The following is a 72,089-nucleotide window of genomic DNA, read 5'->3' as shown; positions in this document are numbered from 1 at the left end:
CATTTCAGTTTTTGTTTGACTAAGCCAACTACTTGCCGACTCAAAATTTTTTCCACGCAGTTCACATAGAATAGTGCCATAGTTGGCGAGGGGGAAGGAGAGGGTAAATTTTCAGGTATATGAACTTTACACACAGGATTTTAAAGTATGTATTAAATACAAACAATTTTGTCAAATATTTAATAGAATTAGAAAGTCAAACATAGAATAATAGAGTAATGTGTAAATAAATAATAAATAAGTAATAGGTACCTTTTAATACCTACTGCTGATTTACCAGTAGTTAACAGTATTTACAGTCACATAATGTAAATACTAAACATCTTGATTAATAATATAATGTATTTCTTCAAAAAATACAACAAAAATATTAATGATAAATCTTATCTTACTTATAAAATATCAATATTCAATATTATGATTTATAACAATGGCCTTTAGTAGTTAAAAATAAAACTTCTTATAATTTTTAAATGTGCCGACTTAAGGTTGTTGTAAATGTTAGACTAGGGCAAATACCCAAGTTCCCCCCCTCCCCAATGACACCACTGTATACAATATATACGTTACAATTTAAATACGTAATTTAATTAACTTACTACCATGTTTTCCAAAAAACTCGGAGGATTGGTGGGGTTTTCATTTTCTAAAGTAGCTTAAATGTTACCAGTCGTACTAGAAGACACTTTGATATTAAAAATACTAAAAAAAATTTTTTTGTCCATTTTTTTTCACCAAAGTTCAAAATAAAACACTTAAATAAAACAAATAAATAGCGCACAATACAACAGTCAACAGTACTCTGTCAACACTCTGTGATTAAACTGGTTAAAGTGCACATCAATAATTACGGCGCTATCGCCAATTCGCCTGCACACAAACACAATTCGCAAAAAATCTCAAAACACCGAAGTATTAGTTATTATTAATTTTGTCGTAAAACAGAAGCAAAATCATTATCAGTGAAATCATCATTTGCATTAGTAGAGACAGCAAATAGTGACTGGTTTTCGGGTACCTCATTAAATAATAAGTCTTAGTGTAATACTGTAATATTCTGAAATTAGATTAGTTTTTACTCTAATTTAAGACTAAGAACAGTCCCATTAATGTTTTTTTAAATGTATTTAAGTACCTATTGTTAAAAGATTAAGGCTTAGTTAATGATTAGATAGGTTTTCAATTATATATTGTATAAAGTGTACTTAAGAAAATATTTAAAAAATGACAAAATGATATTGCGTATAGTAAAGTATAATATACATAAACATTTTAAATTTTCACGAATATTTCTGAAATATATATATTAAAATAAAATCGTTTGATAAAAGATCGTTATTTTACGAGTGTACCTATTCATGTATATGGCACACCAATTTATGTTCATCAAAATTTAAACTCTAAACATTCATTATTAATATTTAAAAAATTTATAATATTCAACTTGTTTTTATAATTTTAGCAAACCTTATTGGAACTTGTATTAAATTCTTAAACCTAAATAAGTTATAAATATTAAAAATGTTATGAATTTTTAACAACAAATTAATTTACATTTTTTCACGATTTTGAATGAATTTTGTCAAAACTAACATTGAACACTATTAAAAAATATTTTAGATTTAGGTATTAACTTATCTAGAAACCTTATATTAAACTTTCAAACTTTTACATTAAAAGTAAATTTTTAATCATATTTATTAAAATATCGTATGATTTTCATGTAAACAATCTTTACAATACATTTAATGTAAGAAGCCTAAATGGCTTATATATATATATGGAATAATCTTGATTATATTTTTAATTTAGATTTAAAAAATAATTACCCGTCACATAGTTATCAAACACGTTTTAAATAATCAGTAAATCTGAATATGCCAGTAACTAATAAGGAATTTGGTAGAAAAATGATTATTAATGTCGGTATTCGTTTATGTATTATGCTTAGTATTAATTTAAAATCATATAAAAATAAGTATCATTTTACAAAATATTTAAAACATCTGAATCTAAATCATATTATATTAAATTATATGAAATATGCTTTTTATAAAATATAATACGTTAATAATAATATAAATATTATATGTATATTATAAATAATAAATTGTAATATATCAGTATTGTATTAAACTTGCTGCACCCACCAAAAGCTACCTATGCTTTTGGGGTGGCGTCATTAATTATTTTATTTTTATTTATTGTTATCTTTATGTATGTAAAATATTATTTTGACAATACATTATTTGACAAAACTATTACAAAAAACCGAAAAAAAAATCGTAAATTTAAAATGTTAATAAATAGCTCAAAAGAGTTACCATATTTTAAAAATATCATACCAATTATCAATACCTGTATAATTGTATATTTGTATACACAAATACATAGAAAATGCTAATTTAAACATTCAATGAAAATTTAAATTATCCAAGGTTAGGTTACTTAGATTGGAAATTTTTTATTTTTAATCTCCAAAGGTATCAACTAGATATACACTTTTATATACCAGGAAATATATTAAAGTTGAAAATTGGAGCATTTTTGCAGTGTTTGGTAATGGATTACTGCTTAACATTTTTAAAAATTTTTTACTGCTTAAATCAATAATAAATTTCGAAAATTATACAAATATACAATATCAGAATATTTTTTTAATTTTATTCATACAATAATTATTTGTTTATATTTTTCAAAATACGTTATGTAAAATATTATACATGGTAGATTGGTAGATTCATTTTGTTATTTAATTAAAAAAAGAAATTTAAAAATGTCAGTTAATAAAATAATATAGGTACCTAATTACATTTCTTTAAAAATATTATCAACTTTATAAATAAAAAATATTTTAGTTATATTATTATTAGGTAGGTACTTACTAAATTGCTGTATGGAGCACGGAGCACTAATGTAATAACTAATTATAAAGTCAATTATTTTCGAACTGCCAATTACTCGGTATGCGTGAATTTAAACTTATACTAGTTAAACAATTGACTGACATGAGACAAAAATAAATTTCTCTCATCAAGATCTTTATGAAATTAACTACTGAACATTATGGAATATTTTAATTAAATTGTATGTGTTTACTACAGACAATTATGATTAATTAAATTGGCTATAAGCTATTTCCTGTTGATATATAGTAAACTATTGTTTATAGGAGTGCAAAGACTAACGGTATTAATTTCAATGATAATAATATCTATCAAAACACAGTAAGTAATAAATTAATAACCATTGTTGATATATATATTTTTTTTTTTGTTAAGTAAGCGCCTATATGAATCGATTATAAATATTTGTAGAAATATTACGATAGTACTTTTTTTTCCATACCAATAACTCCACCTAAATACATAATTGAGGAAAAAAGAAAATATATCAATAGAAAGGTATTGTAGAGAACATTTACACAAAAATTGTTTTTACATAATACATGACAACACTAAAGTATAGATAGGTGAAATAAAAAAATAAAAATACACCAGCAGTGGTACTATTATATTCATTATCCAGTAAAATAAAATTTAAAAAAATTACTGTGCGAAGTCGGATAATACAAAATATAAAAAACAGTTACCTAACCAATTTATAAAATAAAATATAAATAATAGTAAATTGTTGTTTATTATTTAAATGTACATCAAAAGGCGGTATTTGTATGTTACTGCAGCTTATATCGACTCAAAAACTGAAATACGAAATACATATTATTTCTATACAAAATGTTCATACGAATAAAAGAAAAAGTATAAAAACCCATACTTAAATAATTATTATGTGTTTAATAAAAAATTGCATATTCAATAATAATTATGTACCTAATGAAGTGAATTAATTTTACAAATTAACAGTATTGTAAAAGTCGAATTTCATCTAATAGACTATCCCAATTAGTAATTATGTATTATTTAAGATAATATGATTTTTAATTTTCAATATATAGTATCAACTATCAAGTAGATATACTTACTATAATTAAAGTAAAATACATAAAACATTGAAAATATAAAGCAAAAAAAAGAAAAATTTTTGTATAAATGTTAAAATGTATTGTGATAACATTAGTTTTTTTTTCAAAAACATATCGCCATATATAATTGTCGCACACTATAATACATATGTATATAGAAGTACCTACTCGAAATTACGTTGAGCTTCTACTTACTTTATGATTAAAATAATGATAAATAATTAATGTTTCAAAATTAGATTTTTAAACAACATAATTCTAAGAAAAATATTCTACTTAGGAATTAGTGATGGGTCGAACTCTGATTTTTTAAATCGAACCGAACTTGAACCGAACTTTAAATTATTTTTTCGAACTCGAACCGAACCGAACCTTCATATTTTCTACCGAACCGAACCGAAACGAACCTAGAATCATTTTAAGTCGAACTCGAACTCGAACTCAATATTTTTTATCATTATTATTATAAATGATACATAAGGTGCCTGTTACAGTTTATAACTTTCTATCGCCAATAGTCTAATTATTTCTAAAAAATGATTATCAATTTTTATTTTTTTTAAATAAATTTTGAAGAATTGTACAAATATTTGGTCTCTGAACTATCGTGGTCAGTAAGTCAGGTTCGACAAATATTTTCAAGTTCGATTTTCGAACAGTAAAAGATGTTTGATAGTTCGGTTCGAATTTTTTTCGTGCCGAGTTCGAATTTCGAACCGAACCGAACATCAAGGGTTCGGTTCGGTTCGGTTCGAGATTCGAACAGTTCGACCCATCACTATTAGGAATATGAAATAAAAAGTTGTATCTATCTATGTTGTAGTTATTCAAAAAGAGGAATAAATTAAAAAAATTCGATAAGGTTATAATTTATTTTTTAAATGTTATTTTCTATGAATTCAAATTATGTCCAAAAACGTTAATAATGTCCGAGAAGATGATTAAAATACCTTTAAAATTATCACCTTCTAAATACATTTTCAGTTGTTATTATATTTAACTCGAAAATGTATTCTTTAAAAAAAATGTATTTAAAATAAAAGTATATTATTAGAAAATTCAATAATAATACTCGGTCATAGAACTTGTTAACGATTAATTACTCAAATCATTCAGGCCTATGAAATACACTAGACACCTATTATACAACATTACAGAAAAGCGAGTTCTTATGTTTTTTTTAAATAATTATTTTAACCAATGTGATGACGCGTAGGAGTCTTTTTTGGTAAAAACTTGAAAATGTTCGTCATATTTGTTTTTATTTTAGTTTATTTTTATATCAAGTATGTAACAATTCACAGATTTCTAACTAGTAATTTATATTGCACTTATTGAATTTGTTTATAGGCTAACAAAAACACTGTAACATTAAGTACGAGCATATATATTATTGGTATAGCCAGAAGTCGAGTTTTGAATCACGAAATGCAGACAATTAGATACTAGATAGCATTAATTTCTACATTTTTAAATAATGTTAATAATTTGATTAATTAAAGATATATTACTAGTATATAATATTTAATATGTTATAGATAAATCATAATAATTAAATTTATTGTTCTCACGCGTATTACGCTACTCCTGTGATCTACAATATACCACCCTTAAGAATAGGGTTGCTAAAGTGATAGTGAATAAACTGAACAATAAAATATTATCACTATTTCCATCATTTAATAAAGCTTTCACACGTTACTATATCGTGTTCAACTGTGTTAGTTTTATTAACGCAGATCATGTTTTTAGGACTTGTGAAATTTAATGTTCGTGTAGTGGAAATAGCTAACCAACTAATTCTTAACTGAATAGAAATAGGTTTAAATATCGACAGCTACTTTGTTTAAAAAATAAACAAAGGAGGTGTATTGCAGGTACCAATTAATATATTTACTTTAGTCATTGTTGATTGTTGAAGAAAGAATACGGGGTTTAACATAGGCAATCACAATGACATTTTAAGAACTATATTATTATTTAAGTATATTTCCAATAAATTCTGGCCATGTTTTATCAAAATAAACTGATCATAATATGCCAATTGTACCAAATATCCTAATAAACAATTAAAACTTCTAAAACATATTTGAATTAATCATGAATTTTATTTGACAACGACTTTTCCACTTTTTTGAAATTAAATTCTTAAATTTTTCAAATTAGGATTTTAAATTGTTTATAACATTAAAGTCAAAACAAATTTAATGTAAGAAAGTTTTTTTTAAGAAACTTTCATGTCGAATTCAAACATATTTTTTTTAAATTTTTATTTGATAAACGGGTTAGTTAGCAAAATATTGATACTTTTACACAAATGAACAAAATAATTAATATTCGAGTAACGTGTTATTGATAATATATGTTTTTGCGTTAATTTTTCACTTCAGTCACGTACAATAATGATCATTAACTACAGTACTACAAACAGATTTATATGGCAGTATGGCACGCACACTCACACAGTCAGAAAAATTGCCTATATTGAACTCCTTAAAAAACCGTTGGTATCGTATCCCTAAGACCATAAAAAGAATCATATTTTTGCAAAAGAGATTTAATCTAATTAAAATTTTAAGCATGGATTACGAAAAACAAAAAAATACGATTTAATTCATTACAGTAACGATTTATTGTAAATTAATAATTGTCATTTATTTGATAAGTTATAAAGAAAGGTAAAAAATATCACATATAACTGGTAAAAATATTGAGACGTTTACCGATGCTGGTTATTTATCCTAAGATCTACCAAATCTCGTTTGTATAAGTATCGAACTAAAAAAATCATTAGGGGTTTGCTCATACTATTTTGTGTATCCTAGATTTTATTGTTATTCGTACTTTCACCGTAACATATACATGAATTAAATAAAAAATGTAAAGTATCATGAAAACATTATGCAAGAAGTCACAGTACACATGAAATTAAATAACTTAAAAACCTCGAAAATATTCAATATCCGTGATATCTATTAGAATATAGCTTCTTGTCTGAAACCAAGCTACATCGATTTAATTTAATTAATTTATCTTAATTTATATATATTTATGTTATAATTTTTAAAACATTAAAAATTAAAATCGTATAAGCAATGTTTTATTTAATTTTAATTAAGTATAGCCAGTATAGGTACTATAGTAAATGTTAACAGTAAATATCGAATAACCATTGTGTCAAATATTTCTAAAGCTAAAATACTTACTACTTAGATTCCAACTTATAATAACATTATTTAGATCAATTAAAATCTATTTTTCGCTATGTTATATTTAAGTTATTTTGTGAACTTAAAAATGATAGAAAGTCGTTTTCGAATATATTTCAAATTTAATTTGTAAAGTCAATTTACAAATCCAATTATGTTTTAAGATTCGTATAAATGGTACAATATAGTCGGCACTTTGGCAGGACGGTATGTATAATACCGTATAATATTTATAATATTATGTATAATTTACATACGTATATAATATATTATTAATTATTATATATATGTACATTGTACATTTTGGTTGGATACACAGCCGGAATCGAATCAACCCAATATTATGTGTGTACTCGTAGATAGATCCATGGTAATATGGTATACAAGTATATTCCACGATAACGCAACACTGATATCTACGCTGAACTGATCGGAAACTTGTTATCTTTCGGCCCATGTCAATCGCATTATTTGTATCAACATTGTGGACTTGTCCAATAAACTTCCTAAGTGGGATTTGTATTAGAAATTCTAATGATGCTAATTAAAAATCTTAAAAACGTGTCGCTTGTACTTTTAATTGAATTGGTTCGCGTCAATATGCTATCTATCTTATATAAATATATAATATGTAAGTAACAAACTAACAATAACACCAATAACTCCTATTTGAATACATTATTTATAAATAAGTATTTTAATATTTAACTGTTATTTAAACATGTATTTTAATAATAATTAAAAAATAAAGTCAAAAACTTTTTTCTATGGAAACACTTAATTTAACGTTTAATAATTTATATGGAAACTTTTATCTAATTTTCATTTTAAAAAACAAATTTAAAAACTTTTACTTATCTAAATTTTTTTAATATAATAATGCCCTTAACAAATTTTAATATAGGTACTCGCAGTGATTTTGTGGAGTTTAATTTGTGATTTTTTACATAAAAAAAAAACAATATAAGTAAAATTAAATAGGTATACCTTATGTAATATAATGTACATGAAGTTGACTCTTCAACTTCAAAATATCACCAATTAATTGTAAATTAATTTCAAATAATTGCAAATCCTTTTTTATAACTGTTGTTGTAGGTTTCAGATTTGTTATAATATCATAAAGTCATGTAAGTTTATTAATTACCTACCACAAATGGTAAATATAAAATCATATCCGTATTAATGCACAAAACAAGATTAAAAATAATGATTAACTAATTAACTAATTGAAATTATTTGATGTATATATGTAACACAATTTTTAATTTTTTTAATATACGTACTTTATTTTCATAATGATTCATGATATGTTCAACATGTATTAAAACTTATTAGAGAATATTCAAATTTATTTATTATTTGAATTTTATGAAAGACTTAGAACAACGAGGTAATTGTGTGTGTAGTTTTACACTAACTCCAGCTTAGCTCTCAAAGCTAACTAAAAATCCAATTAAAATTGTTTTACCTATCGAGGAAAACTAAGGTATACTAAGGTATACAGATGTTAAATATATGTTAAATAAAATGATTTTAACTAAGTATGCTAATATTGCTAATATAAATAATACTTTAAATGATAAAATTGATACATTTAACTCTAGTTTAATAAACTAAGTAAACCTCTTTTTATATCTGCTGTTCCTTAAAACCACAAGTACATTAAAAATTTCAAGTACTATGGGGTATTTAAATTTGACAATTGTTGTCTAGTACCAGAAAATTAGAAAATTTTGCAAATATATACTAATTTAGACAAATTGTAGATATTGTTTTCAGTAAAAGTATTAATTTTAAAGATATTAATTTATGAAAAGTTCTAAGACCTGAACATCATGAACTTTATATGTATATGATTAATACTCTTTTAAAGCAAAAGCATGCTATACTATACACTATATTCAAAAGTTTTACAAAAAATAGACCATTATTAAAAATAAAAATAAAATAATAAAAAAACCTATGACATATATTTTACAGTATACATTTTTCAATTAAAAAATTTAATTTGTTGAATGATAATTTAATTTTTATTTTATGAGTTGAGATGAAAAATAAATTATATAATTATAATAATTGTAATAATTGTAATAATACGACTATTGTGTTAAGCATGAAAAATGATATTTCAAAATTTTGATAAATACAATCGTTATTAGTATTAAACAATAATAACATTAATAACCCATTTTTTATTTTTAAATTTTTACCTCTAATTTTTCTGATGCTCATCATTATCATCAAACTTTAAATAAACAAAATTAGAGATTACTTAAGAGTGTTGTCTCCGTTTACAAGTAAAGTAGAACTCCGATTATCCGGACTAATTTATGTTAAGGGTGGTCCGGATAAGCAAATATCCGGTTGATTGATGTATGACTTATCAAAAATTATACAATTGTATGAATATATTGTATATATGTAATTTATTTTGAAATTGTTAACAATAAATAAATAGTTTTATTATAATATTTAATTGAAGAAGAATAAGATATAAATACAATAACATATTTTAAAAGACATTTTTAAGCCGTTAATCTTTTTTCTCGTCCGGTTGATAGACGTTCAGATAATCGGAGTTCTACTGTACGTAACATAAGCAAATTTACGCTCAGCAAGTTTAGCTCCGTTAGTTTAAAAATTAGAATGAATCGACTTAATATGAAACTTGATGGTAAGAACATTATCTGTGTTTGTATGTTGATTTTGATGTGAAAATAAATAATAATAATATAACAGTTTAAATACAAATAACATGATTAACTAATATTGTTTGAAATTAACGTAAATCCTTAGTAATTAACGTTATAAACCTTGTAAAATATTCAATAATATCTAATAACGTTAATTGCTAGTTAATAACGTCAATATAAATTTAACATCCTTTACTGTAACATATATATACCATAAAATATAACGTAAATTAAAAATGCTCATAACTCACTTAAAAACTAAATACAAAATCAACAGACATACACAGATAATGTTCTTACCATCAAGTTTCATAATAGATCGATTTACTCTAATTTTTAAACTAACGGAGCTAAACGTGATCTGCTGAGCATAAATTTGCTATGTATGCACTTGTAAGACAGAGACAACACAGTTGCGTTCTCTAAAGTAATTAGTGATAACTATTGTATAAGCTATAAAAAACTGTAGTTTAATATTAATAAACAATTATACTAAGGTTGCATCCTCGTCCCTCAAAATATCCTCACTAATATTATCTCTTATTTCATTTTTAATTGTTGTTTATGTCGTTTATGCCACTGAAAATATGACATAATATAAATATGTAAATATATCTAATTGTTATAATTATTGTACTATATTAAATACCAATCTAATTATTAATCAGTAATATCAGTAAAATACTGATGAGTATCTATTTAATTATTTTTTATTAAAATACCTAATCATATAATTATTTAAAACTAATTTTGTTTTGTATAGTATTTTAACTTAAAAAAGCTTTGAGAGAAGATTCTGGTAGAAAATTTAATATAGTTACTTTACTCGAAAATAAAATTTGTATTACTTTTCAAAAAACAAAAACATAATTAGAAATAATATAATATTATGTAGAATATAAGTTATAATATAAAATAATATAATATAATATAAAGATATATAATATCATTTAAAATATAAGTTTTATGAAATTGAATATTAAATAATTGAATTTATATAAAAAATAACTATTTTAGATGTTATATTTTAAGTTGTAATAATTCAATAAATATTATTTGTAGGACTATCAACTTTTACGTAGGTATATAATTATATTTGACTATACACAATTACATTTAATTAAAAATATTTAGACGAATAATTTCACACATTCTTATGGTAAATCGTTTTTAACTCAAAAGTTAACAACACTAAAATATGATATAAATGTAGGTATACTATTTAAATAATTTTTAATTTATAAAAAATGTGATGTTTTTGGAAAATTAATTTAACTTTCCCGGTATAGGTAAGTCCTACCGCATTACCAATTTTAAAATAAATGACTAAATAACAATAAAAATACATAATAAGACATTCTCATCAATATACACTGACAGAAAGCTTCGCTCAGAAACGTTTTTCAACGATTTTAATATTTTAATTCTATGATTTTAGATTTATCACTGAATTCAAATGTAAGTAACAACTTCAAGTTTCAGTTAACAACCAGTGCTTATCGAAGACGGTTGTTAGTCGATACTTTCGCTCGCTTATCGCGTTGTTGTTTCGATATCGACGGACTTCCGACTTTGGTGATTAATTTTTAATACACACTATTTAATTGCCTTTTATAATACAATGTTGTGTAAAGCCTACAACGAAGACATCTTCGATGATGAAAATAATAACATGTTCTATATGCAACGAATACTACCATTTTATGTGTGCTACATTAAAAGAATCCACTTTTCGTAAAATGTCAAAAGTTACAAAATTAAAATGGGCTTGTAATATTTGCAAATTCAACGACAAAAATAAATCTCCTACACATATCAATACAACGCAGAAAAATAACCCTGTTCTCAACAATACAAATGAAAATTATCAAAATCTAACTGAGTCAGTTAATTATATGAGTGAAAAGTTTGACAGTTTTGGCAAACAAATCCAAGAAGTTCTATCTACAATTAAAGAAATGAGAAAAGAAAATCAAATTTTAAAAGAGCAAAATAATAAATTAAATAATGAAATTAATTTGCTGGTAAATCGTGTGAATTCATTAGAACAAAAGGCTCTCGATAATTTTGTTGAAATTATTGGAGTACCGGAAATCAATGATGAAAACTGTTTTGATACTGTAAAACTGATCACAGGAAAACTGGGTGTGGAAACAACGGTCAAGAAGGCATTTCGTGTTCCTTCAAAAATCAAGCATAAACCTAGGAAACTTATAGCCGAGCTGAGCACCAATCAATGCAGTAACAAAATCATCATCAATTCTAGAAAACAAAAACCAAGAGGGAATAATTTTCACGATAATTGGGGTATGGAACCAATTTATGTCAATAGTCATCTTACATTCTTTAATAGAAATCTGCTGTATAAAACTAAGGCGTTTGCTCGCGAATTTGGTTTTAAATTTGTCTGGTTTAGAGAATCAAAAATATTTATGAAAAAAAGTGAAGACCAAAAAGCTATTCTTATCGAAAACGAAACCTTTTTAACTAATTTAAAATAAAAATTTCAAGTCTGGTACTCGGAATACTTTATTTATTTTTCAAATTTTTTTTTAAATAATCATGAATAAGTTTAATAATATTATTGAAAATTATAAATATAGAACTAACTATTTTGGTTCTTTTTCGGAATACGACTCTTATGTAAATAACAAAAATACATCTCTTCTAAATATTATATGTTTTAACATAAGAAGTGTTAATGCACATTTTGACGAATTACTTTTATTTTTAGAAAATGATGTAAATAGTAATAAAATTGACGTAATTGTTTTGACTGAGACGTGCATAACTCATCATCGTGTAACTATATGATACCTGGTTATAATATAATGTTTTCTAGCACAAAAAGAAACCAAAACGATGTCATAATACTCTTTGTTAAAAACTATCTAAATGCGGATTTTTTTGACTTCGACTTTTTAGAATATAATATTGTAAAACTATCTTTGATTATCAACAAATTGCCCATTATTATACTATGTACATATAGATCACCCTCTTCTGATTGTATGGGTTTCATTAATTCATTTAAATATATCTTCAATAATTTAAATTTAAATTCCGGTGTAATTACCTTAATTGGTGATATGAACATTAACATAATGGGTTCAGAGACTGTCAATAATCATGATTATTTAGACCTTTTATCGGAAAGTGGTTTCTGTTCTTATATTAATGTTTTTACTAGATTATCAGTTGGACAAAGACATTCGTGTTTGGATCACGCGTTCATTAGAAACAATAATAATTCATTCAGTAATATAAATGCGGGTGTTTTGCTAACTGATATCACTGACCACTGTTCTATTATAGTTTCAATTCCAGCACCTGTTAAAGCTAAACACGTTAATAATATTATCAATATCATAAATTACGATAAACTTAAACTTATTCTATGTAATGAAAAATGGTCTGAAATATATGAATCAAATTATGTTAATACATGTTTTACATATTTTCAAAACAAAATTACAAAAGCTTTATACGAATCCACAACAACTAGAAATATTAACTCAAAAAATAAAAGATTAAAAGATTGGATGTCCAAAGGACTGCTATGCTCAGTACGGCAAAAACAATACATTTCATTAAAGTGCAAAAAAAATCCAAATAATGTCAAACTTGCGTCATATTATAAAAAATACAAAAATACTTTCACCAAAATTCTGAAGCTAGCAAAAATTAGATTTTATGAAAATAAATTTAAAAAATTGTCGTATAACCCAAAGCTAACGTGGAAATTAGTTAATGAACTCACTAGCGATAACTCTAGATATAATGATACAATTAAAAACATAATAGTGAATGATAAAATAATAAATATAGAGGATAACCCAATGGAAGCATCTAATGCGTTTAATAATTATTTTATAGATGTAGGTAAAAATCTGGCTGACAATCTAAACAAAAGATCAAATGTATTTTTTAATTTACGTAATAATATAATTTCAAATTCTTCTTTTGATAAGATTTTTTCAGATAAAGTACGTAGATATATCAGAGGTAAGATCAATAATACAAAATTATAAGGATGATACTGCTGTTGGTTATGATAAAGTTACTGTCAAAATTTTAAAAAGTATTTCTGAATTTATTATCATTCCACTTGTTCACATATTTAATTTGAGTATACAAAATGGTATATTCCCAGATGATCTAAAAATTGCAATTATTAAGCCTTTATTCAAGGGAGGTGACCGTAAAACTCTAAAAAATTATAGACCTATATCTATGCTAACAAACTTTTCGAAAATACTTGAGAAAATCATCAAAACAAGACTAATTTCGTACCTTGAAAAAAACAATTTATTATCAAAAAACCAATACGGTTTTCGACCTGGCCTAAGCACTGAAAATGCATTATATAATGTGACTCAATTTTTATATGATTCTCAGACAATGGTCAAAAAACGATTGCAGTTTTCATAGATATAGCAAAAGCCTTTGATACCATTCAACATGATATTCTATTTCGTATTCTACCAAATTTTGGCATAAATAATAAAAGTCTACTCTGGTTTAAAAGCTACCTCTCAAATAGACAACAAATGGTGAAATTGAACGACACTAAAAGTAAAGCAAATTTTATAAAATTTGGTGTCCCGCAAGGCAGTGTTTTAGGTCCAATTTTGTTCATACTTTATATTAATGCAGTTTGTGAATTAGATATCGATGGCAAAATTGTGACCTACGCTGATGACACTTGTTTGTTATTCTCGGGTAAATCTTGGGAAGAGGTTTACCTTAAAGCCACTAAAGGTCTAAACTTATCACATAAATGCATAAGTGAACTAGGTTTAAAAATTAATTCGGATAAAACAACGTATATGAAGCTATCAATAAATAAGACTAGTAGTGAAGACTCTCCTTTAATAATTCATAATTGCGAAAATCAATTGATTTGCAATATGCAAGTCTGCAAACCAATTACACTAATAACAAAAATTCGTTATTTAGGTATTATTTTTGATAGTAATTTGAGGTGGAACTACCGTATTAACAACTTATTGGGAAAACTACGTTATACCTTACACAAATTTGTTAAACTTAAAGACATATTACCTTTACAAACTCTACGAAATGTCTATTTTGCACTCTATCAATCCATATACCAGTATGGCATTCTAGTTTGGGGAGGTGTAAAAAGAAAGTTTTTTAAAACCTCTTCAATCAAATCAAAATAATGTACTAAGAATAATATTACATAAAAAGTCATTAGTTGGCTCAACAAAAAAGAATTACATACATTTAGGAATTCTTCCTATAAGATACCTATATAAAAAATTTGCAATTTTATTCATAATAAAAAAAAGTATGAACCCCATAGACAACACAAATTTTTCATATATTAGAGAGCATAGAGCCTACAATCTACCTGTAAAATACTCTAAAAAACCCTTTGGACAATCTTTTATTGATTATTTAGGTGCAACGTATTTCAATAAAATGCAATTACTATACAAAAAAAATATTCATGAGGGAGTAATGAATAGAAAAAAATTAGTCTATAAATGGTTATTTTATGAATTAATGACTCCCTAAACAAATAAAACTCATATTTTTTGAATTGAAATGAGGCAAAAGAATTTTAAATTTTAAATTTTTTATGTTTCTCTTTTATTTTATTTTAGTTATTTATAAAAATTATATTAGTATACTTCATTATATTAAATTTTGTTAACAATCTGAATTTGCTGTTTCAAAATATAATCTTAATTTCTATTTATATTATTTCAATTTTATTTAATCTTAAATAATTATGATTTGTATGCTAATTTTGTACCATTTATTTTATCTACTATTGTGTATTCTATAAAATGTAATCATATTATCTTATTTTCCATATTATGATGTTACAGTTGTAGTATTTTTATTTCTTATTTTCATTATAATAGGTGCTTTTATTTTATTTATTTTATGTTATGTTAACTCTCTACTCCGCCACAAGCTTAGGCTTAAAGGAGTAGATATATTTTCTTTATTGTTATTTATATGAATGTATATGTAATAATAAAGGAAAATAATTGAATAAAATAAAAAAAAAAAATAAAAAGTAACTATTCCATTAGTAATTATAGTGACTTACTCAATGACGAGGTACACTTGACACCTATGATACAATAAAGCGAGTTCCCTGTTAGTGTTTTTTTTTTTTTTTTTTTTTTTTTTAATTTAAACCAATAATTTATCTAATATATAGTACTATAGTAGGTATTTCAATGAAACTTCCTGATAAAATGTTTGCAGTAATATCAATTAATCATTTGATTTGAGATTTCTAAAGAGAAGAGGAAAGAGTTACACTAGATTTTCGTAAGTTTTGGTTTCACACGACAAGGATGAGCGAGAATCAGAAGACGGATTGCCACTTTGTACAATGAACTAATGGGTACACACGATGAAATTAACTTCTATAAACATTTCAGTGTCAGATTTTTTTTTTTAATCATTTTTTTCAATCTTTTTCAGATGTGTTTTTATATTTATTTATATTTTATATTACGCCAAATGGTAATTAATAAATTAACATGAGTTTATGAAGTAACAAACTATATAGATAATATAAAATTATAAAATAGCTTACTAGATATATTATTACATCAAAATTCAAAAGATATTTTAGTGTAATATAAATGTATATTACGTTGATAATTACTATAACTAATCATAATTCATAACTATTTTAATTCAATTTGATTTACCTAACAACTTGTACATCATAGTTTATCATACCAAAGTACACATATTTTTACTATTAAAATATTTTATTAATTTATCGTTATTATTGTTATACTTACTATTTTTATTTTAAATCCACCTGCAGTGTAGCACACCACTATGCAATCCTACTTGTTATGGTAATTCCATCACAACCGGTTAAGATAATATGCATAATTATTTCGTTAAATTACAGTAATTATACGGACTAATAAGAACAGAATTGGTCTGTACGTCAATAACAATTTTACACTCATAAATATCAAAATTATTATTTATTAACGAGGGTATAAGCATATAACTTGTGTGTAATCTTGTCAACAAATCATAATATTATAAATTATAACTATTAACCATAAATTATTTTTTATAAACGAGTTGTTTATGACAACTATTAAGGATATAAATATAATGTAGGACGGATAAAGTTGAATAAAAATAATGTTAACAATACCTACTATAACTGATTATACATACTTACTCTATTTTATTTTGGTATGTATACATATCATATACATCATACATACACAAATTTACATCCACTATAATATTAATTTAATGTAAAATATTATATACCTATTATCATATTTGTAATTGATGATTACTTGTTGTTAAAAGCTTGTTATTAAACGGTATAGGCAGGTACTACTTGGTGTATTTTATTATACGACGTATATATTATCTATGCATAATCGCACTGTGCTATAATAATAATTAATAAGATATATTAAACGATTTCTACTTTTATAATCGCCGTATCAACTCAATTATTAATTACATTAAACGTTTCTAGAACACCCGTTGAAGAAATCATTGTTTAAATGTTTTAAATATGCGATGCACTATTATTATTAAAGGTGATCGATGCAAAAATATAAATAATATACTGTCCATTGGCGACGGTGGTGGTTCACAGAGAAGTTCCCAGTGAGTTGAATTAAAAAAATATTTAAAGCTCTTTGTGTGTATACTTTATCCTCATATAATACGTGTCACTTTTTTAGAATATAATCGAGTACAAAAAATCTATTAAATATTATTTTTTTCAGTAAAATATTGTAATATTTCAATAATCGGTCCCTGATTACAAGTATAATTAAACTGTCATTTAAATAAACCTATCATTAGAATTTGAACGTCTAAAATCTTAGAAATGGGATTATATTATTTACTTGGTACATGGTTTTATTGCGGGTTATACACAATTCTACATATGAGCAAGTAGCACATATAAGTTCGTACGAGTATAAAGTACGCACACGTAGGTTGGAATTCGGAAGAGGAGACAACACAATCTGTCCAGTAAAAGTAAAAACAGACACACAAGTCGTTTTGTTTATTGTTATTTTTAATTAATTGTTATATAGGCATAGCCTGATGGCGATACGCTCCATCCTCCACACGGACGGACGCCTCTTGGTCACGAGTTCTAAATCGAAGTGATTATAAATTATTTTACCAATTGGCAACTAGTGCAGGTCGTGCATAGGTTTGAGTTCACTGTTTCGAGTCTTATTTGTTTAAAAGTTAAACTGATTCGAGTCATTCGGTTACTCGACAATAACACGCGCTACACGCGCTATATACAATGATGCATACATAGGAGGTGTTAATGGTCTTCGAAAGAGTTTTATATCGTTTTCAGCGATCATAGAGTATTATTGCCTCATCATATTCCACCGTCTCCTGTATGGGAGTGAAGCGTGGCGGCGGATGTGAAGTTTTTCCGAGAAACCATATAAGACACCATTAACAACGATTAACGATCCAGTGCGGTGTTTGCTAAACATGAAAACAAAAGATGACAGTGGTGTGCTACGTTATTGTGTGCATGTGTACATTCCTTTATTATAGTAATAATCATAATATTGTAATATACTACACAGGTACGCCGCGGGACATCATATAATTATATAATAAAGCATTCTTCCGTTTGTAAGTATTTATGAATTACAAATATAATACATATCCGTTGTATAAAATATATGCTTATAAATCAATGAATAATTTATTTCAACAGTAAAAATTAAACGAATTAAAAAGTGTGTGTTTTAGTGTTACACAATAAATTATGAAAGATTAAGTTTTTTTTTAATAGATCGGTGAAGTTAAATTGTTATACAAATGATTTTGTTTGGTGGTGTAGCGGATAGTGTTATTGTATGCAGCTGTCTGCTATCGGCAAATTTGTTGTCATTTTATCAATACCAAATTAACCAAAATATATTAGAATTTAGATAAAAGAAAAAATATTGTATTTAAGCGTAAAAAAAATATTTAACCCAACTAAAATTCGAATTCAAATTATTGTGTATTTAATAGATAGTACAGGTTAAAGTCATATCATTTTTTAACTTGTCATCTCGTGGTAGTATCACGTATATGGTATATATACTAATAAATTGGTTATTATTATCATTTATCGTGTTTTTGTATATAAAATTATTTTTATAAAATAATTATAAAAATATTGTTCACATGTTTTTTAATAGTAAAAAAAACTATATAAAATTAAAATGATTTATTTTTAAAACATACCAAAAACAAACATTACAATTATTAGCATAAACGTATACATAATAATATGTGTGTGAGAGAATCAGTGTGTATGTGTGATTTTACGAGGTGGTGAGTATTTTTTCAACAGCTATAAATTTATAAATAAATTAACATTTCAATCATAATAATAATATTATTTATTTATTTTTTTAGACACTTTTACAACAGGTACGGCTTGGCTCATTTTGGGAGAAAAAAACCCCGCGGTGTTCTCGTGTTCGTGATTTAGAACGGAGAAGAGGTCTCGAGACGTCATCGGCGGCAATGTTGTTGCACCGCACGCCTCCGCCGACGTTCCCCACCACGATTCGCGGCACGGCCGCCAAAGACGAACGGTCGCGGCGGAATCGGTCCGGCAAAGCGGTTTCTCTGCCGCCACAACCGTTCGCCGGTCCACCGCGGTCGGTACCTGTTTCGTTTGTCGTCGCGCTGCTCCTCGCGTCTTATAAAAAAAAAGCGTTTTTCCCTCGACCACCCTTCGTTACGGGTGCTCTGGATTTTCCGATTTTTTTCGGTTTCCACCGTATTTCGTGAAGGCTTTGATCGAGAGGTTATAACTACGCCGTCCGAAGGGCCACCGAGTGCGCGTAATTCCACCGCCACCGGACCATCTGTCGTCGAAAAGCCATGGAAAAGTCCGAAGACGTGACGACGTGACCCACCGGATCTACTGTCGCCGCTGTTACCATGTACTCGGCGCGAAATCGGAACGCCATGATCACAGGTGAGTTGAACCGAGTGTATTATGTACCGTTTGCTCATAATCGCGGGCGGAGGTCGGGCACGGTCGCGCTGACGACAAACCAATTTCGATCGACGTGAAGTATAAAAGTTCGAATCCCTCAACCCACCACATTTAACCCACTCACACCCACGCGCCAAAGGTACCTTTGCGAATTGTGGAAAAATAAAAGAAACCGATATTGTATAATACTATGTAGAACGGCCGGATTATCACGATTTATGCGATCGTATAAAAAGCATAAAGTCTTATTATTATTATTATATTGTAATCGGTGTGAAATTTCCGTCGGCGGCGCGCGGACGACGACCGCGACCGGATGGTGTAGGCAAAACCGGTGTTACATAAATCGTGGTGTCGCAGACCGTCGCCGTTACACTTACCTACTGCAGTAACTAGCTACGGTTTAATAATAATAATAATAATAATAATAGTAATATTAATATATCGGTTTAATACGCGCGACAGGATATACGACGTGCGTGTACCCGCGGGTAGGTGTCGTCCGCGCGTGGGATTCGTGTGTGGTTGGCACCGCGGCGACGACGGGCCGGCGCGACCGCCGCCGCTGTCTCGTGGTAATAATATTTCATCGCCACGCTTTCCAGGAAACGCGCGCGGGCTGCGACGAGCCTCGCTCGGTTTTTTGAACACCCCCTCCTCCCTGGACCCGGTTCATCCCCTTCGCCAGTGCACATTTTGTATTTTTATTTTTTTCCCTACCTCCCTGCCCAACCCGTACCAATAATATAAAACGCGATATCATTGTGCGTACAACATAATAGGTACCGCGGAACGTGCCCGTACATTATTATTATATTATACGGTACAATCATATACCTGTGTGTGCCCGCGGCGCACGTAATCGAATCGATTTCTTTAGAAAAAAAATCTACAGTCTGTTTTTATTATTGTATTTCTGCTCCTCGGAACCTTTTTCGGACCGGGTCGGTGCCAGTCTAATATAATAATATTATATTATATACGTTTATTATACTGGAATTGCGACTATACGGCGACGACTGAATTTACAGATGTCCGTCTTGTTTTTTTTTTTAACGTCCGCTTAGATTATTGTTATCGAAAACCCATCGCTTGTTATATTATTATTATTGTTGTTGTGCGCGCGGATATTCGTTAGGACGTGTATACGTAGTCGAAGTGATGTAAAATAGGAGCAGGTGGTGTCCGCCAAGGAACGGCGTCGTTGCTGCAATCGAATGCCGCAGTCTCGCACTTTCTGCTCGCTGTTTCCGAAAATGGAACTGATTTCGATGTATAAATACGTACATATACTATGTATATGGATAAGTCGCCATACGATTGTTTTCACTTTTTAGAAACTCGCACAAAGCTCCTACACGATATTTTGTATAAATTGCGCAGCATCGGCCTATTATAACCCTGTGCAGTGTAGTGCGTGTATAGGACGAGTAAGATGACGTGCGTTGTAAATGCGGTATTGTCATCGGGTTGATTTGTTTTTTTTCTCATCCGACTCGGTCACGCGGTTAAATATACGACTAAATCGAAACGAACATGACACGGACGTCGAAAACGCATTAGTACTACTTAGGAACCGAACGGCGGAAGTGGGTTCCTACTACATAATATAATATTATAATACCTACTGCATGTATGCGTCAGTGCAGGAGTGCAATAGTTTGAATAAGGTACCGTCTACCTATATTATGTTATTATACCGTAATTTATAAATTTATTATCTGTAATTATTTTCGACTGTCAAGGTGACGTTGTCACTCCAAGGTAATACTTTCTCCGTTTATTATTACTTACCTCTCGTCACAGTATTTATCGTACCTACCAAACGTCGACACTATAGATATAGAAAAATATATATTTTAAATATTATGCATAGATAATAAAACACTAGTTTCGGATATCAAACGTTACGACACTAATAGCCGATTCTTTTAACAGTAAACGTTCTTTATCCCATACTTGTAAAGTATGAACTCTTTTCGAATTACTTTGTTTATAACAAAAAACATTTTTGAATTACATAGTTTATACTTTTATAGTTTCTGATTCTGAAACGGAATACTTTTCGAAGTACCTATTTCAATGTATAAAAATCAAATTTCTAACCATTAGTTAATTAGTTATAACTTACATAAGTATTTAGAGTTCAGATGGTCGGAATAAAAAAAATATTTTTAAAGACGTCAATACTTTTTAATACTTATAATGCGTAAATACTTATAAAAGAATCGCCCAGTATTATATTATAATATAGATATATACGTCCTTGATAGTTTATATTATACTACTATTTGCGCCGAAACACAGTAATAAGTATGCGAATAGGAAAACACGATTGTCGTCGCCGTCGTGAAACGATATTGAATAGGTACGTAAACTGCGCGCGTAACATATTATGTTATCTCCGGTGTAGTTATGAATTTATGATGTTTTGTTTTGAAGGTGAACGTTGTTTAGCCACTGATTACCGTGAATACGTCTACAATATACTATTGAGATATAGCCGATATTAAAGCATACGGTATTGCTTCAAATATAGCTATTATATTTAACTGGGTTAAAGCTAGCCAGTTGATAAGTTTCAGATTATGCAGAATTATTGTGGCATTTTCAACTTTCTATTGCCTATACATAATTTGCCGCCGAGTAAAATGTATAAATCTTTTATAAAATACCTATGATAAACAAGCTTATATTATGAATCTACTTTTTTTTTTAGTTGTAATATGCACTTTCCAAGTTTATACTGCGGTTAAAAATGTATTAATATAATTGTATATAATTCATTTGACATTGACATTTAATTGTGATCGTCGAAAAATATTTGAATGAACTATAAATTATAATATAACATTCAAAATGGTTTGTTATTAAATCAGAATATATTAATTTAATACTATTATAAGTATACAAGTAAAACTAAACTTGAGTAGTTGAATGAATATTTAAGTTTTAGTATCTCTGTACGTAACAAAATGCATATAATATGTACTAATATACACAATATAATATATAGGCAAGTAAATAGTAAATTAGTCATTACTTATCTATTAGTAATACCTGCAGTAATGTTATAATCCTATAATATTCCATGGGTAAAAGGATAAACAGGTAGATAGTAGACACTAATACAACACTGAATTAAATACAATAATATGTTTCTGTCAACTATCGTATTTAATCACAGCTGGTTTGTAATTAGTAATCAAAAAATCATTATTATCACGAAGTAGAGAATAAAAAATAAATCAATTCAAATATCAATAAAGACGTTTCTAGAAGTATTTGGTAACAAATAACATCATCGCATGCACGCAATATTACTAGCCACAACAACTATTCTCATTTGTGTTTTATTTTTTATATCATAAAAAATGTGGATAATAAATAATGACAGTAGCTATGAGTCGTATAGTGTCATTATTCAATGGAGTATTACAGTTAGACAATCATTTAAATTTTTAGAATCGATTATAGATAATAATATTGTTTTTTTTTTCACTCGCGATTTGTTTAGACTTAACATGCTGGCACACCGGAACACGCCATATAGCGCCTAAACAATAACATTTATCTTATTACCTTTTTTTTGCTTCGATATATAATGGGTAATAAATAATATTGTGCTAAAAAAAATGCTACAATTTATTGAACCTGTACTGTCAACTGCTTTGTAACGTTTTATGGTAGTTTATTTTGAAAAATTCAGTACTTGTTTCCCATTCATGGAAAATGAAATAAGTATGTAGGTCAAACTACATATTCCTTATTGTACTTATCCGATATACATCACGATGGTCGACATAAGGCAGTTAAAACTTCACCGTTTTCATTTTATACACGTCCATAGAATGTATGTAGATAAATAATATTTTAATAAAATATATTTTTGGTTTAGGTTTTCATTTCGCAATTATTGTTTTCTTGTATCTGATTATACATTCGCATGGTTTTACATACGTTTAAAAATTAATTTTTCATAAATTTTTTTATATCTAATTTACCTTTATGTTTGAATGTAATATTATCCTATATGTGTTTCGACAACTTCGTAAATAATATGTTGTGTATATTATACCGATTATACTGTAGTTTTGTAAACAGATGACACAACGTCACAACGAAGACACTGTGATATTATTTTACATTAAAATACGCGTATACCATTAAAACGTATAATATTATAACTCATAATATAAGGACTATATTATGATCATAGGTTATGTACTATCTTTGTAGATGTGTATATTAACTTATCTTATATTAGATCTGACTTCAAATTTGAATAATTTAATCACAGTTGGATTTTTTAAATTTTAATAAAATTGTATTTGCAATTATTATTTATCAGTATCTATGCACCTACCCATACGGTACCTATCCAATCGCTTCCACTTATTTATAATTTATTTTATAAATAAATGTATTAGACACTCAATAAGTAACAACGCCATGATGTATTATAGTTTAATTATTTTTCATATAATAATTTATTTATAATTAAAACTATTAATATACTAATTCATTTTTTCATAAAATATGTTGTGATCATGTTCATGGTTGGTGGCCATTATATGTTAGATCATATCTTACTTGAATGTATAATAAGTTTCACCTAAGGTCGTTTACTAATGCCGATATAATTAATATGATTAAATTAGAACCTTAAATATTTTATGGACTTGTTTAAATTTTTTCGTATTATATACTTATATTTTTTACCGGCAATCATGTTAAACAGATGGGCAGAATCAAATTAGAAATTACAGTAAATATAAAATAATAGTCCACAGTTAAGTAGTTATTTCTATTTTAAAACTATTTTAATGCATTTCATCAATTGTACTCGTACATGATACTAATTATTAATAATTATTATTGTATTATAAAATATTAATGTAATTATAAAAAACATATTTTAAATGATTTTATAAAATATGTAATTCACCGAAGGAAAAATAGTTTATTATTATTAGATCATAGATTTTAATAAATTGTATGTACAGATATTAACATTGCACGTTTAGATATGCCTCAACTATCAAATATCAATACAATCAATACATTATTGGATATTAGTAAAAATAAATATTTATATATTTCGTAAATATAAATAATAAACATTTATATTGAGACATGACTATATTATGACTCATAAGCCTATCTTACTAAAGTCAGGAATTTACTTAATATTATTTATATTATTTCATATTTGGGAAATTTTGTGTAATATAAAATACCATTAGATAGGTACAAGGTACATATAATATATAAAAATATAACATTACAAATAGTTTATTCTGTTATTGGCTAAGCAATTTCATTTTTATTTGTTAAAATTAACAAATGTACCTACTTATTTGATTTAAATAAAAATTTGTTATTCACATGAGTTTGGAAATCAATACATACCTAATTATGTTTTAAAGAATATTATTTACTTTCAAAGATACTATATAAAAATATAGTTAAGATCATACATGGTATAAATCAATTTTATTTATTCTGACGTGTACCATCGTGATAATTTAAGTTTTTAAAGTAAGTTACAACTGCATATTTATTACATTAATACAATTATCTTTAAGGTTACCTATTTATTTTAGGTACATTTTTGTACTACACCAAAAAATTAAATATTTAAATCAGTATACCTAACGAAAGTTTTTTTCTAATGCATACAATTAAAGTTATTAGTTTAGTACAAAAGTGATAAATACATCTTCGTATGTCCTTATAAATGCTATGTTGTTGAAACTAATTTTGAATACATACTGAAAATAGGCGTGGTGCTTAATCTTTCTCATTGTAATTGACATAAATAAACTTATGTAAAATACACTTGAAAACAATGTTGTTGTATGTCTAAGTGAATATTTTTTTTAATCATTTCGATTTCAGTTCAATGACAGCTCTTGTGAACACTTAAATTATAAGCTATTATATTATATGAGCTTAAACACATCCATAAATGAATGTGCATTAATACTCATGTTTTAGTATCTTATTTAATTTTTTTAATTTGTACTAAATTTATTAATTAGGTGTATATTTTATTTTAGGAGGTATAATATTTTGTCTGTATATTGATTCTATCAAATAGGTAATTTTAACTTTTAATTTTTAAAGACGTGACATTTTAAGTAAAAACCATTTAACCATCATATTGCTTTACATTTGTTGACTAAACGTCTAAACTATTAAGACAGCACTATATTATGTAGAATATTACCAATAATCTATTGTCCATTTTTTAAGTAAATTGATAATCTGAAAATAATTTGCAAACAGTCAATATTATTCCTGTTTACGATAGAAATATTAAGTTTAACAACGGTTATCTTAAAATATTACTTTTATTTGATAATATCTTCACTCGATTATCTTATACGAGTAATTTCTTGGGAATTTTATGCTGTTTTTACCGACACTATACACAGATACCTAATATTTATACTATTAATATTGGCATATGGGTCGATCGTTTCCGGAACATTTCAAATTTGTTATCCACATTGTGTTTCGACATTAATTTCGTGTAGGAACTGGTTTATTTCATTTTATAAATTTATAGAAATCAATTATTATTTTAGAATTAGAAATTAGAGAAAAACCTATACATTTTATAGATTTTAATAATGTGATAGTTACGTTTTCATGGTTATAAAGAGTTAGTATTAAATTTAATTACAATTAAGCTTGAAATTTGTAAAGTGAATATTTCATATTTAAATATTAATAGTAATTAAGAATTTAGCAAAAAATAACTTTACTTTTCATAAAGATTAAAAATTATCAATCAAATTAAATTGGCCACTTATTGAGTTTATTTAACAACGACTGCATTGTCGTGAAAATTATAAGTTTATAAACAATATAAACTGTTGGACCATAAAAAATTGATACCCTATTGGCCTATTGCATTATACTTATACTGTGATTTAGTTATAGTAAGCGATTTATAAATGTTAAGAAAAATTTAATTGTATCATTACGTGTTTTAAAAAAATACTATTTAAAATGGATTTTAAAGTATAAAGTATAATATATTAAAATGAATTAATTATTGTTATAAAATATGTATAACTGATAAAAATGTTTAATATAATATAATACTTCCGATTTGAATGCATATTTTAAAATTAATAATAATTTATTTAATATTTGTTAAAGCTTTAAAAGATATATGTCCACTTTGAAGTAGAAATGTATAAAAAATAAGTAAATAAAATTAATACTGTAATATTATATACGTATATAATATTTATTATTAAACATTTATTATTATTATTTCTTTATAATTGTTATCCAATCAAATTATTTGAATATTATATAATACGTATCTCAATATCTTACTGTTTTCTGTTTTAATAATCACACTTATCTAACGAATAATCACATCTATTATTCGTAAGCTAAATAATATATAATAATATAACCGCATTTTATAAGAAAGTGACACTTTCGTTTTGATAAATAGAATCTATGTTATATTCAATACATGAATATATTATCCTGCAAGTCAAAAAATTAATGCAATATATGTAGCTGAAAAACAGTTGTTCGAGTAGAAAATAGTGAACTGATATGTTATTATATTGTTAAATCCGTAATTTTATCGCTTTGTTTTTATTTCTTGATACAAACATTATTATACATTTTTAATAATAAAAAATGTAAGAATATGTACAAAAAAAATGAATGCTCTACCCACACAAAAATGTTTTGAATCCATGTGTGAAGATGATATTACTATTACTAGATAAACAATAAATTAGTTATTAAATGACACCCTCATAAATAAACTGCGGTTAATTATAGGTATCAAGTGTAGTAATAATTTTATATAATTCTGATTATTAGAAGTTATATTTCTGTAACCAATTTAGTTATTAGTATTATTACATATTACTTTTAAAGTACGACGTCAAGTAAAATTACATAAAGTATAAAATCGTTTTAATTTAATTTATTTCATTTAACAAATCATAATAAAATGTAAAATAAATTGACTGCATACTTTTAATTTCTTCTTAAATTACTTATATAATATATACCTTGTAAAATACGATATAGTTGTGATGTGTATATCTCGAACAGATGCTCTGCTATACGTAATAATAACGTTCGTGATCACTGATCTGTAATAATTATATATTATACACACATTACATAATATTTATTTTTATTATTACTTTATGAACTTTAATTGTCTATATCCTATTAATTCGTTTGTTACCGATAGATTTATTATAAAATTTCAGTTAATGTTATTAATTGTTATTAATCATTGTCGTTCAAACTTAATAAATGTTGTGTAGTTCCTATAAACACATATTATGTAATTTAACCTAACTTTATAAGTTATAAGTTATAATATATTATGAGCCACAATTTGAATGACCGTATAAATATTATACATTGTACCAAAGTATTATATAATTTATTTTGTTTTTATAACTTATTATTAAATATATTTGATATTAATTCTTAAGGATGGCATTTTTAAATGTGGTAAAAAAAAAATTATTTAACTACTTAAAATTTAGAAGTATGGAGAAGCTAACCGATATTTTGATTCCATTTGGCGCTCATCAAAGGGTTTAATAAAACTTTTATAACTCATACTAAATTGGATTTTAAAAATCAAACTTCCTATATAATATTCCACTTTGGAGTATAAAATTAAAAATGTGCCGTCATTCAAAAAAATAAAAATATTTTAAAAACTTTATTTCCTGTCTACTTATATATTATAGAGATAACGAGTGTTTACTAGAGAAAGAATCATTAAGTCCATATTACAACGAAATAATAAATACGCGTTAAAAAATATTATATTTACTATGCAATAATACAGTATATCAATAGGTAATATTTAAGTTTTTTTTAAGACATGTTCGTATATTCAGGTATTCTTACATAAATATTAACTTAACGTTTTTTCTAAATCCTTACCTTTTAAATTAAAATTACATAGTGATAGAGAATTATGCTTTTATATTCATAATTTAACTATTTGTTTACATTATTGTCCAATTATATTTATTACATTTTTAATATTTTTGATTTTTTGAACGTTTGAACGTTGAATTAAAAAAAAAATCAACTTTGAAATCACTTTCTGGTAGACAATTTGATATAGTTAGAACTTTTTGTTTAAATTAATATATTCTCAATAATTTTAAAAATAATTATAAAAAAAACCAACAAAAAGAGCAGAATGTTTTCAAAATTTTGTTTTTTTTCCGTCGTATTTTATGATCATTTAACCATAGATATCTAACATTTTCAATAAACATTTTGAAATATTAATCATTTTGTAAACTGGATATTATTTAAAAATTATTTTTTATATTTTCTTGCTATTTATAGATATTTGAAAAATATTCGATTTTTTTATTTATGTTTAATATATGTATTATTTTTTTTGCAAGTGAAAATCTTGGCCATTTATTTCGATATTTCTTATATTAATTATTAATTTTTAAAACTCAAGTTTAGATATCATTTGCTGAAAATCTTGAAAATTTGAAAAGTATTTTATAGTTAACAATTCATAAAATTTTTAATTCTAATTAAAGCTTGTATAATCTATAATATAATTTACTCCAAAACGATTATAGTTATTCTGTTGTAATACACATTTTTCCATTACTATATTATTTTATTACTCAATTCAATTCACAAAATATTTAGACTAATTTTAAACCATTTAAACCTACGTTGATATTTACTTATAGGTTATCCAATAATTATTATTTTTATAAATTGTTTATAGTCATATAAAATAAATAATAAAATATCTTTAAAAATAGTTATAGAATATACACATTGATTTATAATTGAATTCAAATTTAAAATATCCATTATAGTGATCAATCAAAATAATTAAATAACTTGGTACACTAAAAACCTCGTACCTACTAAAAAGCAAAATTATTGTTCTATAGTTTTCTGTTATGACTTTCAAATTTGTTTTAAGATTAGGTACCTAACAATACAAAATTAATAACGAACTACAATGCATAATAAATGTTTTTGAGTTAGGTATCGATCGAAAAACGTTTAAGCCAAATGGCACACACACTGTCCAAACAGGTACTTGCCTAACCACCGATTTTGCTTTAGGAGAATTCATTGTCAAATTAGTCCGAATAATAATTGTCCTTGACTCTACGACCGGGAAAGAAAGTCATCTCTCCTTATTGTCGTTTCTCATCTCAACTATCCAACGACGTGTATATTGTAGCTTAAAGAAGAAGTTTACCGTATTAATGACAGTATATTTACTATATATGTCTTATGCCCTTGATTATAATATGTCTGAATGTGTAGGTACTTATTTATCTAGTTCAGATCTATTAGAAGCGCAAATGTAGTTATTTTTAAATTCACAAATATTCAACCAACGGAACGATTTAAATTACCCATTTCTACGGTCTCGTAGATCAACAATATAAATGTATGGCAACTACTCGACAATTCGTTTTTTATGGTCTGTTACTTTCGGCTGTATACATTGTAGAGTTTTAAATTAAATTAATTATTTCTAGCTTTTTTAGTATTAGGATTAGGATACTTGGATTACAATATAATATATATATAGTATATACTATTTTATATCTCGATTAGTATAAAACCTGCACTATTGCTTTAAGTATGTATTAATAAAAAAAAAAATCAATAGTATAACTATCATAACTATAATATATAACGCAAATGTCATTATAAAAATTATATTGACGAGCTAAAAATACCTAATGTAATATAAAACACATGAGGCAGCTTACAAATTGCACAAATGATTCGAGAAAAACTGTGTGTAGTGAAGTGCAATTTGGTTATCATGTTTGTATATAATATCATTGGATCTAGTTAGAAATAGCATTTACACGAGCATAACGTAACATCGTAAAGGACGAACGTTGTGAAGACCAGTTTTACGTGAGTACATAAGACGCATTCCGTATGTCTTAGCGTCCATCCGTTTTGAAGTTGAAGTGCCCAGCAATCCGTGACCATTATTATTATTGTTACTCTCTCTCTCCCGTCGAGTCATCTCGGCGTTCGTTCTCTTTTATTTTCCTTTATATATTTTTTTTAACCGGTTTTAATTGTTTTTGCCCCCACGCAGACGATACTTTTCAAATACAAGACTGGCTGCGGTCAAACGGTAACCATGACCGAGGTTACCCGGAGTTTGATTACCACCATAGGATCCGCCCTCTTTCACCAGTTAAGAGGCACCGGATCTCCACTATTACCGACGGGAGAGTACCGGACCGTCGGAGACAGCTCAAGTCAATGGAATCGCTGTTAGGATTGAGCGATGAAAACTTAAACGGCAAACATCTGGTACGTGACATATAAGTACAGTACCGGATAGTGTATTATTATGTAACAATAATTCAAAGAGTAGAACAAATATGATAACATAGAGATTCCGTTAAAATGGTACCTACGGGATATGGCTATAGATATAACATATTATATATATATATATATATAGCTCATACAGTATAAAAATACCTATTTAGAATTATGTATAGGATATGGGAATACTGTATTGAAATATTGCTACATATTTGTGGAAAGAGGTGGGACTTTTATTGGATACAGATACAATGACTGTTGAACTTTTTCTCGTTTCGCTAATTTTGCCCAGCATTAGGTATTTATTGTGGGTGGGTAAATTATTCTAAACATTTAATTGTAATGCAGGTAAATTGACGTATTTTATTCAAATATTAAGGGAAATCGGTTTATTATGAATTTATAATAAAAAAATAATATAATATAATATAATTAATATTTGTAAAACGACATATTTTTAAAAAATTTAATTTTCACGTATAAAAATATGATTATATTTACATTTAACTGAACGATTAAATGTTTTAACATACCTTACGCGATACGCCTATATGGTTTATGTATTGTAGGTATGTTTGAAGATTGAATGCATGTATATAGGTAAAACTTTATTTTAAAATATTAAATCTTCATTTTTAAAAGTACAAATTAAATTAAAAAAATTAATTTATCTTACAATTTTTGAATAGATAAATGTAGAGGTATAATTAACTATTAACTTTTATTAACTGTGATTCAAAATAATGAAATAATACAGTATTTTAAGCTGGTAACTTTATTACCACAAAATAGAGAGAAATGATCGATTATAAAATTATAAGTAAATTTTAAATAATTTTACTTCTATTTAAATACTGTCATTTTAATATGAGCAATTGGTGAAAAATAATATATTTATAATGACCTATAATAAAATATATAAAATACAATATAGATCAAATTTCTAATTGGTTGTTATGGAACATACATAATGGTACATAATGGCATACATAATGATTATACGTTATAAGTGTTTTGAAGCATACATTTTAAATTTAAAAAAAAGTGGTAATATAGACAAAATACTTTAAAAAAATAAAAATAATAACACCATTGATTTAATTTAATTTAATTAACCGATAAATTGTCTTTTTTTGATCAGATTCTTTAAGTTTATATAGTGAACGAGTATGATTGTGTAATTTATATTTTTAGTTTATACATCATAATCATTACATTAATACTTTATATATTTCATTTATAATATTATAATCAAAGAATTAACTTAAGTATAATAATAAATTTTTGTTATAAAATAAAAGCTAAACTAAATATAAATATTTATATTTGACTATTACCTACAATATAGTACCTAAAGGTGCGAAGTTAAAAGAAAAAAATATTTTCAAACGGTGGTAAAATACAAGTAATTTAAACTCAATAATAAGTTTTTTGCTGTATGAAACATTATTAATTATCATTGCAGTTTTCAATGTTTAAACTGTATTCACTCAAAATCTATGGTATTGTAGAAGTAGCATTTGAATAATATGTAGCTTTATATTTACCTATCTAACATTTAGTTTAAAATAAATGTCTATAATTATAAAGTAATTTAGCAAATATTATGTTTTTTTTAAATTAATTCTGAAATAATTATTTTTAAAACGTTTAATAGTGATTTACATAAATAATTGTATAAAAAATTGATTACATTTTATCTATTTCGTTTCAACTGAAGTTATTATTTTTAACAATTTAAATTGTATTTAAATCTGTGTATAGTTTTTATAGTTAATTAATTGTAATTATTAATGCTATCATTGTTTTTATAGACGTAATCAATTTATTTGTTTTCACTTGAATTTTGTTTTAAACAGATACGACGTATATTTTACATTTACTTTAAAAAAATAAATATTTATATAAAATTGTTTTATTAAGAATTCCGAGGCTGTTACGAGAGCGTCCCCGGACGTGCAAGACTCTCTGGATAGAGCTTTAATGGACTTTGAGGAAACCCTTGAGTTGGCGTTTCAGTCAAACTCTATTGTTCCGCCACCTAGAGGATTTTCCAATCAAAACTTGGGTATGTAATAATACAGGATCGAATGTCTATGAAGCAATTTGTTATTGGAAATTTGAATTTTAGTTGAAGGTGATGAATCGAATTTCAATAAGCTCGATAGTAGCTTTGAGAGCAATACAACTGGCAGTAGTGGTTATTCCACCAAGCCTGATCAGTCCATGCATCGGTCTCTAAACACTTATAACGAACTCCAAGTAAATTTTTACTTAAAAATTACGCATTTGTACGAAATAACACTAATGTATTTAAAACCACGGTGTTCATAGCTCATCAGGGAACAAATGGTGAAGAGCTTGGAGATTATTAAAGATTTAGAAGAACAAGTTAAACTGGTGCCTATGCTTAAGGTAATATCTATTATTTAATCCATAATTACTATCGATACACTTTAATTACACGTTATTATTAAAATTAGTTGTCGTGAGAACAACGAATATGTTAACAAGTAGAACAAATCGATGACGGGTTTGTTGCGTGTCGTTGGAAAACAAAGGTCTCCGATTGCATACAGGGATACAATTTCAAATTTAGCGTATTTCTAGCGTGATATACTTTATGAGCAGAATAAATTTTAAAACGATTCCACACTGTCAAACAAAATTATTTTTAATTGACACATTTATATATAAAAAAAAAATATTTCAATCTGTTTGCTAACATTGATGAAAGTAATTGGATATTTCGTGTTGCGAAGTATTTTCAGTAAATTTCTTACATAAACAATGTCCAATATTATATTTCTAACGTGTCGAGTATAAAATACAATAATAATAATAATATCACATTTAATAAAATCGAAATACAAATTCGGGCATGTGTGAGATACATTCACAGTTATATAACTGATTATTATTTTTACATATATGTTATAAGTTATTTTGTTTTGGGTTTTAAAGAGGTGCGTATAATTTACATATTTATATGTAGGACGTGTAGGTGATGCCTTAAAGAAATATAATATACATAATAAAATATTAAATATTGTCAATTGTATTGTGTGTACAAAACAGGCACAGGTTTCCTCGTTGAATTTGGAGAAACAACGCTTATCCTCTGAATTAGACAAACACAAGAAGTCGGAGAACACAAACAAATATGCAACAGGTAAGTGTTTTCGCACAAATACACGTTTTTAATACCTAGATGGGCTAGGTTTGGATTTGCATGGCAAAGTTGTACACTTGCCGAAATTACTATGCCTACGCAATTTGAATAGGATTTTAGGTCTTGAAGGCCATCCTAATATAATAGTATAATATCACCGGATGTAATTACGCCCCCCACACAAGATTAATGCTAACAATATTATTTATTAATAAATTCATTTCCAATAAAATAGCATAACATCTTATGATTATTAATATTAATTTATAACTATATTTTCATTCTTACATATTTATTTGGAAGTAATAAATTAATTTTTCTTAAACCTATCGTATGTTTTTTATTGATATTAATTTCGAATATTTTTTAAAATATTTGCTACGAAAAAAAAAAATAAATAAATTTACATTTACGTACCTATATTAAATAGTTATTTGTTTAATAGGTTAAAATAATCTTAATTATTTTAAGAATTAGGAACGTGATGTTTGATAGCTCTGGCACTCAGCCCTTAAGCACTATAATATGGTCCAATGGTCTATATGTGCATAATGTATAAGTAATAGCCAATACGTATATGTTAATATTAAAGATTTAATAGCTGATGGACATTTATGGTTGGTATTGTTATTGATAATTATATTATAGTATTCTTATCGCAAAAATAAAATAAATACTTAACATTATTAATAAAGCATAACAAAAAGAAAGAACATATTATATACAAGAACTAAATATCTTATGATAATATAATAAAACAGTTTGAAAATATAATTAATAAATGATTATAATTTATAGGTACCTATAGTTGAAAACTAATAAATTATTAATGATTTAAAAGTGTATTGTCGGGACATTTTTTTTAAATAATATACCTAATGTATGGTTGATAGTAAATTATAGATTATATTTTTTTTTTTATAGGCGAGGATTTTTAAATTGGCAATTACTTAACATATGGTTATCGACTACGTAAAATTTAAACACGAATAAAAAAAAAAATCGTTTTGTAATTTTATCCGATCGCAATATAATATGTAGTTTTAGTTCTTGCTTTAGAAGTGTTTAAGGTTTACGCATTTATTTTCATTTTATTGAGTAATTATTAGTTTATTCCCATTATTATTTTAATATTATGATTTGGTGAAGTTAAGTTAATATTTCGATTTTTAAATTTTATATAGGGTGATTAATCGAGCACACTCACCCCTTTTTTAATCTAATAATGCAGTTATTCAAAATACAGTCATAGGAACCTATACCACATTTTTAAATTCATGAGGTTTTTATACTACTGAAGAAGTGTTCTATGAAGATACAAACTTCTGTTTTTCAAATATAAACTCCAAAAAGTGGGTGATTTTCTATTATACATAATTAATCGAATATTTGTTTCTGAAAATGTTGACGTATTAAAATCAAAATTCGAAATAGTTGTTTTTGAGTTATTTAAGTTTGTGCATAAAGGTAAAATGTTTATGAGGGTAGGTTTGAAAGATATACGGACTATTATGAATTTTTAGTAATTAATATTATTCTATCAAGATGTATAATTTGTAAACTTTTTTAATAATTGAAAAACTACTGGTTCGAATTTTGAATTAGATTTATTTTTAGAAAAAAATCCACTGAATTATTTATAATAGAAAAATAATTCTAATAAATTATTCAAACGAAAAATTAACCTAAATTTGCAAAAAAAAAATTTCTTTGTAAAAATGTTTTTTATATACTTATTTAATCATTGGCATGTGGCATTTGTCGTGAATTAAAATATTTACGATGTCTACAAAAAAAACATTTTGAATGTGTATAAATAGCTTAAAACAAGTCTAAATATTTTGAAAATGCCATTATGTATATAAAATAATAATTTAAGTAATATTGAAATGTTTCAAATATCTAAGATTTGTGGCTCTTTAATGTCTATTATAAAACCAATATAATTATGTATTTTTGATACATTTTAATTGGAATATATGTACAAGGTACAAGTATTCCGTGGAACCACTTATTACATTTTCAAGCGTACGTTTTACTTAAAATCAAAAATGTTATCATACATAAAACATAAACTAAATATTTTGAAAATCATATTATTTATTTAATGGTAACATTAATATTTGTTGAACATTTTGAAATCTCTATAGTTATTCATTTTTTGATTTACAACAAAAAGAATAGATTTTGTCAAAATGTGGTACTTTCTGTTTTTTCATATTTTTTTTATATTTTTCACGGTTGCTTTGAAAAATCCCATGCACTGTATATACTACTTTTAACTCCCTAAAGTACTAAATAAATTCAATTTGCTGCCAAAAACCAGCCTCAAAGCCAAAACTCTAAGAATTTTTATTATTAATATAAAATATAATGACAGGCACAAAAAAATAAAACATACCAAGGTTTAAAACCTATACATTCATCACCTAGAATTCTAAAATAATATTCATTTTGACGAATTTTGCTACATTTTAAACTTGATTTGACATTGTTATGCTTTGGTAGTTGCTAATATATATACAGTACAAAATCCAAGATTTATATTATGAAATTTAAATATATATATATATAATAGACAATAGTAAGTATACTATATAATTATAGTATGATATGTAAATTGGCGCGACGGTCGTTGGGTTAGTGGTTTTCAAAAACGGATAGAACGAACGATCGACTGTATATTATGCTTCAAAATATAATAGGTACCTACAATGGGAGAGGTGTGGGAAGGGAAGCTGCACGCTTACGGATCACGCGTCCTCAGAGCACGAACGTCGCAGCATATAATATAACATCACGGTGGTAGGCAAGATGACTATAAATAATTAACACGGGACAAAGCACAACGTGTCTCGGGACTACGCTCCGAGTATGGTATATATTTTTTTTCAATTTTTCAGTATACACATGTAAACACGCAGAATCGCATTAGCCGTTTGTGGATAAACGAGTAGGTCGCAGCGACGCGCGCTCACGCGTGTGTGTCTATCTGTTATTACGTTTTAAAACAATTAAAAAAAGTTTGACGTATACACGAGACAATAACTCATCGTACGATCCTGCCGTAAAATAGTATATAATAAAATATATATCGAGTCCTTGGAAAATTTTCTTCTTACGCGTAGACTATATTTTCACATTCCTTTGAAATATACCGAAATTAAACTAATTATAAGTACCAATTCCTAAAAAAATCTCGTATCAAATGTCATAGTACAAATTTAAAATCATATAAATATCGAAGTTTTGTATACTTGCCTATAACTTATAAGTCCTATAGAAAAAAAATCGGAAAATTTTACCACCCATAAATACGTATTTATGTTTTTTTTGATAAATGTTCAACAAAATATATAATTAATGTTTTAATTGGATAATAATGTAATTTATGTTAATCACTTTAGTCGTTGATCGTCGCATCTGCATGTGTTTTTTCTCTTTTTCAAACGTAAAACATAGTAAATGTATATTTTGCGTACTGTGGTTCTAATTTTGTGCAGTAAGCTTTAATCGTTAGAGCAAATTTTACCTATTACCAAAATTTAAAGTAACATTGGGTAACAACATTGTCCGAGTTTTCTCTATAACTGTTAACTTTTTACGATGTTATAGCTGTTAAGCAACGAGTCAAGATTGTTAGGTACCTATTCTGAATTTGCTTAAAAATGTAAATATTATAAAAATTTTATGAGAAATATAGATATTTTTCTAACCTTTAAATTTGATAATAGATCAAATCTCTCTAATGTTTAAAGTAATAACAACACAAAACTGCTGAAGAAAATGTATTGTATGTTTGTAGGACGGCATAAACACTTGCTTGTGATGGCGTTCTCTATATTATAGGTTTTTGTCGACACTGTAGTCTTACTCAATGATCTGAACTCGACTCAAAAAGTTGATAAAATGTCGATTTCGTCATAAACATTTTATACCCGCTTAGAATCCAATATGACGACTCGAACTTTTTTTTGGTTTTCAGTTAAAAAAAAGAATACGCGGTACTCCCCCACCTAACACTTAGCATTACGCCAGACTTCGGCCTAATAACTAATCCAGGATATTAATATTATATCCTTAATTTATATATATAATTATTCATTTCTAGTCGGTGGCGGATGGTCCCTGTCGGCGCTTCCGGCTAACAGACGCACAGCCGTTTCCACCAAAGAGGTTGGCGTCAACTGTGTGCCCATGTGCCGGGACGTGGGAGTAACGACACCGTCGGCTACGTCCGTGAGCACGTCTACGATGACGGAACGGCCTCCGTCCGGGGCGGCCGTGCACACCCAGACGGACGCCGCCACCAAGCCGGCCACAATAGCGGCGCACACCCAGACCAAGGACGCCGTAAAGCCAGCCACCTCAGTGGCGTGCACTCAGACCGCGGTGGTCACTGACGTCCAGCCGGCCACCGTAGCGGCTGCGGCAGCTGTGGTCACCGTGACGGCTGCACCAACGACGGCAAACGTTGGCACGCAGTCCTCCAGGCCGCCGGCCGTCAGGACAGTCGCGGTAGGCGTGACGGCTAGGCCGCGGACGTACGACGCCAGCGTGGTCGCGAAACCGACGCTCAAGCACGTCGGATGTTCGGCCGATGTGACGACGGACGCGAAACCTGCCGCCGTGCCGGTGACGCGCGCCACTCAGACGGATGCCTGCAGAGACGACCGCAGCGGCCATAGTCGCACCACGCAAACGGAAGCCACGGCCGCCCGGGTTAATCCAACGGAAGCCGCGGCCACCCGGACCAATTACGCAACGATCGGCCGGCGGAGCAATTCGTTCCACCATTACACGCCGGTCGCTGCCGCGGACGCGACGTCGCCGCCGGTCACGTCCAAGATACCCCGTCTCAAGCCCGCCACGCCCGAACTCAACCGGAAAGTGTTGACCAGACAGGACACGTACACCAAGACCGAGGCCGAGATCTGCACAGACGATCAGCAACCGTTGTCGCCGCCACCGCCGCCGCCGCCTGCACGCGTAACCGACGACGTCAGGTAAGGGAATCCAAACCGTATAATGCGTTATTGCACTTTATGATTGACCAACGACCCGAATTTATAAATATTATTATAAATACATAGTTTAAAATTGATGAACTGCAATATGCGCATTGTATAAACTCGTTGGATTAGTAATAATAATATATTATACCTACTCGAGGTACTATCAGTACAGGTTGACATGATTATTGTATATAATATCAGTGGCATAATTTGGTCATGTTCGTGGGCGGGGACAACATTTTTATATACATTTTACCAATTTAAGCACACGTAGAACCAAATAATTACATAATATTTAAAATTGCATATGCATATTGATATGGGGTTATACGCCGTTGCTGATGTGCAGGGCTCGTGCGTCCAGGCATTTGCATATCAATCTTGCCAAGTCTTGTTTAATGCTAGGTGACATAGAAATCCATTTTAAGGTACGGTGGTTAAGTATGTGAAGTTTTATTTTGCATATTTAGAGGTTTTATGATTATTTGGCATATTTATGCGTTTTTCTAAAATATGTTTCAGGAGGATATACGAAGCTCCCCTCTCCATATTTATACCGTTATAATGCCACTGTTGTATTACATAATTGTTTTATTATAATACTATATTAATTTATGCGTCGGACTATGCTCGAATGCGTCTTGTTTTCAAAATTGTACCTTTTTAATTGTTCATGTGCATCCACTATGTGATTACTGATATTTTCTTTGTACAGCTCAACTGCATTTAGGTACAATTAATAATTATACAAACAACAAACAAATTGAATTGATATTCAAATTATATTTTACCAAAAAAAATATTAGATTATTACAAAATCGTATAAATTTACAAGATTTGATTACGTGGAGATTATAATGACGTCAATGATGGCATTGATAAAAATCATCATCCAAAAACTAATTTATAATGCAATTATTAGAAATAACAAAAATAATATATTACAATTTTAAATTGACAGCTTAAATGAAAATAATATATTAAAATCTTTGGCGTGTAGTCTAGGTTGTTCCCTGTCGAATGCACATTGTTTAAATACTAAATAGTATACATTGTAAGAAGATCATTTTAATGTTTGACGCATTCGGGCCATGTCTTTTTTATGGGCACACTTAAAAGGCTGCATCCGAATTGCAGCCATCTCTTAAAGGTGTATGTTCAAATTGCATGCCGTATAGCCATAAGTTAATTTATCAAGCACGATGCACTTATGTGCACAACTTAAACTTTATTTTTGACTTTTCTTTTGTGATGGTTAACAGTTTATTTCCACCATCTAATTGAGCTAATTCTAATTCTACAATGCGTACAACCAATGTTTGTGAACCATTCCATTACAAACTGAATAGCATGTTTTACTCTTCAAGTCCTAATATTTTTCAATTAGGCGATGTCCTAGAAACAAGTATAAAGTGTAATGTATATAATATATAATAATGCGTAATTTAAATTTAAATAATAGATGTCGGGAAATATTAGATGAAGAAAAATGTATAAGTTCAGTGATGACGAAATTTCAAAATAATGAAATAAATATAATTAAATATGTAGAAAAGTTGGCATACATGGCGCTGCCGATAGTAAAATAAATAAAACAATACTTTTCCAATTTTCTATTATTTGACGTTGAATATTTTCATGCCATAAAGTAATTTGTGAAATAAATCGTAATCTGAAATTAACTTTGTATAGCTAATAAAACATATTTTCAATTTATTATTATATTATAATATATTGACGCATGTATAAGTATATTTATATAGGTACCTATCAACAAATTTATTTAATAATTAATTGAAAATCGTTAAATCTATAGATAATAATATTATAATTCTGATTCTTGATAAATGTTAACCATATAATTTTGTCTAACACGTCCGCTCAGCGTAACCGGTAACACCGCAAAACCGTCACACATTACACTCGTTTATATATGTATATTGCGACGACGTACACTACGGGTCGTTGACAGCTGATGTTGCTGCTGTCGGTATGATAATATTATTATGAAGTCTGAGGAATAAAAAAAATAATAATAATAAAATAGTCCGGTGCGAAGACTGGACTGTGACTAGCGCTCTTGCTGGATTCCTAATTCGACAGTGTGCAATATAGCCACAAAGCTGCGCAAATTACTTGATTTTATTGTAACTCGAAACAATCACCGTGACGGCAACAGCTTCCACGAAACCACTAACCTGCAGTGACTGTTCACTATTCCTAATAAGCTACTTTCAAGTACTCCGAAAAAAAAAATTCATTAGTTAATCATAACATACCTAAATAGGCACGCCGCCGCCGTACGCGTTGCCTGAAAAAAATTAAAACTGTTTTTAATTTCTGTACGTATAGTTCGTATAATGTAGTAGGTACTTGCAGATAAACACAAAACAGTGAATAAAGGAATGTGACCTTACAATACCTTTATTATGTAATATGTGACCTTATTTTGACTGGTAAAATATTTATTTTCAAATAAAAATAATATGTTATAGAAGTTAGTAACTATAATTATTGTACATTTTACTTTGTTGTCGGTTGGTTTTAGTTGCATTTTCATAATTTCAAATTAAATCTGGAAAAATGTATTATTTATTATAATATTATTTAGAATCAATTACTAATAGGCACATGTATGTTTGGCAATGACGTGATTTTCACGAGTTCATCATTGTGTTTAACAATGTCTTAGAGATATTTAAGAGGATGCCAGCGTAGTATTTATTATCTCTCTCTAACCTACGCGTAATATAGCAAATTTTACGTTCACAATAATTATTATAACCATATTAATTTCTCAAATTAAAGAGAAATGACCTCTTATAAAATTTAAAGTTAAGAACATTATCTAGGGCATCTCATAAGCGTTTTATTATATTTTAAAGTGAGTTATGAGTATTTTAAAATTGTTAACTGTTTATACATCTTAAAAAACTCATAACTCGCTTTAAAATAAAAATATAATATAACGCTTATGAGATGCCTTAGCTAATGTTCTTAACTTTAAATTTTATAAGAGGTCATTTCACTTTAATTTGAGAAATTAATATGGTTATAGACGTTATAGTCATTATTGTGAACGTACAATTTGCTATGTTGCGCGTGGGTTAGAGAGAGATCACAAATACTACGCTGGCATCGTCTTAACCAATCCAAAAATGATTGAGCAGTACAATTTTGTAACTCGGTAACCTTGTGACCTCAATAGTAATTGTCCAGTTTAGATTTGTATTGTTTTTTGGTACTCGTTATTCGGTGATTTAAGATAGATATCTTTACAAGATTTATGTTTGTACATATTGTACAATTGTACTGAACGTTAGTACTTATGCTAACACTACACAATACAATAATTGAGATTTAGGTCATAGGCCCATACCTAGGTAGTAATATTTTATCCACCTGCCGTCGTTACGGGCTTAACATGTTTCCACCAAAAAAGGTATTGACTGATTTCACGTTTCGGGGAAACAATATATATATATATATATACAATTAAAAAGCTACTACAAAGAAAGTTTATTTAAATACATTAAAATATTAAAAAACAGTTAACTATAAATTTTAATAAAATCATTTTTACATAGTAAGTAAGAATATTAGGCAACTTTTTACTAGTATCAAAGTCGTGTGTCAATCGAATAAAGACAATAAAAAATGGTTATATATATATAATATATACAACGAACTGGTCGGTAATACGTATGTATCCGATCGATTTACAATTTCGTCTTCCGTTCCAGGATGTACATATATATATATATCGTATATATCGTACTTATTATTGCTTAATAAATTATTCATTAAGTATATAAAAATAATTTTAATTATATTCCATAATATGTTTATTTAATTTAGTAATATTTGTGTATTAAACTATTTAATATTGTACAGTAATTCAATACCTATATTTTATATGACAAGTATTTTAAATAAACTTGCTGTACATAACTGAGTATAAGCTCTTAATAGTATAGACATTTTTTTTACTAGAAATGTAAAATCGGTTAATATTTCATTTGGTGGAAATAGTGATAAAGATTATTGGGGAAAAAGATAAGATAAATTTATGGCTAGTGAGTATTACACTAGTAAATGGAAAACGGAAAGGTACACTTTTGGTTGAATCGAGAAACCTGTGCGCTGTCGTTACATTTTCGCCGTCTAACATCTGTATAAATAACTGGCAAGGTCTAAATTCATGTCATAAAAATATATGAGACACGAGGAGTGCTTACTATATAAATTATTGTTTTTTCTTAATAATTCATGTTGGAATTAACGAAATGAAAAACCTGCAATGGTTATTATAAAGGTTAGATTATACCTATATCTATTATTTGTAGTTTTCATTGCGGAAGGATTAACAGAACTTGCTATATACATATTTTCAAATAAAAATGGACTTTTGATTGAATCTTTTTATTCAGTTCAACTTAAAACAATAAAATGAAATAAGACCTGTGCTAATTACGTTTTTCGTCACGAAATTTGTTTATAATAATGCATTATCTATTATGCAGGAATTTATTGAAATAATAATAAATAAATATTAATTCAAACTAATATTCTATATAAGTACGCGCAGTTGAATATAAATGCATACATAATTATGCGTAATTTAAAAAACGGTCGTTATATATTATTCACTCAAAAAATATTGCGTAATGTAGGTATACAACTGTATTTGTTTGCCGAAATCTGTCGACAGTAGGTAATTCACTTGGATAAACCCGCACAAATGCATTAATGTTAACACGTCGAGTTGACACGGCTAACCGGTCGAATAAGAATATTCGTGCGCCTGTAAATAACCGATTTTTATTCTTCGTCGTTACTCGAAATTTCCTTCTATACGTGGGTTTGGAACGGAGCAAAATGTACAATATGACTACTCTTTTGCGTTTCTTCAGGAGACTTTTTTTTACGCGTTAAATAAATTATAGTGATTAAAATTACTATTTAAATAAACCAAAATCAATAAACCAGAACAATCAAAAAAATTACGTATAATTTATTATTAATTAGTTATCGTCGGATATAACCAAACTTTAAATACCGATTTTTTCGAGTCAAATTCCATTTGTAGGTTTTACTAACTGTTTATTTAAACAATTCTTATATTTATAAAATCTTGTATTGTGTTTGTGTAACGAGTAACGACTAACGACCAACAATAGTATTAACTACACACTTATTTAAGATATAAAATTTTAATTTTTTTCAAAATGTCTTTAAAATATTATCAATATCAAATCCTTTAAAAATCGATTGTGTGTGGCAGATCCGACGCGTTATTAGTTTTAAGTATAAGAACTTACCATACGGGAAAAATTCGTACATTTTACGAAAAGTCAGATTTTGATAATTTATTTTTTATTTAAAATATGAAGACTTGACGGTTAGTTTGGGCTAGAATTTAAAAAGTCATTTTCAGAAGTTGTATAACCTAGTATAACCGCTATACCTATATAATCAATTATCACAAATATCCGAGTATTTCAAAATGAAAATAGGACTGACTGCCGTAGGCTTGGTCTTGATCTTAGTTTGATCATCACTAGATATATAGCTTTTTAAATAATATCAACAAAATATTAGTGTCTTATAACATATTATAATATAATAAAAAAATGATGATTAACAACCATTAAAATTTAGATTAATGTTATCCCGTTGCAAGCAGAACCTATTTACGAATCGCGTAATGTAATCAATCTAGATTCTAGATGACTGACATACGCGCGCTCGGCTTGTGTTGCGGGGCGGATCGCAGAGGTAGTAATTTAAGTATATATTAATCATCACTATTAATCTGTGCTCAGAACATATAATTTATCGGATTTTTTTTTATTTTCAACACGAGAACATTCCCATAGCCGGATAATACCTGCTATATGGATATACTATATACTGTGGTTTTAATGTGACATTCAAAATTATGGTTAGGATTAAAAACAAACATCGTAGGTTTTTGATTAAAATGGTATTTACCGGCACCGTGTGGCGTATATCCTAATATTTGTGATGTCGTCCGATACACGAGTATAATATTATATTATGCACTGACTATGCCTATATATCGGAAACTCGGACGACGGATTTACATAATATTACTATGAATAATAAAACTATGTTTATACTCTTTCGTTTTGGACAAATCTCGTTGTTTCGCTCCGATTACATTATGTATACGGTATAGTAGGCACACGACACGATGTAGAGTTATAATACTGCGGGCATGATAATAATACGCGTCGGAATTATTAATTCAAATTTATTTTGTTCTTCGGCCACTGTTTGCGTGCACCCATATAATATTATGCAAGTTTTTAGATTCTGAGCTTAGCGATTTATAATTAAGTGTTTTATATAGTAATACAAATAGATACGTTAATATTCAACTTAATATCTATTGTTATAATTAAGTGAATCTAGTGGTTGATTAGGAGTCAAAAGTAAAAATTCCCTGTACTTTAATGGGAAAAATATAAAATAAAAATTTGAGAAAAAAATGAAATGTTTACGTAAAACCAATTTTCTCATTTTGTTCTGATTCAGAAATGAATTACGGTAAATATATTAATTTTTCACCAAATTTTTATATTATTATTTTCTATGGATCATATAATTTTAAAATATTTTGCCTCTTTTTATGCTATTTAGTATTTATAGATAATTAAAATATTAGATTTTTTTATAAAAAACTTGAAAATTTAATCACGGTTCCTCATAAATAATTTATTCAAACATCAAAAAATCTTAAAATATATAAGCACATTTTTTTTTTACAGATATATTTGAAATTAAAATTAGAACGAACTCAGATATTTAAACGAGGAGAATAATAAAAATTGTAATGATTTTTTTTGTGCATATTTTGTTAATTCTAGGAAAAATACTGCGTATTTCATTGATTTTCATACATATACTATGCATATTTATTATTTTTAAAAAAAATTAATTTTTTCTCTCTTAACCTATAGATGTACTAAATAATAATATGAATATAAGACTCAAGTTCAACTTAAATTCTGGACCCTAATCGTTTTAAAGAGTCAACTCAAAAACATAGAACTTTGGTTTATGAAGCCGACATAATATTTTATACTACGTATAGGTGAAACCTGTATGTTAAACGGACATCACGAGAACATCAACAATTTCCTTCATAAACAAGTGTTTGTTGTAGACAGACTTTAATACTATTTTAATAAAAGACATTTAGGTATATACGTATAAATTCAATGAAAATATTAAAAAATATTGAAAAAACCGATAATATATATTAATAAATACATTATATTAAATATAAGTGCACACATACATACATATTTAATAGTTAATTAGACACACACATAAATAATTATAAGTTTGCGCAATTAACTTTTTCATTATTGGTGATTTAGAATGTAATCGGTCGTAACCCATATTTACTAAGATTGTTGTCTGTTATGAAAGCATCGGGGAGAAATATTAATCATCTCTGTGTCCATATTATATTAAATATATTGACATAGCCAATAGGTACCTATCATTTTTCCGAGATTTTATAATTTTTTTCGTTAAGCGAGATATCAGTTATGTCAACTTTCATTGTAGTATATATTTATGTATCTAATATATTAATTAATAATAATAAAATCACAGTTTTAATATAGAAATAATAACATTTAATTTTTTCGTTGGCAGACTCCCATAAATAAAATAAAATCGGTGGCCCTGGCGATTGACAGGTTTATTGGATTAGACATTAGCTAAATGAAGACATACGTATTAAGCACTGTCAAAATACTCGAAATACGTTGACTAGTTTGTGAGATTTGTTGTCCCGGATCCAACGAAAATGTTCGTTTACCATTCGTATCCGGCAATATTATGTAATAAGTCGTATTGATATGACTACAAAAACCTATTTCGCAAATTATCCGTGAAACTACACTGTTTAAACAGTAGAGCAAATATGGGAGGGGGGGCTTGGTGGCTATAAGTTTACCCAAATATTCTAGTAGCTCTTTCAAAAAATAAGAATAGAATTTAGGTGTATCATTTTTTTTATAAAAGTTGTTATGGATTTTTTTTAAACTTATCAGGAAAATATTTATAAAATAAAAATTATTTTAATTCATAATTAAAAGTAATTGTATAGTTATTATTGATAAAATTACAAATTATTTGTAATTAAGTTATGGTATTTATTTATTTAAACGGGCGAACCCAGATACAATTATTATTATATTATACGTCTAAGATTTACATAATATTTTATTATTTATTTATTATATTACAGAGAAACGTATACAATTGCATTAACAATCTTAATTTATTGTAATGAACTTATAATGTTAAATTATGTTGATAAATCTTATAAAAAATTGTTTCGATTTTCTTATAAGAAAATAGATGCATTAATTTATTAAGAAAATATTTTTTTTTTGCAAGGCATATCTCAATATTTATACATTTATCTGATTTATCACATATATTATTATATGTTATAGGCATAATATGTATATATATATAATGATATACTTAACTTTGAAATAATTGTCTTGGGGCTTGAGCCCCCTTGACCATTTTCCCTATTTATATATATAAGTATTATATACGTGCCTTATTGAGTTTATTTTGTATGTTGTTTTTGGACACTTGAAACAGTCGTATTTCTTGGAAGCTATATTATGTTGGCTTAGTCATGCGAGTCACGCCCATTATTCACGTGTATATTTTACCTCTCCTAAGTCCTAACGTATTATATTTTTATAAGTTGGTAATATTATCTATATTGTTAGATCGTCACAAACAAGAACTTCCTTGCATGTGCCGCGGGACGAAAGAGATAAATTATACAATTATATTTTGACATTAATAATAATTTATAGCCATAACAGTTTACAAATAAAAGTCGTAATATAACCGCATAGGTACCGTAACATAGAGAATAATAATATATCATAGGCACCGACGCGTCAAAAACGGTTTTTTTAGGCATTGGTATATAATTTTCTAGACGACACCAGTAAAACCTAAACAATAACATAGACACTTCATATAGTGTTGATAAATGTAATAATTTAATTATAATCTCTAATATTATATTATGTTTACTTAGAAGCTTAACTATAGTTAGATACTTGTATGATATGAAATATGAGTACGAAGTGTAAAAGATCGCATTTAGCCGCGAGTCTATATATATATATATATATATATATATAAAATACAAGTTGTATAATAGATATACTGTCAGTGTATAATAATAACTAATAAGGATTATACACTTCGTATTTGTATATTATATTCTCTACAGTCTGTAAAGAAATTTTGTAATTTATGCATACGGTATACATATTACATATTATGAATTATGATCGCATTGAAATCCATTATACTAGAACTAATTTTCTACTAAAAACTACCCTTAAAAGTTGAAGGATTAAGCATTTTTCCAGCTCTAAAACGAGGTACACTAACAAAAAAATTATATCATAGCAAAACCAATACATTTAACTATAAGTTTAAAAAATGTTAATCAATTAATTTTTCATATTCTATTATACTTCTAAAATATATTTATATTATTATATTTACTATTACGTAGTAATATAATAGCCAGTAGGTTGTACTAATTTTTCCAGATAAATATATATATATATCTTCCTATGCAGATAATTAAAATACAATAATAAATGTGGAAAAAAAATTCATTTTAGTGTAAGTAACATAAAAATTATAGAAAATACATTCAATATATTTATCAAAAAAAATACATAATTTTTGTCATTTTTTATTTGAATCCTAAATTCTTTTGTAGCATTAAATTTCAAGTTCTTTTAAATGATCGAATGTCTAGTTGTATTAGGTCTCAAAATATTTTTAAAACGACTAAACGTATATTCCACATTATAACTAATGCAATTGGTGTATATTTGATACACGTCATAATAACGTAAATAATTCAAAATCGTTGAAGCATGCCTGCCGATATTTATGTTTTTTTGTCTGAAAACTAATGAAGCTAGGATTTTTTTAAATTACTGTATGATTTTTCTTTTTTACGATGATCCTTATTTTTCTAACTATAAACAGTAATTTTTTCATTATTAATTCAAAAATACCTGTGCATATTGCATACCTATTACCAATCATAGACATACATAGATATGTATATATATTTTCCAAAGTTGTAGTTATTGGAGTAGTATAAAACTTATATTCACTGAGATGTAAATTAAATAATTTTCAAAATATTTTGACGCTTATAAATAATAAGTAATTAAGATTATTCAGTTATTAATGTTATTATTATATAGAATGTTTTGAGAATTGCTTTTTGTAGGTATTGCAAATCATAATGTATGTAAGTAAACTTTCAAATTTCTATGTTTAATATTTTTAATTAATTACGACAAAATAAAAATAATCTTTCAAGGAGAAATTTACATAATATGCGTGAAATTTTAAAATTAAAATAAAGTATTTATTAGTATTTTTGATATTTTTAAATATCTATACATTTTCACTATTTTTTCATTTTTTTAACTTAATTATTTTAAAAAGTACTTGCATTTTTTACTTTCAACCCCTACTATAATTTAAATCAGAAAGTACCTAGAAGGTATACTAACTATTAGCTATAGTTAGTCATTGCAAGCTATAACCATTGCAGTATTGCATTAACCTAGAGATCCAATTTGCTTTTAGTTAAAAAAAAAAGAAAATGTTATGTTCATTGCATAATTTTATTATGTTATTCTTATAAAATAAAATTAAAATTTTTGTTCAATGAAAAATTTCAAAAAACTTAGTAATGACATTTAAGATTCAAATAGAACTGTCAATATTAATATGTTTAACAACATACAATATTTTGTTTTACGATCGTCTAAAATTATAACTATGATAATTATTTTTAAGCTTATGGCAATTTGTTTAATAGCATTTTGTTTTATTTGAACATTAAGACAACAAATTCTAATTAAATATTACAATTTTAAAATCATGTTCTTTTGTTATTTTTATTTTACGTTTTTTAATATCACTTAAAATGTCGATAATAATTGCGTAGTCAGCTATCCATTTTAAATAACAATCGATAGACGACAAAATACGAAGACAATTACATGAGACTTGTTATAGTTATATGAGTATTCAGCTGAAAAACAGAAATTCCATAATATTATTTTGACAATAAATATAATGTTATTCTCTTAAATAATAAATAATTTCTTAATTAAAGGAAACTTTTACTCATAATAACAATTTGATCAAAAAAGTTAGTCGGTGTCCACTGTCCGCTGCTTCACTGGCTGCTATAAATACTATAATTAAAAAAATATGAAAATAAAACAATTGTTAAAACACTTAAAACCAATTTTCCTATTTTTCTTCAAGCGTGAGGCCCCAAATCTCAGAAAAGAGTTGCAGTGCCTCGTCCACTCTTCCCCCTTAATTTATCTTATTATTGCATATTTCCTCTATAAATACGAAAATGTACGTTGTAGGCAATATTTAAAAATTTTAAGCGAAAATGTTGAAAAGGATAAATGTCACGTCATATAATACGTTGTTAATCTTCATTTAAAAAAAATCAATGATTTCGTCTTTGACGAAACAACTTTAAAACCTATTAAAAATAATAAATATTTACTCGAGAGTAAGAATAACAAAAATGATTTACACGGTTATACACATCCCCTCACGCCACATTTATTTAGTTATATGTATAATTACAGCAGTCCCCTTAGCAAAACTTTGTATATAAACGTGACATATAATTTAATTTATAATCAATAATCAAACAAGGAATTCAGATCATAAATAAATAAATACATTTATAAATACATCACGATGGTCATCACTATTTTACCTTGACACAGTGACAGCGTCCTCACGGGAAATGCAAATTGAAAATACTATTACCTATGTATAATATATATAATATATATATAGGTGTATATTGTATATATAATTATTATTTATGCAATAGTAGTAAAGTAATACCATTCTCAAATACTTGAGTTACTAAAGATAATTATATATAATATTTAAATGTTATAAACTGTTTAATTAAATAATGTTAAATACTACAAGAAATACTTAAACTAATATTATAATATCATAATAACTTAATACTTTCCCGTGTCCATGTTAAATTCTATCCTGACACAATATGATTTATTGTTACCAGTCACTGTTTAGTTAACTGTATTTTTCTAAACTTCTACAAAATATTTTTGTACATAATTAATTTTTTTTTCTTAATACTTATCTATAATTTACTAGTTGCTTGTCTTAAAAAAACGAATTATATCTTCGTAAGTTGACTGTTTTTGTGAAATCGTGGTTCCAATAGTTAGTAGAGATGAAAGGATGATTAGGAAAACAATTTTATTTACCATATATTCTACTCCAAACAAAAAATGTAAAATTAATTATGATACAAACATTTAAAAGCGTTAATGCACTATGCAGATATCGAATATAAGTAGTTTTATAAATCAACGTTAATATCAAATATCATTCATAATTCACAGACGCATTGTAACATTTATAACGCCCATTTATAAACGGCATCTTATCCTAACTCCTTACCAAAATAACATACATTTAAAATATGGCACCAACATTTCGGCGCCTAGAACCCCCCCCCCCTCCGCTCATTCGTAAATAAATTTCGTTATTCCTAATAATATTAAATTTTTATAATTTTTGTAAACTCTATTGAAAACAAATGACGATTTATTATGACATTTTAATAATTCCCGTTGTATTTTAAATAAATCATTATTTAAAGGCTTTTAAGGTAATTTAGGATTTTTTTTTTATAGTTTATTAGAGTTAGCTATGATTTTTACTCGCCATTTTATAATACGACTGACCGTTCAAAACAGTTGATGTCAAAAATGAATAGTCAAAACATATTAATTTTTAATAATAATAATGTACTTTATGTTAATATTTTATAGTTTTTATTTTCACATTTCTATTGAGAATTTAGCCTTCCTTCTTATTGTCGCATACAGTATGTATGTACACATTGTACACAGTATTTTATATTATCATGCTTGTTATATGTGATTATTAATTTAGTTTCTTTTGTATTGATTGTTGCGGAATAACCTTCAGAATTTGTTTCACTCCAACAACAATATGGTTACTACATGATACCCACAATAACTCTAAATTACTTCAGAATTTATTTATTTATTTTTCTAATTGCTATACAATTGCCTCGAGTCGTCAAGTACACGAAGTGTTTTTTTTTTCATTTTGTGTTACTTACCTAAATCAATTATGTTCTTTGTCGTAAATACGTACATTTTTTTCGCTTCCTTAGATGTAATAAAAAATGCACTATTAAAAATGTGAAATTTCGCATCAATTATCATAAACCTAGAAAAATGACGACGGATTCCAAAATCCATCGCATTTACATGCATTTATACTTGAGCACTTCGTTTAGTTTAGAATTTTTAGACTGTATAGATGTTTTTATGACAACTCAAAAGTCGCATAAATCATTATTATTAGATGCATAATTAATAATGAAATATTATTATTTTTTTTATATATATATGTATTGTACAATATATATATATGTGTATCCGTAGTAGGATTGGAAATCAAAACTCCCCCCCCACGGAATTGAGATAGAAAATTAATTTTTGTATGAAACAAATAAAAGTTTTTTTAAAATATTTTTATTTAGAATTTGAAGTTTGAAATCACACTCGGTTTGTTTAAATGTATTATACACACTCCACGCACGCAGCACGCATGAATTATGCATACATAGTACATACACACACATATTATAGAATAATATTACTTTGATCATTTTCACGTCAAACGTATTCTGCAGGTTCCCACGTACTCATTAGTCATTATACTCATTAGAATCAGATCACATTATGAAAATTTTAAAACAGTCGTTCGGTCCCGATAATACCGTATATATTGTAAGTTTATTTCACGCACTCATTTAACACAATAACATTATTGTGTACTTAAAGTTAGTTGAAACTATTTTACTTTATTAATGTAATTTTTTTATCAATGATAAATGATTATTTACTAAAACATAAAACATTGTTGTTTAATTTTTTTGTTTTCGATGAAAGAGAAAGATATTTTGGATATTTTTTAAAATAACATAACATATTTAGTACAAAAATATTCACAATTATTACCATATTTTTTTTTTTAGTAGTAATTGCAAAGTTTAGATTTCGACGAACACCTTTACTAAATTTATAATGAAAATGACTATCCAAATGTCTATAAACTTTTAAAAAACTTGGCAACTATATCTATTACAATAGTTACTGCAGAAATGTCGTTTTCGAAATTACAACGATTAAAAACAATACAAATCTATCTTAGAAATACTATGGTGTTCATTTAAGTGGATTAGCTCATCAAAATAAAAAAATTTAAATTGACTAAGAAAAAGTCGAAGATTATTTTTCAAGTTTATTTATTTATAACTACTGTACTAATATTCAATTTATTAAAATTATATTTCAAATGAGTTTAGTTTATCACTTATACGTGTTTAAAGTTGACGTACAATCACTGGACATCTCCCTCCTTGGTCCTTTGTCCAAGGGTGTCTTCATTTTAGCCGTCAAGCTATGTACCTATATATGTCGTAGGCCATATGGAAAATTAGTTTTTTTCGCTAAAAGACTAAGCTCTTTGCAATGGGGTAACCCGTTTGCGAACTACTTATTGTTTTTCCAAACAGCCTGCTGTTTTTCAGCCTCATTGCATACAGACTAACAGCAGTTAGGCCTTTAAGAACTACAATCATTTTATGGTAAAAACCATTTTAATTAATTAAAAACTAATGTTTGTTTACATTTTTTAATTACTAAAATAACTTGAATTAAGCATGGCGACACCTATTAAAAATTATCTGGAAATAAGAATAAAATAAACTATTATTTATTAATTAAATAATATATAAAATTATTTTACCTGAGTTACATTGTATGATTAAATGTTTTGCCAAATATTCAAATTTGAAATACATTATAAAACGGTTTATTATGCAAATTACCAAAAAATAGCACTAAAATCCTAAAATATTTCAAATATGCAAAAAATAGCATTATTAAATTTCATATTAAGGTTCATAAAACGAATTTATAGCTCGCTCTGCTATTTTTATCTGTATCCTATAATAATAAGCAAATGCTATAAAATCCGAGCCCTGATAATAATATTATCGTATTATTTTTTTTGTAATTCAAAAATTAAAGGACTTGAAATTTTTCACCAAAAAGTATATTATTTTTTTTTCTATACATAATGAAATTTAAAAAAAAACATTTAAACTAATTTTAACCTAATTATATCATGAACCTATTCAAACCATTTTATATATTGTATGTCGGTATTGACTTATAACTTATTAGTAATAATATAAGGGTATACATATAATATGTTATGTTTACGACGAAAAAATGTAATATACTACAATGATTTATCAATAAATTTAAGTTTCAAAAAATAATTTTAGTGACCTATTCATTAACGAGGTGCACTTGAAACCTAAATATTATAATAGATATTACTTAATATATGCTATTATACTGTATTGAAAGTATAGTTCCTCATTTTTTTATTTATTTGTATACAGTTATAAGTTATAACCTCTTTGATATTATCAAACATCGTTCGAATGTTGATGAAATACGTATTCTATTTTTCGAAATTTTTATTTCTTTAATCACTGTTTCATATTTAATACAAGTGATTTAATTTATAATAGTAAATAGTTGTCCCACTTATTAGTTTTTTTTTTTATTAATATATAATATGTTTACCATTCGGTAATCACTGACATTTAAAACGAGCTAAGAAATATAAATGTCAAGTAAATAAGTAGGACATAGGTAAAAGAGAGAACCAGAAAATTGCTTTTTATTCGTATATTAAATCTAAACATGTAGATTTACCAACGTAGATACATACAAATAATTTTATACGGTGACATTATTACTTTTTTTCCTTACATGATAAATAGGGTTTGTCGAGATTTGTATATTTTCTTACGTGGTCGCATGTTGGTATAAAATACATTTACTGATATAAACATTTATAATGTTACATAATAGTTGACATTGCATATAGTATATACCTAGTATATACCTATAACATATTATTTGTCATTTTTTTGTAAGTCATAACATTGTAAAAATGTACGATCTACATTATGATAATTGATAATTATAAAATTAGAGGAACAACATAACAATTATCGATTGTTATAACGCGAATTCGTATTGAACATACTTTGTTAGACCTATATTATAACCTATCTTAACGATTAATTGTCTAGATTGATGTTGTATGTCTGACTATAATGTATATAGCTTATAGAACTAGATATATAAAATATTGTGTAATACCTATTTAATTAATCAAAATAAGTGCGCTGATTATAGTTATAAATACTTATAATTGGTATAAAAATACTTCAAAGAATTTTATTTTTATCTATTATCATATTCTTACATCTTAGACCTTGGTACATCTGATTTTTTTTAAATATTTTAAGTGAAGTTGATAATTGTTTCGTTTTCATTATGATTTAAAGCTACTAGACTACATTTTAAAACTTAATTTGTATTCAATTTTTTTTTTAAATAATATATTTCTGACTTTGTTTGATAGACTTAAATGAAAATAATAAAATTTAATGAAAGAATTATTTTTTTTTAATGTATAATTACTAAGTATCTCGGTTATAGTACCTTGTATTTATATCTTATTCTAGTATAGAAAACTATTAAAGTAATTTATATTATATAAATAATTAAAAAGTGAAAATATTCCTAAAATGTTCATTAACACATTAAATCAGATACTTTCCTGTATAAATAAATAAATTTACTCTGTTCATGCTGAAGATTTAAATATTCATTTATTTTTTATATTATTAAAATAACATATAAATCCCGAGATAGATAAAATATTATTCTGTTAATTTTATGTTTATATTATAATTTTGTAACGTTTACATCATTATTAAAATTTGAATATTACTTTAATTGCTTTTAAAAAGCATTTTAGTTGATATTCGTGATAGATTATAAATTTTAAATGACATATATTCAGAACTAAAATTATACATTATTAAGGGGATGTCAGCACTCAGCGCACTATTTGTTTTCTCTCTGACCCACACGCAGCAATGTAGCAAACTTGCTGCGTTCAACAGAACCAACCATTTGTTGTTAGTTTTAAATCTTAATATTAGTGTAATTTTACCTTTCAAACTTAAAGCTAAGAATATTATATGTGTATGTATGTTAGTTTTTTACGATATTTCAATTCATATGCAAGCTATGAGTATAGAAAATATTACAATTTAAAATTCCTATAACATCTCGCTTTAAAATTACACAATACAGTCAATACAAGTATTATGATTTCAAAATTCTATTATGCATAACAAACTTTTATCTGTCAAAACTATTGTTTATTAAACAATATTTTAATCTTAAAACACAACAAAGATTATTATTAAATACTTATTAGGTAGTCAACATCTTTCTCAATAAATCTCCAGTTTACTTTTATTTTTATTAAAATCTTTTTTAAATCAATAATCCTCATTGAGATTAACTCTAGACTTGTAAATGTTTCATGTTAAATCTATTCTTCACATTAATTTATTTACTTCAACTAAACCCGTTGTAAATATTACACTCAAGTTATGTAAAAGTCATAGTCTTACGCAATAGATAAATGTTGAGTTTCGTTTAAGTTAGCTACTGATATGTACTGTCGCCTATTAGTATGTATAAATACAAAAAAAAAATTAAAATTATTCAGTCTATCTAATAAGTAATAATATCATATTAATGTAATAATGTACCTAAGTAATTAGTATAATATTATAATATGTGATTTATTAAATTGTGCAAACTAATATATTATTATGTATACGATAATATTATAAAAACTATGTAAATTATTTAAATGCTTTGTTAGTCTTCAAAATCCAAAGTAGGATGTGAAATATATTATGTACTCGATTCATAGTACAGCAAATGTAATCATATTATTTATACTGAAACTACCACAGCAGATCTTGCTTTTTTAAGTACTCGTTGTCGCAGTCAGTGTCGTAAAATAACGAGTAAAAAAATTTAAATTAGCTGTGTCCACTGTCCAATAATTTAATATATCCGTAAAAATATCCATTTGACTGCAAAATTGAGGTCACTTTTTATGATCCTATTTATATGCTACTATATTAGGATATATAAAATAAACTTAAGCTTACTAGAAAATATTTTCACAGAGAAGTTACTGGGCCACCAAGGATGATTGTATTGTAATAAGAACACCGCGAGAGCCACCGAATGCACTTTTTCGTTTTCTACCGATCATATTTTCTGTATAATAAAAAAGTAATAAATAATAATAATAACTTTAATATGGCAAATGCTGCTTGTATAATAATTTCCTAATATTTCTAAAGCTTATTGCGTATTATATTTGTATACATATGGTATGAAATATGAATGGCATGATAGGCGTGCGTCACGGAGTAATTATTATAATATCTATGGTACCTATAAGAGAGGAAAAAAGTGTTGTTAATTAAATCGATTGTTACAAAATATAATATAATTATTGATGTTGTTTTATGTTTACAAAGATGGTGGTAACACGGACAAATTCTACATTAGGTATTATAATTTTATAATGTCTTTTGTCGCGTAGGTAGGTTATAGCAGTATATAGGTACTCGTATTATATATGTGTATATATCGTTATGAAATTACTCGCTGAATATTATATTGAATATTTATTCATATACAGTTTATAATACAACATAAATTGTCTGATTTAACAAACATTATTTTTTTTAATTTGAAATAATGTTTAAAAATGTTTTCCGCCGTCAAATTGTATAATTGTCTTTTATGTTCATTACAGCATTGTACACATAAGAACTTACTTGTGTTGGGGTAAGGTCGGAATGAGTATATCTTTTAATACATTTTTGAAAATAATTCTTGAAATGCCACACATATAAAATATACATTAAAAATTACTCATTTTTACCGTTTTCCTGGTTTGGTTATAGCTCAGTAAAACATTAATGCAAAAATGACCAAAACATTATTCGTGCGTGTCCTGATTAAAAATAAAAAAATGTATTCAAAATTCAAATTATTATAAAATTTATTTTGTATATTTACAATTAGATTTGATTGATTTTTTAAATTATGATTTCTTTTTCTATTGCTTGGTCCGTTATTTATTGTAAGCTCAACCGAATGATTCATGTTCTACCCGTAGAATAATTGTTCCACATTACGTCATATAAGTCTTCTTATAAACGTATAAAATAAATATATTCAACAATTTTAAACGTTTAAATTTGCATCCATAATTTATGTTAGAGTGATTTTTTATGTTCATAAAAAATTACCAATTTGTGGTTAGGTACAAATACAATATCATATTTTATGACCATAGATTAGTACCTATATAATCTAAGTATATTCTACATGTTATAATCATAACAAGATTCGTTCGAGGAATATTGTAATAATATAATATAGTAATGTTTTATTTTTTTTCAAACGTTATTTAAACCTTCACATCTATATATATATATATATATATTATAATAAACCAAATTTCTAACATTTTTGTTTATACATCAAAACGTTTACTGATAATACATTATAAACACAGTGATGAAAGTTACATAATATTGCATTAGGTACCTACATGTATAAATAAATTGTTTACAAAAAAACCACAGACTACAAAAGATTGTTTCTATATTTTAAATTTACTAAAACTGAAATATGATATCTGCAGTTGTTGTCATTTTACTCTAAGTGCTGATAGTATCTGTGTAACTATATTGTAACTCCTTAAAATTAATTTCAACATTATCATTCTTTTTTTTTTCAGAGCTAAAGAATCAATGTCGTCAACACCAGAACTTCAAAATAGGCTTCCAGAGTCTGATATGAATTTCCAACCCATCCAGGACGAACTATACAAGTAATTAATCATGTTTTAATAGTACCTACTTAATTTGCTATATTTATACGCACGTAATACAATATTTAAGTATCAAACATTTTTTAAATTACGTGTTATATACAAATAATAATGATAATAATAATACGTATTATTCAAATGAAAAACTTGATGATAAAAAAGTGTCACTATTTAATTTTAATGTTAATTATATTTTATTGTTTTCTAGAGAGAAAATTATTAAAGTGAAATGTCATGTACTAAATTAAATGGAACGAATTCAATTATTTTTTATGCGCATATTTATTTTTAACTCATTAATATATTAATATTTTGTTCATCCTAAATTCCTAAATTCGTTCGTCAAAATATAATACAAATTAAAACTAGTTATTCCGTTTAACATAAAAGGCCTGGAATAGGTTTTAATTGAGAAACAAGACGTTTCCGAACATTTTACTAAAATGTTATTCTTATTTTCATAAATATAATATACGAGTAAGTTTGCGTAAGCGGTTGTTAACATAATTTGATACGATTGTCGCGTACCGATTACCCAAATGTATACATAATAACCGCTAGCACTGCAATAATAATAAGAACAAACAATGTATACTATAATAAAACTAGCGATTTCGCAATTTTACGATTAAAATTAAAATTTTATCGAATATTATATAGGGATAAACCTAGCAAAGAAATGAAAGGTGCGTTGAAAGTACTCAACGATTCTCTGAAGAAAACATCTGCCACGCTATTGCCCAGGAACCAATTAAAACAAGCCATCGACATAGTCCGAGAAGAATGGTTCAAGGTTTGATGGAGCCATTCGATTGTACTAATGTTCATAATAATAATAATAATAATAATAAAAAAATGTCTTACAGGTGACGAGCTCGAGCGATTGTGGTGGTCAAATCGTAAAGAATTATGTCAACTGGTTCACTTCGTACTCGCCGGTTTTGCTAGAATTTATAATCAACATGACAGATGCTGCGGTAAACATATTATTATATAATTATTTGGATATCTACTTATATACTGCTCGCATTAGAGAAATCGATTGAAAACCAATTGATTTATCAGATGTGTATATAATTGTCGGCAATCGAAAATAAACCTGTGATACGAGTATATATATTATAAATTATAAACAGTGATGTGAATTTAATGATTTGTTTGTTTTTATATATATATATCGATAAATTTTGTTCGGAAATCTTATTATCAGTAATATACTAATATATAAGTATATTTGATTCAATTAAGTCGTGACTCTCGCGTGATTATTCTGAATAAAACGAAAATTTATTTTGCATATCTATGACAAAGTATATAATATAACTGGTTTTTATTGGATATATTTTTTCTACTGTTTTTATGTATCTTAAAATGTATTATATATAAATATACATTTATATTATAGATATTAGGTATTCATATTTTTGTAATGTTAATTTCAATTACAATAACACTATTTTCTATATGAAATATTTGAAATAAATAAAATTAATTTTTATAATTACTAATATTTTTTTCTGCAGATATAGGCTTAAATTTTATACGTCTGAATAAATTATTCTTCATTTTGTTAATATAATATTTTAGGTTCAAATTGTAACTATACTTCTAAAACATACAACGGATATTAATAAATAATAAAATACGTTTTACATAGGTATCACCCAATAAGTGCTTGACCAATATCCTAAAAAAACTTTCTTTATGAAGATATTATTATTTGTTTTATAGCTCTTTTATAAAAAAGAATATTTAGGCCATTAACATATTCCATAACCGTATTTATTACAATCGATATACTTAAATTTAAAATGTTATTTTTTAAATTTTGTTAATAACATTTTTTCTGTTAAAAATTTAATTGAAAATCGATCTTTTTAAAATTATATGCAATATATTCTAAATATATTTGTAGGACTTTAAATTCACAGTCCTAATTATTATACATATATATTAATTGTTAGATACATATATAGTGCATATTTTGTATATTTTCTCATAATACCTATATAATTTATTGCCTTTTTGTACCATATTATATTAAAGCATATACAGACATTTAACTGTGTAAATTATTTCATAACGGAAGTTAAGTATGCAATTTGTATAAATACAATATTAGAAATTAAATACGATCCAAAACACGCAGAAATTATGTTATAACGAATTTCCATGATTGTTTTTTTGTTACAAAAGAAATTTTGGATTTTTAAATTTTTCGCTTATTGTTACGGTTCATATAGAAACCGTAATGTCCGGCAGCAATATGTAAATGTAACCGATGTAGAGATAAATATTTCCAGTTCAATAAAGTGTGTGAAATGTTTACATGCGTCTAATAAACATAGATATTATTTCTACTTTATAAACGAACAATAAAAACACAAACATCTGTATACAACTGCTATCGCAGTCGATCGCGAGTCACGACGCGGTGACGTGAACTGCTTTACCAATTAATTTTTTTGCGTTTGGAAAAATGTACGTAGAAAAAAATTGTAGTTTGCATATTTTAACATAATATTTTGATTATCTTTTTTTTTACGTATTATATATAACCACTGAGCGTTTCGTTATTTTCAGCGTTCTGAATTCACATAGACACATGACAATACATTACTACGCTACATACACAATATTATGTTATGTTATAATATATATTATCTTTACGCTATCCATAAAGTTTATTGGACTGTTTTCGTTTTACCAGGGCAACACTGTACTACATTATTCGATTTCCCACGGAAATTTCGACGTTGTGTCAACTATACTGGATACGGGTGTTTGCAATGTCAACTTGACCAATGACGCGGGCTATTCAAGCGTCATGCTCGTGTCGTTGGCAGACATCAAAAATGACGACGAGATGAAAATCATCACGAGATTATTCAAATGCGGCGATGTAAACTTGCAGGCTAAAAAAGTTAGTATTTCAAAACACGTAATAATATACAAGATAATCGCGTATACAAAGTAAAACCTTCGTCAGTGGACGATCTATAATATTAAAGCTATCTTTCAGTAATAATTATGTAGTACTTAAATATATAATATTATGTATATTGCCATATTGGTCTCTAATCAGTCTAGTCTGGGAACAAGACATGTGTTATATAGGATAGAAATATTCCCAATAGCCGCAACACACCTAATTGGATTATTTAGATTACGTTAAAAACAATCACTTTTTCCTTGACCCATAATTTGTAGTCTTAATAAATAATAAGACATTACTGCATACTGTGTTCTATATTATATTGTATGATGCGTTCAGTTGAGTTAAGTTTGATGGTTAATAGTGATATATGAACAGAATAAAATGTCATGGGGATTATCACCACAGAGCATTTTACCAAAATCTAAAAAAATTTGAAAAAAATTGAAAAATTTTATATTCATTCTTAAGTTTAAAACGTTTCCTTCAAAGGGGTCCATGGCCCAGAAAAGGTTAAGAATCTATGTTTTAAATCGATAACATTATGATAAACAAATCAAATTATTGAATATTCTGTGTTTGCAGAATATTCTCAAAAAATATAACTGTCTAAAATAAAATATAAAATATGGTCAAGTGGGTACGACTTTGCTATACATTAGGTTAAATTTAAACTCAATGAATATATATCATTGTATACGAAAAACAATATGAGTGCGGAGATGGTTGGTCAGCCTACATCATTAAGTTTTAGTATATTCACGATAATATGCTTTTTGATACACCTAGCTATTAAAGTTATTTATTTTACTTTTAGTATTTCGTTAGATTAATTTAATTGTGTCAGAAAACATTGCATTTATTAAATTAATAGTATTATTATATTATTGTTAGTAACTTGAGTTATTAACACTTTACTGTAAATTTGTAAAACCATAAAACAGAATACGTTAATCTACTAATATTTGTCATTGAATTGGGTACAACAAAAAACAAAAATTGTTTTAGGATAAATAGTTTTAAAAATTAAAAATTCTCGATTTTGTATATTATTTTTTATATTCACAACGAAATTTTGAAATGTTTTGATTAATTTTAACTTATTTATAATAACATTAAATCTTTTAGACTATTTATAGCATGAATTAAAATCATAATACATAAAGAGGATGACAATTATTTACAAAATATTTGTTAAAAACGGTTTAGTTTAGACAACTTTCAAGTGCAATTTAGTTTTTATTTTTCAATAATATGAATATAAAAATAGTTATGCAAGTTTGAAAAATATAAAAATTATGAAAATTTAAACAATACGTTTTTTTGTATATATTATTGTCAAAATGAAATGTCATTGCACACTAAAAGTTGTCCTTTTTATGATAAAGTTTGTTCTTATTTATTATTAATGTAGAAGAGTAGAACTATGGATTCTTTTCCACATGAACCCACTTTTCCATAAAATGATTTTATAATCTGTAACTGACGTAAGACCACTTATCAGTTACTTTGAATTAGTATTTCAACATTCAACATATTTAAATTACAATAAAATTCCTTACAACTAGGGTTGCACAGTAATCAATTACATATTTACATAGGTACATATTAAAGTTACATGACTAATTGTTGTTCCTAAGCAATTACGTAATTTGCCAGGAAATTTTAAAATTTAAATCGTTACATGATTTAAAATTTGACCATAATATGCATGTTAGCCATGTTATTTCATAAACTGAAATATAAGTAGTAGCATTGACTATAAATACTAGTACCTTTTTCTAATCAATAAAAAATAATATTTTTTTTTCCTTTTCTTTGCATCAAATTTACCCAAATTAAAATAAAGTTTTATAGAATAATAACATAATAGTAAAGTAATGAAGGTTAGTATAATGATTGTTATAATAAAGATAATTTATATAAAGGCTTTATAATAATATAATATCGGTGTATCTTTTTTAAGTACTTACTGTTCGTGTGACCATCGCACCATGTACATGTCATGTATCCGTATATATATTGTTTTAACACAATAAACTCGTATTGTAATATTTTGTAACCAAGGTTTTAATAATTTTCAATTTTTCAATTTTAGTTATATCTTACATAAAACATTTATTCCTGACACAAACAATTCATATTTTATAGTCGTTATTGTCTTGAAAAATACATAAATAATTAAGTAATTATTTAAACTTTAAATATAACCAGTTATACATTTTTAAAATATTTTTAATTTAATAACAAGAATACTAGATAGGTACACAATTTTAGTGGAATTTGTAACCAATTACACAATATTATTCAAGTAACAATTTTTGTCTTTATAAAACCTTATACATCGAGGTTGCTCAATAGTGACATTTTGTAACTCGTCATTAAGAGGATGCTACACCAGTATTTGTTATTTCTATCTTCAAGCGTATTACATAACAAATTAAAGTTAAACAGTTCGAGTCTAGTTTCGTTCATTTTCAAACTATTGTCAAACTCAAAAGTTTTTTTACATTGTCTGTGTTCTGTTAAAAATATTTATGTATATTTTAATTTTAAAAATAGTTATTAATGTGTAAAATATTACAAATTAATAAGACTCATAACAGTCATAAATATTTAAGACTTTTAAGTTTAATAATAGCCAATAGATAGGATATAATGAATATATAATTTTATGGTGCATTAAAGCTAATTTATTAGAATTCCTCCTTTATAATTACCATTATCGTACAATATCGTTATTTCTGTTACGTTACTGACCATTTTTTTTTTTTTTATTGCAGCATGGTCAGACGACATTAATGTTGGCAGTTTCACACGGAAAATCAGAAGTGGTAAAATTACTTCTAGAATGCGGAGCCAATCTCAACATGCAGGACGAAGACGGAAGTACTGCCTTAATGTGCGCGGCCGAACACGGTCTTCAGGAAATTGTTAATATACTATTAGCTTGCCCGGAATGTGATGTGTCCATCGCAGATAACGTAAATATTGGTTATGAAATTATATAGTTCTTTCACAAATAATTGTAGGAGAAAAATTCTGCAGTAAACTGAACGAAGTTATAAGATCAGCTATTTTATATGCACATTTTTAATTAATTTATTTATTTATTTTTGACAGGACGGTAGTACGGCACTGAGTATTGCAATGGAAGCGGGACACAAGGAAATCGGGATAGCATTGTATGCCAAACAGCATATATTATCCCGAGAGAATTCGCCGTTCAATTTGTCGAAATCGAAGAGGTCGAGAAGCGCGAACACTGTGTTGCCGTCAAATAATAATATGTCTTATTCGCATTTGTCGTTAAAAAAATCACCGAGTTTGCAGCCCAAGGAATACGCCACGCTGTCTTCCATGCTGAAAACGCGGATTCCTTAACACGTACCAGTAAAATAATAATAATAATATGATTTTTATCATCGACCAATGTACCTACGCTTGAAATTGTTTTTATTTTTATAATAATATTATTGTACTGCGCTGCACGTGTTTTGTTTTGCTGTTCTGGCAGTTCAATATTAACTATGTTTTCTATTTTATATATAATAACCTCGTAAGAAAATATCAAAACATTATAACTGTGGTTAATAATAGTCACTGATTAGCATCTAAACTATTCTTTTTTTTATTTATTGTTACGTAATAATAATATGTCTAAAATAATATTATGTAAATGTTGTTTTGGGAATTTTTTACATACGCTTACCCATAATACAACAATTATTTCAAAAACAATAATTAAACTATACATATTGTTTTCATCAAATATCTAAATAAAAAAAAAAAATTAAAATATGATGAACCTAAAAATTGTTTTTTTCATGTGTTGATATTTATTAAACCCAAGTATATTCTACTATGGTTTGATTCATAATACCATTTCATTATTAGCCTTCCCTCATAACTAAACTGCACCATCGTTAATCCTGCGTGATACTGTAACGTCGATTTCCATCCAGGAATACAGGCATTTAAGGCGCAGCACGTTGTGTTGCCTACGTACAATAAGTCAGGCGTCACAAACGAATTGCTTCGGACATTTCCGAGTATGTCCTTCGAAAATCGGTATTACATCATTAGTCAGATTTTTTCGTACACAAACAATATTACAGATATTTTGATGAAAATATAAAAACAACTTTACAATAAAACCGGTCAGTCTCGTAGAAAAGTTGTGTTTTAATAATTACATTTTTTTTTTGAAAGAAAAAATCGGTTTATGGATCATATTATATCACACTCTAATTTTTAATTAAGCCTGTCAACTTTTTTTTTAAAAAGCCATGTAAGTTATTTTATTATATTAGATATCAATTTCACCTAATACCTAAACTACTTCGTTTTTCAGTAAGTCTCAATAATAGACGTTTTCAAAATTAAAATTAAAATCAATGGTAAGCAATTGCAAACGAAAAAACGCATCTGTGAAGTGAGCAAAAACAATATTGCCTGCCTTTGTTTTTAAAGATATTTTATAAATAATTTATGTACACGATTACGATAGGTTTACCTTGAACTCATTTTTCATAAATTCGTTATTATTTCTAATTTTAAGAATAGTAACTATAGATTATACATATTAATGGCGAAAAAGTGTAACCATTTTTGTTCATACAAGAATGATCCATGTATATTAATTTAACTTATGTGTTATACATTGGTGCTGGATGGTGGGGATTACTATCTTTATGATATACGTTCTAATAATGTATTTGTATCGTGGAAAAATTACGAAAAATATCTCGTAGGTATATCGCTTAAGTACTGATAATTAGATATATTATCGCACTATATATATAGGTATTAATATATTATTGGTATTTTATTGTATCATGTATACTTTCAGTATCTTTTATATATACTATAAAGTTTATAAATATGTAGTGTTAAAGTACCATTTGACTAAATAATGAAACATTTTTAATTTTTTTTTATTATGGTTCATAATTTATCAATTTTTTTTTTAGGCTAATAAACCATTAAGAGGAAGTCAGCGTAGTGTTTGTTATTTCTCTCTAACCCACGCGTGTCGTACAACATAGCAAATTTTACGATCACAATAATTATTATAAATTTATAACCATATTAATTTCTCAAATTAGAGTGAAATAACCTATAATAAATTTTAAACATTATCTAGGGCATCTCATAAGCGTTATATTATATTTTATTTTTAAAGCGAGTTATGAGTATTTTAGGATTGTAAACTATTTATTAACAATGATCAGAACTATCAATTTTCATTATTTTTCTTGAACGCAAATTATAATTATTTAAAATTTGTTCACTTTTTATATTATTTATTATATCTAAAGACCGGATTTTTGTGCAGCTAACACTTAAAAAACGTGCAATTAAAATGTTAAAATGTGCAAAATTGTGCAAAAACAAAATTTTCATTATAGGTACTTCAAATATTATTTTTAATACTACTTTTTTTTTTTGTAATATTATTTATTAGTTAGCATTAACTATCATTAAAATATAAAATTTAAATAAAATAATAATAAACTGACATTACAATATTTTATTAAAATTTACAATCATGTACATTTCTAAGTTTTTTTCGGTAAAATTATGTCTTTTGGCACTTAATATAATATGTTTTAACTGTAAAAACACACGTTCTGCGTCGACACTTGTTATCGGGCATTGTTTGTAGCAGCTTATAATAGCAGGATCTGCTTTAAAATATAACTTACATCCCTCTTAATATTTTATAATGATAAATTAGTAAATCTTTGTTGTAACAAACTTGTTCTTAGCTAATTTTTGATTCGACGCATACTAGAAAAATTATGCACACAAGTAGCAGATCTTATTGGTATGCATATGCGCTATTTGAGGGGGGCTTGGAGGGGCTTAGCGCCTTCAATATTAAAATTAGCCCCTCCAAAAATTTGTATTTAAATAAAAGTATGTCAGCGTATCTAAATTATAATATGTACCTATTAATGTTCAAAAATAAAAAGTGTTTTACTAAATTATAATTTATTATTCATATTGACACTCTAATAAAACACTTCATTATAAAATAAAACATGACGATGGTACAAACATCACTGATTCGATATAATATTAGGGCATAACACAAATGTATAATACTGGTTCGATATATTATCACAAATAATGCTTTGATAAATATCGATATAATTATTAATTATTTAGAAATTTTGGATATAGGTACATAATATAATATTTTTATTTTTTTTCGTAATAATAATACCCAACATAAAAAGGTAGTAGGTAAGTTGGATCCTTACTATAAACCATTGTAACAACTAGGTCTAAATTATTAAAAACTTAAAACTTTAATAATATGTATTTATACAATTTATTTTAGAATAATTCTGTTTTGTGGATGAACTATAACAAGTACAGTTTGAGACACATATTAAATTAATTACGAAGTACAATACAAAAAAAAAGAAAATTACGCTCAGTAAAGAAAAACACTTTAGATAATAAATGACGAAATATACTAATAATATAATAGCCCAATTAGAATTTGTTAAATGTTCATCATTTAAGTTTTTACCTAAAACATGATATTTATACGTATTAACTTTTTTTTCAGGACTCATTATTAATTATGTATATTTTACATAATTGTGTTAATAATTGTTGAGTGTATATTATAATTATTTTCATACTTATTCGCCCTAATGGTATTTTTAGTTGAATAAATCCTAGTCCAAATGGTGTATTCACCCAAACAGACCATATTTTTTTCGCTATAATGGTCTTCGTCCATAAAGAGTTTAGGAATAATATTTTATGACTAAAAACTTTACTATTAAGTAAAGACCGAATTTAATTGATATTGCAACTTATTTGTATCATCAAATATGTACACGATTTGTATTAATTACAGTCTTTCTATTTAATTTTATGTTGCAATTTTTTGCAATTTTGTATATTTTAAGTAATTAAATGTACAAATCAATATATTTCTTAACTAATTTTATAATATAAAATAATAACATTATTATGGATTTTCATTATTGGTTACATTATATGATCTAATAAGTATAAAGGTATAATATAAGTATAGATATACGTGGCGATATGGACTTCTATGGGTTATAATTTATTATTATTTATTTATAAAATATTTTTATATTTTTTTATAATTAATTTACGTAAACAATTACAGAAAAATGTATGTAAAAATTATTATTTAGGTTTGAGTATTGCTAATTTATTAATTAGTAAATTAGATGGAAACCCAGGAAAATCATATTTCATTTCATGTAGAAACTAGTGGGTACCAATGAAACTATGTCAATTTGTAAATTCTTCTTTAAAAATATTTCCCGGTATCGAACAAAGAGTATTACTTTTTATAAGTGATGCTGGTACTTATATGGTTAAAGCAGCGAAAACATTAAAAATATTTTATCCAAAATTAATTCATATATCTTGTGTTTGCCGCATGCAGTTAACAGAGTATTAGAAAAAAATTGTAAATTATATCCAGACATTAATAAATTAATTAAGAATGGTATTAATTTATAAATGTTCACAATTTTGAACATTTTATTTATTTATTTTAGGAAAAAAAAGCCTTCTTAAAAGCTCAATCTAGAATCAACAAATATAGAGAATTATAAATAAATAATATATTTTAATTATTGAATACTTCCAAGAACTTTTTATTTCATAATTTGTAAATGTCTATCATGTTTGTAAGAAAATAAATAATAATTATACATTTTGTAATATTTTAAGAATAAATTTTATAATGCAATTTGTACATTTTTTGAAGCAATTATATGATTTTATTATGCAATTATTGTATTATTTTCATTGCAATTTTAGCATACTTTTAGTGCAATTAAATCCGGTCTTTACTAATAAGTAATAAGTATTTTAAATATATGATTGGAAAGGAATGGTAGAGGCGTAGTACCCCTCAAAATGTTGGTCCTCTACCCCAGCCATCTATACTTCAAATACTTACCTATATGGCTATATAATAAGATATAACTAATAAACTACTTGTCCGAAATTTGATTTTGATGTATTAAATATTCCAAATTACATACTGGTTGGTAATAAAAATTAAAAATGTACCTATATGCTACCATATGAAAGAGTAAAAACATAAAAGAAATTTTATAACGATGGAAAGCTGAAAAGAATTTTGTTTTGTATAATAACTTGAAATTATATACAAAAAATATTTTTAAAACATTAGTGTTTTCTAAAAAAACATTAGCGTTTTACGTAAAATTAATTATTCTGTATTTTGTATAGGTAAGAAAGTTTATAGGTAAAAGTTTAAGGTAGTGATGTATACTGATATACGGTATCTAGTACGGATATACCTCAATTCATCGTGGCTAAATTCATCGCACGTTAATTTATCGTGGTCACAATTTATCACACGTCAATGCATCGCCAAATTGTATTATTAAAATAATCACAAAAACATTAATCACAATAAATATTGTTTGTCGTTTACATAATATACATTATTTACAAAATTTACAATTGCAATTGAAAATTATGGGCTATTCCTTGACTCCTTGTAAATAGTCGTCGATAGGTCTATTTTCAAAATCATAGCATATTTGCTTCAGACGTTGAGCTTTATCTTGATACTTTTTTTTTGCTAGTGGACATTCTCCAGCTATATATTGCTCGATTTTTATTTTATTCGTGTTTTGATCTTTTTTCAATGCTAATATAAATTTTTACTTAATTGAACTTAGTTGACTTAATTGAACGAGTACAACAACTCGTACAAATTATATTTAAACATTTTAAACTTAGAAAGATGATCGATCAGCTGGAGTATACCATATACGTTAATCAATAAAACCTAACCTTTTAAGATGACGTGATACAATATTTCGGAGGGAACCTCATTGGGGTTTGTATTAATCTAAATACATAGCTCATAATTAATGCACAAAAACTTCTTTTTTTACATTTTTTAATTGACTTTTTATTAACTTTTTAATACTTGATATTTCAAAAAAATCCGATGAGGTTCCCTCCTAAATATTGTTATCTATAAATTTCATAATAAGTATTTTTACTCTAAAACCACTTTTTGATGCCGTTTTGTTTGTTTTCCGTGGACAAGTTTTTACCACTGAAAATAATCTGCAGTGTAACGTCCTCTTAAAAGTAGTTCGCTAGTGTTGGTCACTCAACATAAAAATATTTCGAAAGTATTTTATACAGTGATTTTATATTTGTACAATTTTTATTCAAATTGTATATTTTTTTTATGGTGACAATTTATTATATATTATTTATTTATTTTTTAATATTTTCGAAAAAAACTATTGGCTTAATTTGTATTTTTAATTTGAAAAAAAGAAGCTCTTAAAACACTCCTCAAAAAGTAAAATCTAATTATGAAAATAATATTGTAATATATTATATATACTTATAATTTATATAATAAAAATGTATAAAAAAAATATATGGTCTTAAAACATACCTCAAAAACCATAAATAAATTAAAATAATATTTTGTTCGAAAACGCTCAGAAATTTAACGTTCAACAACGTCCTTGTCCTAGCTACAATCATCACTCGCCCCGTGCGCATCAGTCTCCACCGCCGTCGCTAAGATTCGCCACCACTGGTAAACGTATCTTCTACTTTC

The 72,089-nt window shown here is 26.5% G+C and overlaps 2 protein-coding genes across 3 annotated transcripts; both read left to right on the top strand.

Annotated features, from left to right (window-relative positions):
- The first annotated feature begins 11,629 nt into the window (after positions 1–11,629).
- Positions 11,630–12,391, top strand: LOC132925209 (uncharacterized). Its single transcript, XM_060989622.1, has 2 exons — positions 11,630–11,810; positions 11,937–12,391. The coding sequence occupies exons 1-2, from the start codon at positions 11,630–11,632 to the stop codon at positions 12,389–12,391; spliced, it is 636 nt and encodes a 211-aa protein (XP_060845605.1).
- A 7,133-nt stretch (positions 12,392–19,524) lies between these two features.
- Positions 19,525–66,274, top strand: LOC132924493 (KN motif and ankyrin repeat domain-containing protein 2). 2 transcript variants are annotated; one of them, XM_060988847.1, is made up of 13 exons: positions 19,525–19,893; positions 31,052–31,272; positions 33,214–33,358; positions 33,422–33,552; positions 33,625–33,705; positions 34,369–34,462; positions 38,574–39,468; positions 59,431–59,523; positions 60,184–60,316; positions 60,390–60,500; positions 62,234–62,446; positions 65,242–65,442; positions 65,582–66,274. In XM_060988847.1, the coding sequence occupies exons 1-13, from the start codon at positions 19,857–19,859 to the stop codon at positions 65,840–65,842; spliced, it is 2,616 nt and encodes an 871-aa protein (XP_060844830.1). In that variant the 5' UTR covers positions 19,525–19,856; the 3' UTR covers positions 65,843–66,274. The 2 variants fall into 2 exon arrangements, with proteins under 2 accessions (XP_060844830.1, XP_060844831.1); XM_060988848.1 differs by lacking the exon at positions 19,525–19,893 and adding an exon at positions 21,340–21,584.
- Positions 66,275–72,089: the final 5,815 nt, after the last annotated feature.

This window comes from Rhopalosiphum padi, chromosome 3 (assembly GCF_020882245.1).
Source record: "Rhopalosiphum padi isolate XX-2018 chromosome 3, ASM2088224v1, whole genome shotgun sequence".
NCBI lineage: Eukaryota > Metazoa > Arthropoda > Insecta > Hemiptera > Aphididae > Rhopalosiphum > Rhopalosiphum padi.
Note: the sequence above shows the minus strand (reverse complement) of the source record. Positions and strands in the feature narration are given on the sequence as shown.

What these genes read in the sequence shown, in the direction of transcription:
- LOC132925209 (XM_060989622.1), top strand. Translation starts at nt 11,630, where the DNA reads ATGTCAAAAGTTACAAAATTAAAATGGGCTTGTAATATTTGCAAATTC. An exon ending in TGAAAAGTTTGACAGTTTTG is followed by an intron (nt 11,811 to 11,936) that starts GCAAACAAATCC and finishes TGAATTCATTAG; the next exon opens with AACAAAAGGCTCTCGATAAT.
- LOC132924493 (XM_060988847.1), top strand. Translation starts at nt 19,857, where the DNA reads ATGTACTCGGCGCGAAATCGGAACGCCATGATCACAG. An exon ending in TCGGAACGCCATGATCACAG is followed by an intron (nt 19,894 to 31,051) that starts GTGAGTTGAACC and finishes GCCCCCACGCAG; the next exon opens with ACGATACTTTTCAAATACAA. An exon ending in ATTTTCCAATCAAAACTTGG is followed by an intron (nt 33,359 to 33,421) that starts GTATGTAATAAT and finishes TTTGAATTTTAG; the next exon opens with TTGAAGGTGATGAATCGAAT.